This window comes from Hibiscus syriacus, unplaced genomic scaffold, assembly GCF_006381635.1.
Source record: "Hibiscus syriacus cultivar Baekdansim isolate YM2019G1 unplaced genomic scaffold, ASM638163v2 tig00109916_pilon, whole genome shotgun sequence".
In the NCBI taxonomy this organism is placed as follows: Eukaryota; Viridiplantae; Streptophyta; class Magnoliopsida; order Malvales; family Malvaceae; genus Hibiscus; species Hibiscus syriacus.
Window position 1 is genome coordinate 521,253 of NW_024062526.1, and position 72,089 is coordinate 593,341.

General features: G+C 33.8%; 3 protein-coding genes, 1 long non-coding RNA gene and 2 pseudogenes across 7 annotated transcripts; all 6 read right to left on the reverse strand.

Annotated features, from left to right (window-relative positions):
• Positions 1–5,479: 5,479 nt before the first annotated feature.
• On the reverse strand, positions 5,480–23,613 carry LOC120210122 (mitochondrial inner membrane protease ATP23-like). 2 transcript variants are annotated; one of them, XM_039208928.1, is made up of 4 exons: positions 23,472–23,613; positions 6,125–6,250; positions 5,795–5,928; positions 5,480–5,677 (listed from the first exon to the last, which is right to left on the reverse strand). In XM_039208928.1, the coding sequence occupies exons 1-4, from the start codon at positions 23,548–23,550 to the stop codon at positions 5,522–5,524; spliced, it is 495 nt and encodes a 164-aa protein (XP_039064859.1). In that variant the 5' UTR covers positions 23,551–23,613; the 3' UTR covers positions 5,480–5,521. The 2 variants fall into 2 exon arrangements, 1 of the variants encoding a protein (XP_039064859.1); XR_005524476.1 differs by having other exon boundaries at positions 5,492–5,677; positions 5,795–5,932.
• An 11,356-nt stretch (positions 23,614–34,969) lies between these two features.
• LOC120210149 (BAG family molecular chaperone regulator 2-like) lies at positions 34,970–35,784 on the reverse strand. Its single transcript, XM_039208943.1, has 2 exons — positions 35,443–35,784; positions 34,970–35,371 (listed from the first exon to the last, which is right to left on the reverse strand). The coding sequence occupies exons 1-2, from the start codon at positions 35,705–35,707 to the stop codon at positions 35,142–35,144; spliced, it is 495 nt and encodes a 164-aa protein (XP_039064874.1). The 5' UTR covers positions 35,708–35,784; the 3' UTR covers positions 34,970–35,141.
• A 9,345-nt stretch (positions 35,785–45,129) lies between these two features.
• Positions 45,130–47,959, reverse strand: LOC120210170 (protein WVD2-like 7). Of its 3 annotated transcripts, none has more exons than XM_039208961.1 (9): positions 47,746–47,959; positions 47,100–47,669; positions 46,869–47,024; positions 46,398–46,736; positions 46,257–46,315; positions 46,098–46,172; positions 45,906–46,002; positions 45,742–45,804; positions 45,130–45,661 (listed from the first exon to the last, which is right to left on the reverse strand). In XM_039208961.1, the coding sequence occupies exons 1-9, from the start codon at positions 47,812–47,814 to the stop codon at positions 45,368–45,370; spliced, it is 1,722 nt and encodes a 573-aa protein (XP_039064892.1). In that variant the 5' UTR covers positions 47,815–47,959; the 3' UTR covers positions 45,130–45,367. The 3 variants fall into 3 exon arrangements, with proteins under 3 accessions (XP_039064892.1, XP_039064893.1, XP_039064891.1); XM_039208962.1 differs by having other exon boundaries at positions 45,906–46,005; positions 46,869–47,009; positions 47,746–47,958; XM_039208960.1 differs by having other exon boundaries at positions 45,906–46,005; positions 47,746–47,958.
• A 1,240-nt stretch (positions 47,960–49,199) lies between these two features.
• LOC120210137 lies at positions 49,200–55,399 on the reverse strand (annotated as a pseudogene).
• Positions 52,051–53,345, reverse strand: LOC120210185 (annotated as a pseudogene).
• Positions 55,400–55,812: 413 nt separating the features above from the next.
• On the reverse strand, positions 55,813–58,178 carry LOC120210171. The gene is made up of 3 exons (XR_005524479.1): positions 57,300–58,178; positions 56,318–57,091; positions 55,813–56,235 (listed from the first exon to the last, which is right to left on the reverse strand). It is a non-coding gene; the product is annotated as an uncharacterized LOC120210171 (long non-coding RNA).
• Between the last annotated feature and the right edge of the window lie 13,911 nt (positions 58,179–72,089).

Genomic DNA, 72,089 nt, shown 5'->3' on the forward strand with positions numbered 1-72,089 from the left:
TCCACCAGCAACTTTGAACATATATCCTGTAGTAGATTTGTTTTTATTCAAATCCCCTGCATAGTCAGAATCTACATACCCATTGATTAGTAAGTTTAATCCTCCGTAACATAATGCAACATTTGAGGTCCCTTTGATGTATCTCAGGATCCTCTTTACTATATTTCAATGATCTTTTCCTGGATTCACCATGTACCGACTAACCACTCACACTGCTTGTGCAATGTCTGATCTTGTGCATATCATAACGAACATTAAACTTCCCACTACCGATGAATACGGTACTCGAGACATCTCAATCCTCTCTTCTTTACTGCTAGGACTCATATTGGAGGATAATTTGAAGTTAATAGGAAGAGGGGTAGAAATTGGCTTACAATCTTGCATGTTAAATCGTGACAAGATCTTCTTCAAGTAATTCTTTTTGTGAAAGTCAAATCTTCCTATTACTTCTGTCTCGGTGAATTTGCATCCCTAGAATCTTGTTTGCTGATCCCAATTCTTTCATTTCAAATTCCCTAGCCAATTGTGCCTTCAATTCTTCAACATGATCTTTGTTGGTCCTACAACCAACATGTCATCCACATACAACAGCAATATAACAACATCGTTATCACAAAACCTCTTGAAATAAGCACAAGTGTTTGCGTTAAGTCTGTTGTATCCAATGCACATAATGAATGAATCAAATCTCTTATACCAACACCTCGGCGCCTGCTTTAGACCATACAGAGATTTGTTCAACCTGCAAACCAAGTTCTTCTTTTCGTCTTCTTCAAAACCTTCAGACTGGAGCATGTAAATCTCTTCTTCAAGATTTCCATGAAGAAAAGTTGTTTTAACATCTAGCTGCTCTAGATGTAAGTTCAATGTAGCACACATTGCTAAGACTACTTGAACAGTTGTTAGTCGAACCACATGTGAAAATATTTCATTAAAATCAATACCTTCTTTTTTAGCATATCCTTTGACTACCATTCTTGCACGATACCTCTCAACTTAATCGTCACCATTTCGCTTGATTTTTAGGACCCATTTGTTACCAATTGACTTCCTTCTTTGTGGTAGTGGCATAAGATCCCATGTATTATTTTTATGAAGAGATTCGATTTCTTCTTGCATCGCCATCATCCACAGTGAAGCATATGAGTTATTTATTGCCTCCTGGTATGTTGATGGCTCCTAGTCCTCTGTTAAAAGGCAGTATGCAACATTTCCTTGTATAACATAATCTGAGTGCCAATTGGGACGTCTTCTCACACAATCTGATTAACGAGTTGTTGGAGCTTCAAAACTTTTGGGTTTTTGTTCATCATGTTTTGGTTCTGCTTCAGAAGAATCTCCTTGTTCAACCTCTTTTTCCACATATATCTACGTAGTCTCTAACTTTTCAGCGCTATCATCGTTTTCTTTTCTTTGTAGTTTATCTTCTACAAAGATAACATCCCTGCTGATAATCACTTTGCGGGCAGTGGGATCCCACAAGCGATACCCCTTTACACCATCAGCATACCCTAAGAATTTACATTTCTTGAATTTTAGATCCAACTTTGAAATTTCTTGGAAGTTGTGCATCACGTACACAATACTTCCAAATACATAGAGGTTTGAATAATTAGCTAGTTTACCAATCCACATCTCCATTGGTGTCTTCAGCTTTATTGCAGTTGATGGAGCTCGATTCACCAAATAACAGATAGTATTGACTGCTTCTGCCCAAAATGATTTTTCTAGGCCTGCAGTCCTCAACATTGCTCTAGTTCTTTCTAAAAAGGTTATGTTCATCCGCTCTTCCACTCCATTTTATTGAGGAGTGTTCGCCATTGTGAACTGTATTTTTATACATTCTTTCCTGCAAAAGTCATCAAATTCTTCACTTGTGTACTCTCCTCCATTATCTGTTATAAAACACTTGATCTTATTTCCAGAATCAAGTTCCACTCGCGCTTTGAAGTTTTTGAAAGTTGAAAACACATAACACTTCTTCTTAATTGGTACACCCAACATCTTTTGGAGTAGTCATCAATAAATGAGACAAATTATTTTGCTTCGCCTAGGGATATAACTGGTGCTTGTCATACGTCAAAATGAACCAATTCTAGAACACTTTTGCGTCTAGAATTTGACGTGTTGAATTTCAACCGGTGTTGTTTACTTGTTATGCAATGCTCACACAAAGTAAGTGATACATTTGTTAAGCCTAGAAGTAGCTTTTTCTCCACAAGGACTTTCATTCCTTGTTCTGACATGTGTCCAAGTTTCTGATGCCATAACATTGCAGAATCTGAACTAAATGAGGCAACAAAGGCTTTTGCTTCTAGTAAAGTCTCTCCCTTCAGCATGTACAAGTTTGCTTGCATTATTATCCAACAATCCGTATGATGATAAATTTTCTTCAGGCCTTTCACATGCCGCACATCTCGAACAACTTTAATTGTTACATCATACATCTTCAATTTGATGGTTCTCACACCAATGATCTCTAAGGCATGATCATTACAACTATACACAAATCCTCGTGAGACAGGTTCATAATGATAGAACCATTCTCTTCTTGAGGTCATGTGATATGTTGCTCCTAAATCAATGAGCCATATATCTGCAAATCGTTTTCTACCTTCCATGGTGGTTGACGCTTCACAACATAGAGCATCTCCATCATCTGAAGTGTTTGCGGTATTGCCTTGTGGATTGGAGTTTTTATTTAGACTCCAACAATCATTCTTCAAGTGACCCTTCTTTCCACAGTTGTAACACTTTAAATTCTTCTTGCTTCTAGACTTTGATCTACAATGTTTGTGACTGCTGCTTTAGCCACGTTCTGTTGATCTCCCTCTCATCGTTGTCAACACTTCTGCTTGTTGCAGATTTATTTGTCTGTCTTTCTTGTTCTTGCGCCGATTTTCTTCTTGTAGAATAACAATTGCAATGTCATCGAAGACTAGACTGGTGACATTACTGTTTGTCAAGTTGATGATGAGTTGATCATACGAATCAGGCAGACTTTGAAGTAGAAGTTCAACACGTTCTTGTTCTCCTATTATACATTTAGGAATGTAAGCTGAGAAAATAAAGTGTTCAGCGTGTTTAAGCGCTCCGTCACTGAAGTAGATTATGGCATCCGGAGAGTGTACAATTTCCTCTTAAGGAAAATTTTATTGTGCAACGATGTGGTCTCATACAATTTGGTGAGATGATCTCATATCTCCTTAGTTGTATTATTCTCCTCGATGCTTGACAATACTTCATCTGCTAATGCTAGATAAAAGTTTATCATAGCATTCCCGTCCATTTCGATTCATTTATTGTCATCTGTGAATCTACCGGCCTTTCACTCATAGCTGCTAGACAACCGTCTTTCCTCATGATGGCCTTCATCTTCAATTTCCACAATGAGAAATTTATCCAATTGATTTTTTCAATATAAAATTTTATTGTCATAGCTTTTTTTGCGGATAGCGCCCACTATTTCACTATCGTGAATAGTTCTCTGGAACCTTCAAAAAATGGTTAATAAATTCTTACTTTCTTATGTTGGATGATCAACCTTTTGGTGGCAACTACAAAGACAATAAGTAGATATTGCACACTCAAATATGACTTTGATACCAATTGTTACGGAATATGGCTATGAGATAGAGAAAAATCGCAACTGATAATTTGAGAAAATAAAAATGAAGATAAAGAAGACACAAATTTTACGTGAAAACCCCCTAAATAATATAGGGTAAAAACCACAGACAACGGTAGAAGAATTTCATTATAAGAAAATAGGAATTACAACTTCTCTCGATCTAACAAGTAGAAAAAAATGACAATTTTCTCTTGATAAAAAAGAAAAAACAACTCTCAAGAAACTCTCTAAATTCTCTAGTATTGGGAGAAAGCTATAATGATTTGAGATGGTTTTAAAGCTAAATGGATTAGGGTATTTATAGTTGAAGCTTAAGGACTAATTTTATAAATACCCTAAAGTACAGAGACTAAATTGCAATTATCTCTTGTCATAAAATTCAACATTTTCCAGCTACTTTCGGTGCATTTATGCACCACATATCTTCGACTTTTCAACACCAACTTGCAAGATGAATGGCCATCTTGAGACAACTGGTCTGCCACCGGTTATGGAATCCACAGCTCATTTGCAACCCCAGTTAGATGCACTCACCAACTTAATCGCAACAATGATAGATACGACTCGACGTCTCATCGAGTTTAAGGAGCTTTTGCCGACGTACATCTCAGAGAATGTTCCGGCGCTGGTAGTTGACTGCTAGGGCTGATATCCCCATTAATGTTTATTGGAGCATCGTGGCTTGTGCGACCAAATCTCGAGCCTCACTATAACAACATCAAATGGGTTCGAAGACTCACAGCCATTGCACGCAGCATCGCAAATACATCTGACATTGCTCTCAAGATGTTATAAACTCGGAGAAGCTGAGCATTGGAGTGGTACTTGTAGGAAAAAGTGTGAATTTAATTAATGTATTTAATATTTATATTAAATTCATAGTACTTTTGACTACGGCAAATTAAAAGATAATTTTTAATTTGAATATTAATAGGATAATTACTCTTTTAATAAGTCAATTTAAAAATATATTTGTTATCTTTTTAACTTTGAATATTAAAAGATAATTATATACTTTTGTATATTTCAAACTAAAATAATGTATGTTTAAGTTTGAATGGTAAAAGTAATTTACCTTTTGACCATTGTGAATTAAATATACCATGAAAAAATATTAGGTACGATACAGGGTTATTTTTGTAAATATGTATCAGGGTTTATTTATTATAAAAGAAGATGTAACCAAAACCTATGAGACATTGAATAAAATTCTAGCGCCGCTTAGGATACCGAGGACGTAAGCACATTGCTGAACCTCGTTAAAATTCTTGTGTTTTTTCTGTTTTCTTTATCCGATTATTCAACATTGAAGCAATGAGCTTAGCAGCATCACTGTCCCAGTTGCCACTTCCAACAACAGCGACCCTTGATTTGTATTCTACTTGAGCATCATTGTTGATCGTGTTGTGGGGCGGTTCGGGGACCGGGACTTGTTCCGAGTGTTGAAGAAAGGTACTGGAAATAAAGATTTTATAAGGTTTTCCATATATTGTAGGGTCCTTAGATATCATATTCCTATATCAGTTTCCGAAAATGTATTAGGCACAAATACATTAATAAAAAATCAAGAGTTGGAGCAGTGCAGACTAGGAAGAAGTAGATGTGAAGGGCCGGTCCAAGATATATTTCGCAAGATGAATCGATTATGCATAGAGGAGCCAATTCATCTTCCTCTTGAAAATTCAACCCCTTAATTTTTATTCGGATTCGTGTTCCAACTTGGGAGTTCATTTTATAGGATCCTAATCCTATTGCTGAAGAAACAAACCTTTGCAATAAAACCAGCTAATACAAAACCTAGAGATTAACCTAACCGTAATTTCGAGGAAATGCACGAGTAAAATAAGATGAATGATATCTTGCTGACATTCGTACACTTATTTAAACTCAAAGTACCAATTTAGACATATTCAAACATAAAATTTTATGATTAAACAAAATAAGAGGAAAAGAACTCACTTGTTCATGGCCCCTTATCTTCATAAAACCCCGCAGCAATTCTCGTTTGTAGTGGCAATCACCACTTAGATGTCCGGCACGAATCTGCAATAATAGAAGAAAATTTTAAGACATCTACTTACCAAATGTACCGAGGGAGCCCAATTACAAGTAGAAAACAAATGCAGGCATTAAACTACGACAGTTTTTGGTTTGACAAACCTCACTACAGGCATGATGGGCACAATTTGACCAGTCCAAATTTGCAGCACGGCATTCATCATATGCATGAATAAGCTCATGTATAACTACTTGATTGACTTCGTCTTGAATTTTCATATGGCTGCTACACACCACTGTCTAGAAACACACGAAAATTAATAAAAAAAATTATAGGATAATCAATTGCATTAAATAAACCATCAATCATTCTGTATTAACGGATTAAGTAATCACACTCTTTTACAGCCAAATTACCGTGGTCGATAAGCTCTTGAATTGGACTAACTCAAAGCATCATTTCTAGCATAAAGAAAAATAGGTAAAAAAAACTTACTCCATTGCCACGAAGATAGCCTCCAGCCATTTGTTGTTCGCAATGAACTGCTTTGATAAAATTATCACCTAACCTACACCCAGCTTTATCCATGTACTCCATCAAAAATTTCACCATGGGAGCTATTCCAAATACATACACAGGAAATGTTGTTTTCCTAGACAACCAGTTCGAGCTGCTGCGTCTTTTCAATAGACTAAGAACTCTATTCGAGTAAGAAAACCCCTGATCCTTAATCTAAACCCCAAAAAAAACCCTAAAATAATAAACACAGAGAACTCCATTCGAGTAAATAAAACATCAAAATTGAACATTTCCCATTGTTTTCACCTGAATACTCATCAATAACCGGAAAATGAGTATTAGCCTAAAACCCCAGATTAAAGAAACCCAAAATCATAAACCCTGAGAACTCCATTCCAGCAAGTAAAGCAACAAAATTGAGCATTCCCCAAAGTTTTTCCTATGAATAAACAACCGAGGATTCTGAAAGAGTATTAACGTAAAACCCAAGTAAAAGAAAAGCTCGAAAACACTAAACAATATGAAACCCATGTGTCGTAACCGGTTTTCGTCCGGGCACGAATTTTTTACTTAGCGAGAAAAGTGATGTGAATAAATAGTTTTTAAAATAATTTGGGAGTCGCCATCGGCCTTTTGGGTCAGGTAGGTCGAATACCTAAAAATCATCATTTAAAAGAGTTTTTAAGAAAACATCAATTAAAAAATAAACTGATCTGCGTTTTAACCAAAAATTCATTCTTTTTAATAATAAAAAGGGATTCGTGGTCGGTTACGTTTAGGGAAGGATTAGCACCCCTACAACGCCCAAAATTGATACTTTTTAATTATAAATTGTCTCTATCATTAGAAATTTAAAAATTCAAATATATAATTAACTTATAATATTTTTTTATTTCAAATTTATGATTTTATGAAAATATATTAATATAAATAAGATATTTATTTATTTAGAAATATCAGAAAAGGGCTTCTAGGTGCTTTAAGACAACTCTTTTCTTTGATATAAAAATAAATAAAACATTTATTAAAAGTTAATATAGGATTTATAAAAATATGATATTTAGTAAAAATATCAGAAAACAGACTTCTAGGTGTTTTAAGACAGTCATTTTCTTAATATTGAAAAATAAATATATATTAAAATATGATTATTAAAAGTAATTTATGAAATATAGGATTTTAATAGAAAACAAATAGAATAAATAAACAAATATTATTATATATATATATATTTATTTATATAAATAATAAAAATAATAACAATGAAATAATAATTAAAGCAATAATAATAATAAAATAATATTGCAAATAATGATTAAAATAAAAGGAATTAAAAATATAGTATTAAAATGTAAAATATTAAAAATAAATAGTCAAAAATGAAAATTTAATGATTAAAATGTAAAATTATAAAACTAGAGTCCTAATTCGAAATATATAAAAGATGGGCATTAAAAGTGTAATTTAACCATAATTCATAATACGGGATTAAAATAATAATTACTAAACTATGAGGGACTAAATTTGATATTTACCCTAAATATATATATATATGCTGATAAGGACTAAATTAAAATAAAATAAAATTAGAAGACTAAACTAAAATAATCAGAAATCAATTTCAGTGACTAAATTGTATTGATTACAAACTTGGTGTATTGCGGACAAGGTTTACCCTCTTCCCAAAATGCACCGTTTCATCATGAAACGGCGTCGTTTTATATCGGGTATAAATACCCTAAACGGCTGGCCCGAAGGGCCAGCATCCTCATTTCTTCTCTTCTTCTTCTCTCTCTAGCTGAGAGAAAAAATATTTTCTCTACCTTTTCTCTAAAACCCTCCATCGGAGGGAGTCCAATTCCGGCCGGCAGACGTACTCCGACGCCGACACCACCGCCGACCACCGTACATGGTGGATGGAATTCTGGAAAAATGGCCTAAATCAAAGCTCTATTTCCTCAAAGCCCAAATCTAACATTTTTTTCGTCTAAAACTCTTCCACTAAACGTAAATCTAAAAAAAACCGAAGGGTTCTACCTTCGATTAAACGACAATTCAACGACGTTTGGCTTCCGTTTGCAGAATAGGCTTCAAAGGTAAGTCTCTTTCTTCTCTTTTCTTCCGTTATTTCCGAATGATCGCTTGTTGGTGTTGTTGTCCCCTTTGCTCTTGGGTTCTTCGTTTCTGTTTTTCTCCCCCTCCTCTGTGTTTGTCTCTCCCTTTCGTTTTGCAGGATCCAGTGACTTTTATAACCACCACAGAGCCATGCTCGAACCGGTCCAGAGGGGGAAGTTCGATGAGTCACCGAGCTATGTGGTGACTCATCCCATAGCCGCGACGTGTGGGGGGCAGGTGGATCTTCTGGACCGTTCTGTTGAAGCGGTGGCAGCAACTTCCTGAGGCGGCGGGGTGGCAGCAGTAAGGGAAGCAACGACGTGGCCCTAGGGTGATGATACCCTAGGGTTTCCTCTGGCACATCTGGGGACCGTTGGATCAAGGCCAGATCCAACGGTTGAGAAGAAAGGCGGCCGAGAGATGATGCTGAAACCCTAAGAGGGTTTAGGGTTTGTTATTAGGTTTGGGCCAGTCTGTTTGGGCGAGTCTGGTTTGTAATCGGGCTTATGGTTTTGGGCCTGCAATGTATTAATTAATTATTTAATAAATATAATATAACATAATAATAATAATAATAATAAATAATATAAGCAAATGAGAGAGAAAAAAAACTAGTGTCTTCAGCTGCCCCTCTTTTCTCATTCTTGTGTTAACGAGAATAGAGAAAAGATGAAAAGACAATAAGTTTTTTTTATTTGACTTCACTCGGAAATGTTGAACAAGTTTTTCTTTGGGATTAGTTCTTCTTATTATGAACTTTTCCTCTGGGGATGATAATTTATCTTCTTCTGTGATGTAATCTAGCAAAAAGTTGAACAAATTCTTCTCCTTCTTCAGATGAGTTCTTTTCATTATGAACTTCTTCTGGAAATGCTGATGATGATATATCTCCTTCTATGATAGAGTCATGCAAAAGGTCGAACAAGCTTTTCTCATTATGAACTTCTTCTTCATTCTTCAGATAAGTTCTTCTCATTATGAACTTTCTCTGGAAAAGTTGATCCATCAAGTGATGAATTTAAACAAAAGGTTGAACAAATTCTTCTCATTATGAACTTCTTCTTCCTTCTTCAGATGAGTTCTTCTCATTATGAACTCGACCTGGAAATGCTGATGAATTCAAGCAAAAAGTTGAACAAGTTCTTCTCATTATGAACTTCTTCTGGAAATGCTGATGAATTCAAGCAAAAAGTTGAACAAGTTCTTCTCATTATAAACTTCTTCTTCTTTCTTCAGATGAGTTCTTCTCATTATGAACTTTCTCTGGAAAAGTTGATCCATCAAGTGATGAATTTAAACAAAATGTTGAACAAGTTCTTCTCATTATGAACTTCTTTTTCCTTCTTCAGATGAGTTCTTCTCATTATAAACTCTAACTGGCACTGCTGATTCACCGAATGATGAATTCAAACGAAAGGTTAAACAAGTTCTTCTTCTATGAACTTCTTCTTCCTTCTTCAGATGAGTTCTTCTCATTATGAACTCTTCTGGAAAAGTTGATCCATCGAGTAATGGATTTGAGCAAAAGGTTGAACAAGCTCTTCTCATTATGAACTTCTTCTTCCTTCTTCATATAAGTTCTTCTCATTATGAGCTTTCTGGTAATGTTGATCCATCGAGTGATGAATTCGAGCAAAAGGTTGAACAAGTTCATCTCATTATGAACTTCTTCTTTCTTATTCAGATGAGTTCTTCTCATTATGAATTCTTCTGGAAATGCTGATGACCCGAAGGTTTTGAAAACATCAAAAAGCTCCCAAAGGCTTTTTGGAAACATCATGTACTGTAGGACTTACAGATGACCCTAAGGCTTTGAAAACATCAAAAAGCTCCCGAAGGCTTTTTTGGAAACATCATGCACTGTAGGACTTACAGATGACCCTAAGGCTTTGAAAACATCAAAAAGCTCCCGAAGGCTTTTTGGAAACATCATACACTGTAGGACTTACAGATGTGGGAAATAGTTTACTAAGTAAAAAACTAAGGAAATTGTTTTCTTACTTTTCAATAATTTCATTTCTAGAAAAGATTGAATGAGAAACTATGGAAATCGTTTTCTCATTATTTTTCAAAATAACATGTTGATTGGGTAACATGCCCCAATCTTAAGATAAGGCTGTTTTTGTGGATTACGTCCATCTATTCTTCAGATGTTGGAGTGATTCCTGTATTCGAGGTTTTGTATTCTACTTTCTTCTTGTAAGGTATTGTTCATCATGAATCTTCTTTTTTCATATGAAGATCTGCAAAACCTTATGTTTGAATGCAATCATATGTATCAATGTAATGCATTGTCTATTGTGTAAATGATATTCTTATGAATGCATAAATATTGATGCAATATTCATTTGACTTCAAAGTGGTGAACTAGGTCTTCCTTCACTTCATCATTTATTTCCAGGGTCACCTCTGGATATCAGTGTAACAACTCATGTTATCAAGCTTGCATTTTTGCAGAATCATCTGATCAACTTGTATATTTGTGTCTTCTTTGCTTCATTTAAGTCTCAGAAGAAATGTTTTATTTGTGGAACTCTTGCCGTAGTCAGAACTATGACTTTGATGCCCCATTTTGTCTTTGGTAACAACAACTTTCTTTGTCTGGACTTGTGTAGAAATCCAATAAAGCTTTCATCTTTAAAAAGAGAATCTATCATCTTTAAAAAGAGAATCTATCATCTTTGAAAAGAGAATCTATCATCTTTGAAAAGAGAATCTATCATCTTTGAAAAGAGAATCTATCATCTTTGAAGAGTGTAGATGTAGATATGCCTGACTCAGCAGGGATTAATTAGGAGAGTAGAGTCTGTTCTAATTTAACTCTTGAAACACATCACAAGGAATATTTATTCCAATTCCTTCCATGTCTCCACATATAATCAGATATTGAATAAGGAAACTTGGACCATATCATGTCAAGATACTTAACAACAACCTGTCGTTCAACCTTAGTTGGCGCCACTAGTTTCTTGTTTAAAATTTCAGTTCTCCTTCTGTGGAAAGAAATCTTCATCATATCTCATTTCTAATCTTGGGGTTGAAGAAGACAAAATTTATCTTGGATCAATAAAGGAAAACCATATGATAACAACATTGGTTTAGCATCGGAATAACTGGTTCGTAAAACATTTGACAACACATTCATCATTTCCTGTGGTTTCTACTCAGATGTAAAACATTTGACAACACATTCATCCTTTCCTGTGGTTTCTACTCAGATGTAAAACATTTGGCAACACATTCATCCTTTCCTGTGGTTTCTGCTCGAATTACTGGTCAATGAAGCTCTTTGCATGGTGTTCAAAGTTTTTGTATGATGTCACAAAACCACTTGAGAACAAAACTCAATGGGAATACAAGTGAAATACTGGTATGACCAAAAAGTTGGTCAAATTCACAAAATGTGCTGGTGTCGAATTGAATAGGAGACACTAATTGATCTTGATATCATCTCGGGCAAGGGCAAGTGTAATACTGATCACGTTTTCTTCTGTAATGAGCATTGTAGAAAGTAGAAATACTTCAGCTATAGGATCCATATACAGAAAGATATCCGTGGAATTATTGCTGCTGGGAATGAAACGCACATGATAAAACCCAAAATAGATAAAAATTCAGTTCAGTCTGGCTGGCAATGATAACCCCAGTAACATCGGGAAAGAGCAATATACATGAGCTTCTCTCTTCAATGTCATCAAGTTAAACAAAACTGATGTGAAAAACATCTTCGTAATCTCAACAGTATGGTTGAAACTAACTGACAGGAATCTCAAAGAAATATTTTCAATTATCACCGATACACAAAAGGCCAAATTCAGAGTTCGAGATCTCGAGGAACTGATCCTTGGATCGAATGGTCTACAAGGGGACCATCTTTATTCATACAACCGTGATGTAGCTTAACAAAGAACACACTATCATGTGACACATGGTTTAAGAAGATTGGGTATTTGAAACCATACTTGCTGAATAAATATTTGTTCAACAACAGGACCCTAATGCAACTGCCTGATGAACGAAGCAATTATGTGTAGTCAGATTGACTGTTATTGTTTCACCATTTTCATTCTTCATATCTTTCTGTCTCATTGGAAATATCTGCTCAAGTCAATGATTTTTAACACATGATGATGTGGGCCTTCAGCATGCCCCAGCATTTGCTAATACAAATATTCAAAAATGCATCAACAATCCTAATTCTGATTGAAATGGGCTTTCAGCCTGCCCTATCATTTGCTTCTTGCTGATCTGAGCCTTCAAAATGCCCCAACATTTGCTGATACAGATGTTAAAAGTGTGTTCACATTATTTCTTGTTGAGATGAGCCTCCAAGAATGCCCCATTTTCATATTGCTGTGAGCCTTCAAAATGCCCCAATATTCTATTTCTGGTTGAAAATGGGCCCTCAAGATGTCCCTCTAGATCTGTCTGAATTGGGCTTTCAAGATGCCTCAATATTCTGCTTCTGATTCACTCTCAATGTATGTTTGACTGGAATATCATGATCCTCATGAGGTCCAATTTTGACCATGCACTGTTATGGGTACTTGTGGCTTTATTCATGCCCCAAATCTGTTTATCTTGAATACTCTCATTCTGGTGTCACTTAACAGTAGCGTTGTCAAGTAACTGGAGGAATTCTCTTCATGTTGTCACAAACTTAAGAAGTACTTAATCATTCTGATAGAAACGTCTGAGATTTGTGTCTTCTGAATGAGGTGACCATTTTCTGTATATGGAGGGATTTAGTCAGACAGAGCAATATAAACAGCTTGGTAATCCGTTCCAGGCTGACATAGTGGCTTATCATCTTTCAGTGAAGGCCATTTCTGAAATATACCTTACTGTGGGAGAGAAACCAATTTATGCGAACAGTAATCTGATGAAATAGCAAGACTACATATACAGTGGTACAGGCTCATCAAAAATCCACACCCATGCAACATGTTGATTCTGATAGCAACTCATCTGATTATGAAGCGATCTTTCAGGATGATTTTATAGATATTGATAGTTCTTTCTGATACCGAGGAAATCATGAATTCTTATTCTGATGAGGAGAATAAACTGTTATACTTGACAAAAATAGGATATTCAGAGGTTGAGGCTTCAATAGCCATGGAGAGATATGGTCCGAATTCATTAATTACAGAGTTGACAAATTTTATATATGCTGCTCAAATGGTTAAGGCTGTTGATGCACTTCTTTAAGTAGAAGATAGGAAGCATTATGCAATGATCCTAATTACAAAAAAAGGCTAAAATCGAGCTATGATTTTTGGGAAAGGAATAAGCAGAAGAAGATTGAAAAGAAGCTTCTTAATGAAGACGATCATGCAGTTCATCTTTCAATTCCAATAATTGGTTATGGGGTTCCTACCGAACCAGATCAGATAACTCAAAGAACACTTCCAGAAGATGCTATTGGGTCTCCTTATTTCTACTATGAGCAAATTTATCTTTCAAATCCAATGATTGGTTTTTGGGTTCATACCAAATCAGATCAGATAACTCAAAGAACACTTCCAGAAGATGCTATTGGGTCTCCTTATTTCTACTACGAGAACGTGGCACTTGCTCCAGTTAATGTTTGGACTGGAATATCACAGTACTTATTCGATGTAGAGCCAGAATTTGTAGATTCGAAGCATTTTCATGCTGCTACACTGAAAAGGGCTATATTCATAATCTGCCAATTGAGAACAGATTTCCTCTTATCTTGTTTTCTCCACGCACTATACATGATATTTTTCCATTGACAAAATGGTGGCCTTCCTGGGATCCACGAACAAGGTTGAACTATTTACAAACATGTACAGGAAGTGCCAAATTGACAGAAAGGATCCGTAAGGCTCTTGAAGCTTATGACAACGAGTCACCTTCAAGTGTCCAGAAGTATGTTCTTGATGAGTGCTGAAAATGGAATCTGGTATGGGTTTGAAGGAATAAAATTGTTCCACTTGAACCTGATGAGGTGGAAATGCTTCTAGGTTTCCCTAAAAACATACATGAGGAGCTGTTAGAGACATGTTCTCCGGTGATATCAATGTCCTGTCTTTTTTTTTTCTGGGATCAGTGATGCAGAGGTCGTCTTCTACTGTCTTTGTATATCTTTGAAAATAGATGTGCAAGAACTGAATGATGATCGGTTGGAGCAATTGATGAGTAGATTTGTCTAATTCGACCTTGTTGTCGGTGGCATCCAGCGTAACAACCTTACTGGAAGAAATAAACATCATCAGGATGAACTAGAAGATTTTTGTTGGTGCATTTTCTTGCAATGACTGCTACAAAAACTGTCTCTTCTGCTGCTCCAATATATCATGGAATGGTTTAGTTGACAGTAAAACTGGTCATCTTCAACTTTTGGAATCCTGTAACCAATGTTACCCTATATAAAAGGCCTATAAGGGTAGATTCTGTTCCAATGTCTTATTCTGTGCCATAAGTCCTCAAATTCAAATTCAGAAATCTTCTGAAGGACATAATGGATATCATCTTGACAAAGAAAATGATCGGCATAGAAGAAGTAGCAATGATGTATCAAGACTTGAGCCAGCATCACGGTATAACCAGAGTGCAGGTAGTGACTTGTTCATGGCTCTATGATGTAATCTTCTAGAGAACATGAATTGATGGTTGGGGAAAATAATCTGTCTGGTGATGCTTATCGCCCTCATCATGAGATAAACGATAATCTTTCTTGATGAGCTGCTAATAATGTCATAGGAGAGTGTCACAAGTTCAATTCTCCAGACTTTCTGGCTTCTTAGACCACTTGTCTTCAAAAATGTGAAGTGCTTCATCATTCTGGCCTCATTCATTCTTTTTCTACAACAGAGGTAGAATAAGCAATAATTGCTTCAAGGACCTTCCTCATTTGAGACTGTCCTGTTTGAAAATGTTTTTTCTCCTTTCTTTATTGAAGAATGAAAGAATTTTACAAAGTAATGCCCTTCTCAGGTTCACAATAGAATCAAATCATAAACAATGAGTTTAATGAATATCAAATAAATCAACTACTTTTAAATCATTCAAAAATCATAGTCCTATGGCAAGTGTCAAAATTATTGACTGATTTAAGGTGTAGGTGGATTCTAGTAAAGTAGGTCTCTCAGGTTCTTTTAAGTTGGTTCAGTATGTCGCTTCGGGCTTCCACTAACTTGAAGAAATGGTTGTTATGCTCATCTTATAAAGATGCTTCTCGTTTCCATACTCTCATGAACGTCTTTGGGATGTGCGGTGCTTCATTAAGATCGTCTCTTATGTCATTGTTGCACCATTCATTATTTGAGCCGCCTTTTCAGGTTTTCAACTCGAATCCCCCTTTGGTTCTAAGATGTTATTTAAAAATTTACATCTTGAACTCCCCTTTTATCATTTTTCATATCATGCATTAAAGATTTTAAAAACCAATTTTTGTAAATAAAAATCAATCTTGAGAGGCGGAATGAATTCTAAAGATATTATCTTTTACTTAGAAATCCATGTATGATTAAAATGGACTTTTCAGGTACGTAACGTAGGCCATGGCTTATGGTTACGAAAGAAAGGGATAAAAAGGCCAAAATAAGTGTTTAAGGGTAATCAAACCAAGGATTAATTTATTACGATGCCTTCACCTTGCCTTGCTTAACTTGGATCTGCTTTGTTGGGGATTTTTCCATCATTTGGATCCCTCTAGACTGCCAAATTTTGGATTCATTTCCATTTTCTCATATCTCCAGCATTTCTTTCTTTTCTTGTTCGAACTTGATTAACCTTGTAACTTGAGGGTCAATAAGTCACCCATCTTGATTCAATTTTCCTTTTTCTTCTTTTTTTTTTTTTTTTTTTTTGCTTTTCCATTTTTCTTTTTCCTTCTTCTTTCTTTGCTGGATGAGTATAATACTTCAATTGCTTTGAGCACCTTCTTTTCCTTTTGCATTTTGGAGGTTTTCCATTATTCTTGATTGGATTGATCTTCAAGCACTTTGTATTTGACATACCTTGTAGTTCAAAACTTTCATGACTTCATGGAAACTTGTCTTCGTAATAAAAATATATTGACAATCTTTATTCTTGTGAGCAAATATCCTTCACCTTGCCCCCTAATGTGGAGGGTGATCCTTGGTTAGGGTTGAATCAGAAGAAAAATCATTCAGGCTCAAGTGGGGACAACAAAGGATATATATATATATATATATATATATATATATATATATATATATATATATATTAAAGGATAAATGAAACAATGCCGTTCGTCATCTCATACACAGAAACCTTTGTAAAAAGAGGTATCTCCAGGGGGATGAATATTCAAGATTAATTTTACTTACATGAAAAATATAATTAATGCATGATATATTTATTTCAATCAATCACTTTCCCCTTCTTCTTTGAGTATGCCCTAATCACTCGAAATTATCATCAATGAGTTGGTCCATGATGCCTCATCTCGTCTCTTCTTGCAGTAAAATTCATGGATAATTGAAAGTTTGGTTCTTTTGAGGTATTTTGGTTTATGATGGTTTTGTGTTTGGAAGGATAAATGTGTGACTCTTAAAGTCATGTATATGGTGGAAAGTAATATCATCAATCAACTCTATCCGATAAGGTAAACATCTAGAGTTGGTGTTTCAAAAACAGGTAGAGACATTTCTTCAGAGTCTCAGATAAATGTAGTGTCAAGATTTGGTTTTGGTAAGGGTCGAGTAATTGGCATTGGATGGGATATTGAAGATATAATTTTACCACTTGCCAATAGATCTATAACTCTTGAAAAATTAAAAGAATATTTAATCTACTTGATACTCAATAATCTTAAGATTAAAATTTGACTCCTTGCTCATAACCATAAAAGAAACACATATTTATTTATTGTACAAAAGGCGGAGAAAGGAACAAAAAACATATTCAAACAAGATGTTGAAAATAGAAAGTACTACAGTGATAGATAACACTTCCACTTGTTTATGCATCATTACTCCTCTATTGTTGGGTGTGTACTTGGCCCAGGATTTTTATCCTTATTTGCCCCCCATTTCTTGTGTCAAGACTCCCTTGTCGACGAGCATCTCTATTTTCTTTAACAGTGACCAACAATTCCCTGTTGAATGTCCAGATACTCCCAAGTGAAAATTACAGAAGCTATTTTGATCATAGCAATGGGCATAAGGCTTTAGTGACACCTTCACCAATCTTGGTGTAATGTATTGACCTTTAACCAAATGAGGGTACAGGTCTGAGATAGATTCTTGAAACACCTTCAGAGTTTTTCTCGCTCGTGAGGCTATCACTTTCTTTGATCGTTCTGAACAAATGAATGCTCTCATGTTATCGAGGGGGTTCTGAATGCTCATTTCAGCTATAATTGGGGTAATATTAACCAGATTTCTTAAGTTTTCCTTTTCCTTACTGGTTTTCAGAAAATCTGATACATGTATCTGAGGTGTCTTCTGGGTTATATCTGCCTCATTCTTTCTTAGACCTATAGGCCAATCTCGAATTACATCCATGGGAGCCTTTTGATTTCTTTTCCCATTTTCTTGTGCCCGATATTATTCGTAGGATTTGGTTACATTAGTTTCTGTTGCAACAACGGTTTCTGAACATTGAACCTTAACCCCTTCTTTTATCTTGCATTTTTGAATTGCTTGCTCTAAAGGGTCTTGGAAATTTCCCTTAAGGTTACCAGGAACCTTAGCTAAACAATTTTGGAATTACAGTCTGATTTATCCAAGGAACTTCCTTATAGGTCCAATTCTCATTTGGAGGCCACTGTGATTGATCAAGTTGTGGAGTAATTGATCTGGCTGTGAGCATTTTTTGATGTAATTTTTCACTCGAACAATGGAAGGGAGGAAATTGAAATCCCTGCACATTCTTTTTCTTCTTGATCACTCTATAAGGTTTGGCACCATGTTTAACTGAATAAGACCTCACTGTATTAACCCCAACTTCTTTTTTTGACTCAGAGCCTCTTATCTTGCCATTCTTGATAGCCATTTTGATGATTTCTCCACTTATGATGATGTCAGAGAAATTATTAGGGACAACCCCTATCATGTGATTAACATAAGGAAATTTTAATGTGCTGATGAACAAAGTAGTGAACTCTTTTTCAGTCAATGGTGGATGTACTTGAGAAGCAACGTCTTTCCATCGTTGTGAATATTGTCGAAAGCTTTCATTGCACTTCATATTCATGCTTTGTAACATTGTTCGATCAGGGGCCATATCAGTCATGTGCTTGTATTGACCCAAAAAAGCTTGAGCTAAATCCCTCCAAGAACGTATTTGAGTACGTTTTAGCTGATTATACCATCTGGATGCAGACCCAGATAAACTGTCTTGGAAACAGTGGATCAACAACTTTTCATTCTCTACATAGCCAGTCATACGACGACAATAAATAGTGATATGATATGAAGGGCATGTGGTCCCATTATACTTCTCAAAATCTGTAACCTTGAACTTTGGTGGAATAACCAGGCCAGGGACCAAACTTAGTTCTTTGGCATCAAACCCATAAAATGACTCAACTGTCTCTATAGATTTTATCACCTCTTCTATATTTTCCAGTCGTTGAGTGAATTTTTCCTTCTCAACTGATTTGTTTAGGTCAAGGACTTCATTACTAATATAAAATTCATCAGGCTTCAACTCAGAAGTAGTAGGACAATCAGTGGGGAACGATGCTCCAGCTTGATATGGTGAGTTCTTAACAGCGAAGTAAATCGGTGATTGAATTTCCTGGGGTACAGAGGTGAACTCAGGAATATGAACAGGTGTAACATCCAAAGAATTTATGGGGTTTTCAACAAGACTCTTTCCAGCGGTCTGGTGCTTCTCAATCATTTTTTTCATATTGTTCAGTAGATCGATATGAGAATTTGTGATATTAGCTTCAATTTGTGCCAACTTGCTCCTCAATTCCTCTTGTATTTCTTTATGCTCTATCTCAAATTTGGCTTGCCTATCCTCAGTTTCTTTAGACATTTTTCTTGTGTCGTGCTGAGCGTTCTTGCTTCAAGGAAAAACCAAGATCACTTCGTTTGAAATCCTTATTTTAATGAATGAATGTTTTAATGTATTATGACATAAAAAATACAAAGATGCCAAATGCAAATGTAAATATGTGAATGTAATAATAAGAATACAAATTGTGCAATACAAAAGCAAACATAAAAATACAAATGCAAAGATGCCAAATGTAAATATGCAAATGTAAAAATGTAAATGTAAATTATTTAAAATACCAGAATAAGACATCTAGTTATATTAAGACTGCCCTTTTCTTTGATATTGAAAATAAATAAACATTATTATTTAATTAAATATGTTTTAATGCATGATGTAAGTTTAAAAATGTAAATGTAAATACAAACGTAAAAATGTACAAATGCAAAATACAAATGCATGTATGAAAAGGTGTTACTCAAGAGTGATCATCTTAGAACAGATTTCATTGAACGCAAAAGTTTCGGTACATCAAACAAAACTTTACATATAGGGATATATTTCATTCCTAACTTCTCCAAAGCTAAATTAGTCTATCAGCTTAAGGGATATATTGCTTGTCTGGACTGCAACTTCTTCCATGACATTCTCCTTCATCTTCTGTGTCACTTCTCGGAGTTGTTCATTTTCCCTTGTAAGAGAACCTTTCTGTCCAAGAAGTTCTTGAACAAGATCTTCATATATGTTGCAGTTCTTTTTCAGCTTGGTGACCCCTGTGATCCACTCTTCTGGGGTGTTTCCTATGCCAGCATTTTGAAAGGCTTGACTAATCTTCTGGAAATCTTCATGCATGGCTTCCATTTCTGTGCTCAATTTCTTGTTTTGGTCCTTCAAATAACACGCTTGAGCTTCATAAAAACCTCCTCTATTCTGTGTGTCCCGACTGATACTCTTACCATAGACTGCTTTTGGTATCAATCTGGCAGGATCTTTGTGGAGTACTTTTGGTATTAATATAACAGGATCTCTGTGTGCATTACTTGCTTCTATCCTCAGGGTTTCCTCAGGATGTCTTTCCTTGGCCGTATCATATTTTGTTTGATCATAAAACTTTTTGTCCATTTACAATTTCTTTCCAATATGATGAACAGTCTTTCAAGTAAACACCTTTTGGTTATGCCATGATCATGCAATGCAAGCAAAAGAAATAAGAAAAAATAGAATAGTTAGTACCAATTAATGGAAAAAAAATCTATTTATCAAGGTATAAATCCTAACCTCATGCTTTCTAGTTCCATGCTTTGTTTGAAAAAATTAGCTTAACCGCATGATTTCTAGTTTGCATACATTTATTCAGGAAAAAGAAAAAGAAATAAAAGCTAGAACTTATTTCTCCTTTGTGTATACCTACTGACAAAATGGTTTCAGATCGGGAGAGTTTCTAGGTTTAATATATGCAAGGCTTCAGTTCTAGGAGTAAAGGTACTCGAACTGTCCTTGTTGATGCCCCCTTGGGCTGTCAAACCCTCAATCCTAGTCCATCACAGACTTAAGCGAATCGAGTTCAATTCGAGGGGACACATTTCTTTATGCCTGACACGGAGAATAAATTCTCACGAAGACATAGAGCATATAAACCCCGAAAGCTACTTGCTAGGTCTGACACGGAGAATAAATTCTCACGAAGACGTCGCTTTCACTCCCACTTAAAAAGGGACAAATCTTAGTTATAGAGATTATGTTTATGCAATGCATGTGTTGTGTGTGAGGATAAATGTTCAAACATCTGACAGATAAATAATGAAATAAAATACTTGAAAAATAAAATGAAACATTAATAAAATAATATACATATAAATATTATGAAAATAATAAGTATATATAAAAATTTTGAAAAGAAAGAATTAAAAATTAAATATATGAATTTTTAATTTTTAATTAATAGAGACAATTTATAATTGATTTTAAAGTTTGACCAATCCCTAGTGGAGTCGCCAAGCTGTCGTAACCGGTTTTCGTCCGGGCACGAATTTTTTACTTGGCGGGAAAAGTGATGTGAATAAATGGTTTTTAAAATAATTTGGGAGTCGACATCGGCCTTTTGGGTCAGGTAGGTCGAATACCTAAAAATCATCCTTTAAAAGAGTTTTTAAGAAAACATCAATTAAAAGATAAACTGATCTGCGTTTTAACCAAAAATTCGTTCTTTTTAATAATAAAAAGGGATTCATGGTCGGTTACGTTTAGGGAAGGATTAACACCCCTACAACGCCCAAAATTGGTACTTTTTAATTATAAATTGTCTCTATCATTAGAAATTTAAAAATTCAAATATATATTTAACTTATAATATTTTTTTATTTCAAATTTATGATTTTATGAAAATATATTAATATAAATAAGATATTTATTTATTTAGAAATATCAGAAAAGGGCTTCTAGGTGCTTTAAGACAACTCTTTTCTTTGATATAAAAATAAATAAAACATTTATTAAAAGTTAATATAGGATTTATACAAATAGGATATTTAGCAAAAATATTAGAAAACGGACTTCTAGGTTTTTTAAGACAGTCCTTTTCTTAATATTGAAAAATAAATATATATTAAAATATGATTATTAAAAGTAATTTATGAAATATAGGATTTTAATAGAAAACAAATAGAATAAATAAACAAATATTATTATATATATATATATTTATATAAATAATATAAATAATAATAATGAAATAATAATTAAAGCAATAATAATAATAAAATAATATTGCAAATAATGATTAAAATAAAAGGAATTAAAAATATAGCATTAAAATGTAAAATATTAAAAATAAATAGTCAAAAATGAAAATTTAATGATTAAAATGTAAAATTATAAAACTAGAGTCCTAATTCGAAATATATAAAAGATGGGCATTAAAAGTGTAATTTAACCATAATTCATAATACGGGATTAAAATAATAATTACTAAACTATGAGGGACTAAATTTGATATTTACCCTAAATATATATATATGTTGATAAGGACTAAATTAAAATAAAATAAAATTAGAAGACTAAACTAAAATAATCAGAAATCAATTTCAGTGACTAAATTATAATGATTATAAACTTGGAGCATTGCAGACAAGGTTTACCCTCTTCCCAAAACGCACCGTTTCATCATGAAACGGCTTCGTTTTATATCGGGTATAAATACCCTAAACGGCTGGCCCGAAGGGCCAGCATCCTCATTTCTTCTCTTCTTCTTCTCTCTCTAGCTGAGAGAAAAAATATTTTCTCTACCTTCTCTCTAAAACCCTCCATCGGAGGGAGTCCAATTCCGGCCGGTAGCCGTACTCCGACGCCGACACCACCGCCGACCACCGTACATGGTGGTCGGAATTCTGGAAAAATGGCCTAAATCGAAGCTCTATTTCCCCAAAGCCCAAATCTAACATTTTTTTCGTCTAAAACTCTTCCACTAAACGTAAATCTAAAAAAAACCCGAAGGGTTCTACCTTCGATTAAACGACGGTTCAACGACGTTTGGCTTCCGTTTGCAGAATAGGCTTCAAAGGTAAGTCTCTTTCTTCTCTTTTCTTCCGTTATTTTCGAATGATCGCTTGTTGGTGTTGTTGTCCCCTTTGCTCTTGGGTTCTTCGTTTCTGTTTTTCTCCCCCTCCTCTGTGTTTGTCTCTCCCTTTCGTTTTGCAGGATCCGGTGGCTTTTATAGCCACCACGGAGCCATGCTCGAACCGGTCCAGAGGGGGAAGTTCGGTGAGTCACCGAGCTATGTGGTGACTCATCCCATAGCCGCGACGTGTGGGGGCAGCTGGATCTTCTGGAGCGTTCTGTTGAAGCAGTGGCAGCAACTTCCTGAGGCGGCGGGGTGGCAGTAGTAAGCGAAGCAACGACGTGGCCCTAGGGTGATGATACCCTAGGGTTTCCTTTGGCACATCTGGGGACCGTTGGATCAAGGCCATATCCAACGGTTGAGAAGAAAGGCGGCCGAGAGATTATATTAAAACCCTAAGAGGGTTTAGGGTTTATTATTAGGTTTGGGCCAGTCTGTTTGGGACAGTCTGGTTTGTAATCGGGCTTATGGTTTTGGGCCTGCAATGTATTAATTAATGATTTAATAAATATAATATAACATAATAATAATAATAATAATAAATAATATAAGCAAATGAGAGAGAGAGAAAAAAACTAGTGTCTTCACCATGAAAATCATACATTTAAGAAACAAAAAATATTAGAAAGGAATTGAAACTTTACTCCGTAAACTTCTTTGAATCATGTCTTCGCATTCTTTAACGGTGCATCCTTCGTATTTCTTGTAGGATTCTTCTTCCATTTTTCAGTGTTGGAATTTTGGGCAAATAATCAACACCCCTATAGCTGCCTGGTGCTTGTGCCTTTCTTTACCAAGAATTGGTCGTCGGTATTTCCGATTGGTTTTAGTAAAAAAAACAAGAGTTAATTGCATCAAATGCACTCAACATATGATTCTTATTTTAAATTGATCTATAAACTTTTAAATATTTCAAATTCATTCCTAAACTACGACTATCATTCTAAATTAATCCTTAAACTTTTAAATATTTCAATTTCATCTTTAAAACATGACCTTAATTCTAAATTGGTCCCCAAGCTATATGTATATACTAATTGCATCCCTTGTTGATAAATCATTAAGCCAAGTTGTATTATTATATGTTTGAGAAAAACAAATGTTAGGTTACATTATCGTTGAAACTTATTACATATTTGGATAAATTTAATGATGAAATTGTAATATTCAAAAGTTCGGAAACATATAATTTTATAGACTAATTTAAAATGAGAATCATATTCTATAGATGAAATTAAAAAATTCAAAAGTTTAAAGATCAATTTAAAATAAAAGTTATAATTTAAAAACATATAATGTAGTTAACTCAAAAAAATTGGGTGAGTATATAAGATGGTCGGTGTAAATGAGTAGATTTATATTTTCATCAGTAAAATTTTAAAAGCAATGAAACAAGCATTAATATTATCATATAAATATTAGGTTGAAAGTATTACTCCCAATAATAAAAAAGTGATGTGACACGTTACTTGATATTATTGCATTGCACCCTATAGGTCTCTTGATGATCAAGTCGAACCATGACTAATGGTTAGTAGGCCTCAGATTTAGGTTAAGCATCATTTGCTGCCCAAACCAAAATCCAAATCCCATCACCCATACCTCCTTCCAACGTCCCACCTTAGCTTCGTCTACACACCTCTGCCCATTTCACCAATCAACATCTATCATGAATATTTTTTTATTTTAGAATAATTGTATTTTATAACTCGAATTTAACTTTAATTTTTTTTAATTCAAACCGAGTTTTTAAATTTTTATATTAATTTCATGATAACCTATTTTTACTTTATCATTATTTTTGAATTTTTATCAATCGGGTCACCTAACTATTTAAATGCATTCAATTAAACAACTAGTCATTAACCGTTAATAGAAGTATTAATGTGACAATTAATAAAATTAGTATAATTTATATTTGTTCATTGTTAATTATATATTCTATCAATTTGATCTTAATTTTAATAAAATTAAAATAAATTTAATCTATGAATTAGATCGTGCCACGTGACTTTAGTGTCAAATATCATGACATGTGTCGTCAACTGATTAGAGAATTTAATTTATTTTAATTTAATAGATTTATATTTTATCAATCAAATGATGACATAAGTTACTCTTTGATTGAAAATTGAAATTATTGAAATGGGGGAATGAATGAATCAAACCTGGGCCTTGGGGTTATATAGTAGCTTTCCAACCATTGAACCAAGCAGATTAACTAGTTCAAGATAGATTACGTATGATATATATTTGAGAAAATAACCTCAGTGACCAAAAATGCCTTATAATATACGATTTTAACCAACATTTTTTGGATTTGCCAAAATGACCAACTAAATTGCAATGCGATCGATAATTCGCAACGCGATCTCCGGTATCGCAAATCAGTTTCCATATTCGCAACGCGATTCTGACTATCGCATTGAGATTTCCCAAATTCGCAATGCGATTACGTAAATCGCAATGCGATTACGTAAATCGCAATGCTAATACGTAAATCGCAATGCGAATATGTGTTTTGCCTCAGTGTGCTCAAACACTAGAAGATGTCGGGTTTGAAAGATGGTCAAGAGTACATCAACTTGGAGCAAGATATAGTTTCATGACGTCTAATAGTGCAGAATCAATCAACGCTCTAAGTCGTCATTCCCGGAAATTACCCATTACTATGTTAATGGAGTTTTTTCGAGCCTGTATTCAACAGTGGTACTACAAGAAAAGAAACCATGCAGGTATTATTTCTTTAAATTCATAACTTATCATATATTTTACTAAGTATTATTTATTTAAATTTACAGGAACATTGGAACATCGTGTTACACCATGGACTGAAAAAAAGATAACGAAACGTGTTGTGAAGTCAACTTCATGGAGAGTTGAACCATGTTCAAACACTTTGTTTGAAGTACTGGATAATAACTTAAATGGACTTGTCGATCTAAATGTAAAGACGTGTAGTTGTATGAAATGGCAAACATCTAGTTATCCGTGTGGCCATGTTATAAAAATTTCTCTTCATCTAAACCAAGATGATTCAAGTGCATACGCTATGGATTGCTACACTACAAAAGTATATCGACAGACTTATGGCGAGATTGTCTACCCTATTCCACATCCTTCTGAGTGGGACATACCAGATGACTTACAAACAGTTTTGCCACCAGCCATGGACAGAAGGCTACCTGGCCGACCAAAAAGTCACGATCGTATACCGTCTAAGGGTGAAGAGAAGAAGAGATCGACATGTAGTCGGTGCAAGGAAAATGGTCATACAAGGTTGACATGTGGATCACCAGTGCCATCATAATCATCTTTTCCTCTACCAAAATATGGATCTTCATCAAAATCTCAATCACAACCGGCTTCACCTTTTGGGACTGTTAACTTAGGTGATTTTTAAATGCAAACGTTGTATTATGTGTATATTATGTGTGAACTTTTAACATTTTCAGTTAGGCATGTATTAGTAACTTGAGTTTGAACATTGCTATGATATGTTCAGTTGTTATCACTTATTAGACATTCATTTGACTATCGCAACGCGAATATGACTATTGCAACACGGAAATGACTATCGCAACGAGAGAATCGCAATGCGAAATAAAAATCGCAACGAGTGAATCGCAATGCGAAAATGAAAATCGCAACGCGAAATTTGCGATAGTCATTTCCGCGCTGCGATAGTCTGTTTTGCATTCAACATAATGCAGATTGAAATCAACAAATCAACTATTACATTTCAATCAATTAAACAAGCACAAATAATAATTATGTACACATCAATTAAACAAATTAACATTTACAAATCATCTTTTACAAATCAATTAAACAATCAAAAAATAATAATGAATTATTTCCTCATCAATTATTGAATCAACTTTTGCACCCATACATCCATTTCACGCAGCTCACTTCAGGATTAACCTGCAAAAACCAAACATTGAATCAACAACACTTTCTACACATCTAAAACCTACAAACAACAAATTATTGAATTCTAGCTACTTAACCAAACATTTTCAAACCAAAAAGAGTATATATGTTTAACAACACTTGAATTTGACTTACAAATTGTTTATGGACACTTTCATAACGCGGATGCAGGTAGGCAGTGTATCGCATATATCGCTCTAGCCATAAAATATCGAAACCACAAGCCTACTGCACCTCTATCTCTATCGGTGGGAGGTAGAAAATGTGTACTTCATGTCGTCAAACGCTCCAAGCACATGCATACGAGAGGACCACAATCCCCTCTGGCTTCCTTCATTTGTTTTGGCGCGGTCTCGTCTCTGATAACTGTAACATTGAACTTCTTTGGCTTCTTATTTCCAGACTTAGTCCAATAATTAATTGCATCCAAGAATTTAGCCAAATGAGAGCTCCATCCCTTAATAATATCTCTCAAATCAGAAAATGATATGTAATTTATCATGCTGTCATATACTATTGTCTTTAGGGATGGGAGCTGAAGGTCGACGAGAAGCCAATGAGTACGGTCCAAAACAGAGATAAACACCTGCATCGAAATGTAATAATTCAAATTGCGCACTTATTTATGAACACCTTTAAAATATTTAAACAAATATACTAACCTTATCGACCTCCCACCATGCAGGATAACGTTTAGCTTGTCCATTAGCCAACACATATGATTCCTGTCGTTGATTCTTCAAGTGAACTACGTGAAAAGACGTCGGCATAATTGTATATCGCGTTTTTATTATATTTTTCTTCAATTTCCTTACAATTAGAAGACGTGTCACCCATGCATCAATATGCTGTTTTACAAAAAAAGGCATATATTAGTGAATTACATAAATTTTAAAAAAAATTAATTAAACTGAAATATAAGAAGAAATATAAGATTTACCCCCCATCGAAATAGCAGTTGTCTTCAACCCCTAATAATACACTCCACCAAGACCGTTCAATCAACAAATGCATATCATCGTTGAGTTTGTATATATCAGCGTAACACCCTTGGCTCCGCTCATGTAGATAAAAATCAACTGCGGTCTTAGCCCAAAGGGTATTATCCAGAATTGTTTCCGGTAGTTGTTTCCTCTCCACTTCATCTGCCGGAATGGTACTGGCCGGTAACTTATACGAAAGCCAACAGTCATCCATCATGTCCGGCACGTGAGGGGGCTTCTCAATAATTCGATATATTACGCCGTATGAATCGGGCTCTAGAATGTTGGGAGGGACCTCTTCAACGATGACAGTGGCCTCTTGAACGGTGGGAGGGGACTCTTGAGGGATGATAGGGCCTCTTGAACGATAGGGGAGTCCTCTTGAACGATGACATGTGAGTCGGGCTTTTTCTTACGGATTCTTCGCATTATTGGGGTGAACGGAGACGTAATGGCACGTACACGCCGTCTGATACGTGAACTCCGTCTTTCAAGAAAAACCCGACGTAGAGCATCCACCTTAGCGGGCCGCTAAAAATAAATTAATACATAAATTAGTAAATAAACAGACATGATATTAAACAGTGAAAACAAAGACAAATATATTTCAAACTTGCTTGGTATTCACCCAAGTCATTATTATATCATTGTTCACAAAATGCATCAGATAACATTCCAGAAGTAAGCACTTATATAAACATTTAAAAGGACAACATATAGGTTTAGTGCAGGTTCAATGACAACATAAAGAGTAGTAGTTTATTCTTGAAACTTATATTTTCAACACTGTGAAGTTAGTATTTGTCTTTTAGTTGAAGTAATGCAATTCATTCAAGTTTCAATTTGCAGAAAAAAATAGAATCTGAAACTTAAAATCGCAACGAATGACTATCGCAACGTGAAAATGACTATCGCAATGCGAAATGAAAATCGCAACAACAAAATCGCAACGTGAAAATGACTATTGCAATGCGAAAATGACTATTGCAATGCGAATTTGACTATCGCAACGAGAGAATTCTTTCGTTTCGATAGTCAAATTCGCATTGCGATAATCATTTTCGCGTTGCGATAGTCATTTTCGCGTTGCGATAGTCATTTTCGCGTTGCGATAGTCATTTTCGCATTGCGATAGTAAACTATTCTTCTTCTGCAAATTGAAACTTGAATGGATTGCATTAATTCAACCAAAAGACAACCAAAAACAAATACTAACTTCACAGGGTTAAAGAATAAATAGTTAAACAGTATTGGCAGCAACCGAATGAATTTTCTAAGCAATCTAAGTGAAATTACGAATAAATTTATCATCAAGTTAAATATGAAAAATATTAAACTTACCTCGTTGCGTAGAGTATGAACCTCGTTCTGCAACGATGCTACAATCTCACGTAGAGCTGCTACCTCACCACGTAAAGTAGACACCTCAACACGCCATGCACCATTGTCATCGCGTAAAGTACCGACCTCCTCACGTAAGGCATTTACCTCATTACGTAACTCCCCTAACTCATCCCGTGGAGGTGGAGGTAGAGAACAGGGAGATAAACGTCGTGGCATCTTTTCCGGTCGCCTATCATGAGGTGATGGTGGAGAAGAGGCTCGATGATGTGACAGAATAGGTGATGACTCTCGTTGTGGAGGTGTATATTCGGGTCGATCAGGTGATAGCTCTGGGTGAGGTGATGACTCTCGAAGTGGTGGCTGCTCATCATCCGTGCCATCAAAAAAAAAGCTTACTAGCTTGCCACCAATCAGTGGCAAGCTCAGCTTCCGTGGGTGTCAGCCTCTGTAATGGAGTATTGGCCTCCTAACAATATAAAAGCTCAAACAAAGTTAAACGTATATTAGTAATAACTTGTTTATAAACATATGGTAGTATTTGTGTTAACTTACATTATTTATTGTAGTATACGGTAGTAAATCTTCCCATTGCTGCAAAGACCGTTTCCTCTTCCAGGAAATATCCCTAGGAATATCATTAGAAGTTTTTAATGCATATGTCTGCATGGCGGGAAAGGCCTCAAATATCCAAATCTACAAACAATATAATAACAAACATTAGTAATTGTTAAAGAATTAATTATAATTTTGGAAACATTATATAAAAATTATTACCTTAAAGGCCCAAATAAAGCCTGACAAAGTGTATTTGGAACCATCGCCACGCAAACGTTTCCAATCATTAAAGGCAGACGACAACTTATTCCATGTAGCTCTCCATAGATACGAACCCCACGGAAACAGGTGACATGCATTTAGGTCCTCTACCAATTTAATTAGATCATTAGGAATAGGTTGTCGGACCTCTCTGCCTAAAAAGCCGGCTTGCAAAAGTATTAGAAGGCATACTCGGACAACATCGACGTCATCCATCCGAGTAAAACCATCTTTCTTATTCAATAATCTCGTCAAGTCTTCCACGTGTAAATTCGACTTCTCCGTTGATAGCTCAGGAAAAACCCGGGAAAACCATGATAGGCGGGTAATATGTCTAGTGTACCGATCTGCATCATCGTGTCCGAAGCGTAGACCGGTGATTAAGCAAAACTCCTCCCGCCCAAAACACGTATACGCCGGTGGAAAATCAAACCATATCTCTTCATCACGACGTTGTATAGTCTCTAGCAGATCGCTAGTCATGGTTTGAAGAAACAGATGGGTCAACATAGCATCTCCACCCGGATGTTGTACTTTCAGCCATAGCTCGAAGCAAGTATCATTAAATATTTTTCTTTGTACAGGTGAAAGCTTCGACACAATTGTTTTGGCCATGCTTACTTTATTTCTTAAGGTCAATTGAGCCGAATAAAAGTTCTGCAAAAAAATAAACATACCAATTTAGATATACCAAAAACTACACTGTGAAGATATGAACAATAAACATAAAGAGTAATAGTTTATTCTTCAAACTTAAATTTGTAACACTGTGAATTTAGTATTTGTTTTTTGGTTGAAGTAATGCAATTCATTCAAGTTTCAATTTGCAGAAGAAGAATAGTTTCTGAAACTTTAAATCGCAACACGACAATGAAAATCGCAACACGAAAATGACTATCGCAACGCGAATTTGACTATCGCAATGCAAGAATCGCAACGCGAAATGAAAATAGCAACGACAGAATCGCATTGCGATAGTCATTCTCGGTTTTAAATACTAAAATTGAAAGAAACTTGAATGGATTGCATTACTTCAACCAAAAGACAAAACAAAGACAAATACTAACTTCACAGGGTTAAAGACTAAACAGTTTAGCAGTATTGGCAGCAATCGAATGAATATAATAAGCAATCTAAGTGAAATGGTTAATCTATTATTAAAAACACCAGTAAACTTATCATCAATTTCAATATGAAAAACCTAATAATAATGCAAAAATTTCAAAATAAAAATAATTAAAAAAAACTAATCCTCGGTGGTTGATTTGGTTGATTTTCCATTTCTGACCGTGAATGATTTCGCCGGAGATGGAGACTGATATCGTCGGCGATGGGGACTGATTTCGTCGGAGATGGGGACGGATGTCGCCTTAGAGAGTGAGAGATGGAGATGAGACTAAGTTGTGATTTAGGGTTTTAGGTTATGAGTTGCGATTACGGGATATACTGTGGACGGTTCAGTGTTTCGATATATTAATATATTCGTGTTTGGAATTTGAAAAAAAAATACGCGTTGGATACGAATGGCGCTATGTAAATCACATTGCGATAGTCAGATTCGCATTGCGATTTACATATTCGCATTGCGATTTACGTATTCGCATTGCGATTTTCCAAATTCGCGTTGCGATTTACGTATTTGCATTGCGAATTAGGAAAATCGCAACGCGAATTTGGGAAATCGCAATGCGATAGTCAGAATCGCGTTGCGAATCTGGAAACTGATTTGCGATACCAGAGATTGCGTTGCGAATTATCGATCGCATTGCGATTTAGTTGGTCATTTTGGCAAATCCAAAAAAAGTTGGTTAAAATCGTATATTATAAGGCTTTTTTGATCACTGAGGTTATTTTCTCTATATATTTTATATATACGTCTAAACTTAAATTTTATTCTAAATTATTAAATCTATTTCATTCTTGTCTTAATCTAAAATATATTTTAATCTTATCACAACTTAAAATTATATTTTATTTTTTATCTTAACTTTTAAAAATATATTTTATTTTATTTTAACTTATTACATATATTATATTATTAAATTAAATTATTAAATATATTATAGTCTTTCCTTAAATTAGTAAATATAATTTATCCTTATTTTAACAAAAATATATATTAAAAATAAGAATAAAATATATCTTTTAACTTAAAAATATATTTTAACATAAAATATATTTAAAAATAAGAATACAATATATACTTTAACTTAAAAATATATGTTAAAATATAATTTAAAAATAAAAATTGAACATAATTTTAAGTTAAGACAAGAATAAAATAGATTTAATAATTTAGAATAAAATATAAGTTTAGACGGATATACAAAATATATACCATATGTAATCTATCTTGAACTAATTAATCTATTTGGTTCAATGGTTAGAAGGCTACTTTATATACCCTGTGTCATGATATTTGGCACTAGTCACATGTGGCATGATCTGATTAGAAGATTAAATTTATTTTAATTTATTAAAATTAGGACCAAATTGATAGAATATATAAGTAACAATGACTAAATATGTAATTATACCAATTCTACTAAATGCCACATCATCACTTTCGTTAACTGTTAATGACTAGTGACTTGATTGAATGCATTTAAATAGTTGGGTGACCCGATTGACAAAAATTCAAAAATGGTGGTCAAAATGGAAAGGGGTTATAGTTAAGTGGTCTCAGATGTAGTTTACCCTTCATTTTATTATAATTATTTATAGTATCATGACAATGATTTGTTCCAATTTTTTTTTACTTTCTCTAACCATATAAGATTTGGGTATTTTATATTTTTTCACTTTAAAATGTTATTTATATATCAAATACAATCTAAAATTATGATATATATTCATAATATTATATTTTAAAGGAAGTATTTTGATGGTAAAATATTGATGATAGTTAAAAAGAGTCAAATAATCTATGAGAAGAAAGAATTTGCAAACAATTATAGTCAAAAAATCAAATTGAGTAAAATGCAAAGGTAAGGGAAAAAATAAAAAGAGATTAATGTTTTAGTAAAAAAATAAGAATTGAAGTTACATAGGTATTCTAATGTGATATATGAGTATGTGGTTCAAATTTGGTAAAAAACAGACCTAAAATAAAAGATGAAGTGAAGAAATAAGAAAATTATGAAAAATTGAGGGACTAAATTGAAAAATAGAAAAAAAATTTATCAAAAAGCGAAATTGAAAGTACATATATATTCTATGGTGGTTTAATAGTATGTGGTTCAAATTTGATAAAAACAGACTTAAAATAAAGGATGAATTAAAGGGGAAAAAAGGAAATTATGAAAAATTGAGGGATTAAACTTAAAAAAATAGGAACAATGTTATCAAAAAGAGAAATTGAAAGTAAATAGGTATTCTAATGTGGAATATGAGTATGGTTCAAATTTGGTAAAAAAAAAGACCTAAAATAAAGGATGAAGCGAAGAAATAAGGAAATTATGAAAAACTGAGGGACTAAATTGAAAAATAGAAAATTTATTATCAAAAAGAGAAATTGAAAGTACATATGTATTATACGGTGGTTTAGGAGTATGTGGTTCAAATTTGATAAAAACGAACTTAAAATAAATGATGAATTGAAAAAAAAAGAAATTATGAAAAATTGAGGGATTAAACTGAAAAAATAGAAAAAAGTATCAAAAAGAGAAACTGAAAGTACATATGTATTCAACTATAGTTTAGGAACATGTGGTTCAAATTTGATAAAAATAGACTTAAAATAAAGGATGAATTGAAGAAAAAAAAAGGAAATTATGAAAAATTGAGGGAATAAATTGAAAAATAAAAAATTTGTTATTGGAAAGATACTTTGAAAGTACATAGTATTCTACGATAATTTAGGAGCATATGGTTCAAATTTGGTAAAAACATACTTAAAATAAAGGAAGAAGAGAAGAAAAAAAGAAAATTATGAAAAAATTGAGAGACTAAATTGAAAAATAGAAAATTTGTTATCAAAAAATAGAAATTAAAAGAACATATATATTCTACGATGGTTTAGGAGCATGTCGTTTAAATTTGGTAAAAAAAAGATTTAAAATAAATAATGAAATCAATGACTAAATTGTAAAACTGTCAAAATATTTAGTCAACATTTTGATTTTTCGAATAACTCGAAATTTCAAAATTTCAATTCGACTAGAACTCAAAAATCGAATTGATAATTCGAGTTGACTCGAATAATTCTACTAGAATAATTTAAGATTAAAAAATAATCAATTTTTCGAGTCGAATCAAATCAAGTTTTTCTCACCCTACCTGAATCAATCACTTAAGAGAGGTGATAAAAACAAATATTACCTAATTTAAGACATAAAAAATGTAATACCTTTCAATGGGACCATATATATGTGTTTGGGCCTAGGAATCAAATATTTTTTCCGTTTTGCTGTTATTAATGGTATTGGCAATGATTTTGACTCTACGACGGACCTAACTTTCTGCTTAAGCATTTGATTCAACTGCATATAAGCCATCAATTGCCGCTCTTATTTATTCCTTTTAAAGTTTTACATTTTAATATTTTCTCTTGTATAAATTATGTTCGTTTGTTATTAATTATGTATACATATTGTAATTCCATGATGATTATTATTAATTTTTTAATTATTGAATACGCACATAAATCCTGCAAAGACACAAATGCTCAAATTCAAGACTTTAAAGAAGAATAACACTTATTTTAACCATTGAGACCGCTTGATGTATTCTATTTTATTGAGTTTTTAAAATGTTTGATTTTGGTATATATATGTGTGTTATAATCAGGGACGAATGCATGATTTTACGTTAGGAGACAAACTTATAAAAATTTAAGGGGAGACAAACTTATAAAATTTTAGGGGACTATAACATATTTTTAATAAAAAAAATATAAAGAAAACGTCTAAAACATATAAAAAAAATTTAAAAAATTTAGGAAGCAACCTCTACCAACCCTATTATAATACTAAATTCACTTTAAAATAAAAAGAAAAACTGTTACAATACTTAAAACTTGTGACTTAAAAACTGTTACACTTTATAAACACATTAAATAACCTGAAAATGAGGTGGACATGCATGGGCATTGAAATTAAACTATGTAGTTTGGATACAACCAAGTCCCTAACCTAATCAAACTGAAATATATAATAACACTTCACCATATTTTAACACTTTTGGTGTGTGGTGAGTGCATACAAGTCAGCATTAATAATGTAGTTTATAATAATATCATACACTAATGGTGCGATAAGCAGTAGGGATTGTTGATGTCAATCTACGAAGCTTCTTCATCTCTTGAATGGCTGGATCTTGTAGTAAAAGTAAAACCACTTTGTCTTTGTCTCCCACACCAACCATGTGCAAGTATTCACCGTCTTCCCTTTCTTTCCCTTTGAATAACACCCTCTGCTCTCTTGGCTCCATACTTGTCACCAATGACAATATCATCTTCAACTCCCCTGATAATTATACCAAATCAATACCATCTACAATCACTAATTCGATTTAAACTGTGTATTAAAAAGCTTACCGAAAGTGGAAGTTGGTTCGATGGAGGTATTCTGCCATTGAGAGACGGTCGAGACTCTAACGACGATGGTCCCTTCTCCGCCGGCACTCGAACCGGTGTCTCTCCTTTGAACGAGCATCCCACCGGGCCTAAGTTCCCATTTGATTTCACTGTTGTTGTTGCTGCAGTTCGCAACACCCTTTTGATCACCACCTTTGACGTTATTTCCTCGAATGCCAAACTTGAAGCTGCCTCTGCACAACTTTTTAGACTTAAACTTCATCATATTTCTTGTCGTTGGTTTTAACGGCTGAGATGGATTTGTGTTTAAGAAAGAGTTTAAGAAGGTATAGAGATGGTAGGAGTAGGGGGTTATATGATACTCCAGAGAAGAGAAATGGGATGAATGAAGGTAGCACATGGGGTGGTGGGTGCCTATGGAACACGCTTGCTTGATTGGCGGGCCAAACGCCTAAAACATAGGTCGGCTGCCAAATATATTTTGCTCATTCATTTTATGCATTTTAGGATCATTATTTTTATGGGTGTCTATTTGGATATGTAACTGTATAAGTTAATATCGATAAAAATATAGATGGAGACGTATTAAATTTTAATCTGAATGATATTTGATAAAAATAAATTATCTTATAAGTTTCGAGTAATTTTTTTTTTAGTTTAGATGAGAGAAAATGACTGTTGGTCGGTAAAAAAAATGAAGAAGAGATAAAAGGTTGCGAGAATGGACAGGGTTCCAACCCCTTTTTGGAATGTGTTACAGGGTATTTACAATGAGTTTTAGTGTGTTGTCAATTGTATGATTATTCGTATATCAACAATCGTTGCAAATCTGGTAAGAGTTTGAATTTCTCTTTGATAAATTATGTGAATTTATCATAGATTTTATCTATGAAGCTAGTCTACGATCTTGTTTATGTTGAAAATTAAAACAAACTTTCGGTGGAAAGTTGAGATTAAATTAATTCCACCGAAAGTTGCACAATGGTGAAGTCAAAAGTTGGCTTGGTTTTGTTGAGTTTTTTGCAATAGTAAAATCTCAATTTTAGTCATTGTACTTTAGGGTATTTACAAGATTAGTCCTTAAGCTTCAACTATAAATACCCTAACCCATTTAGCTTCAAAATCATCCCAAATCATTCTAGCTTTATCCCAATATTAGAGAATTTAGAGAGTTTTCTTGAGAGTTGTTTTCTCATTTTTATCAAGAGAGAATTGTTATTGTTTTCTCCTTGTTAGATCGAGAGAAGTTGTAATTCATATTTTCTCATAGTGAAATTCTTCTATCGTTGCCCGTGGTTTTTACCCTATATTATTTAGGGATTTTCCACGTAAAATTTGTGTATTCTTTATCTTATTTTTTATTTTCTTAAATTATCAGTTGCGATTTTGCTCTATCCGATAGCCGTATTCCGCAACAATTGGTATCAAAGCCAGATTTGAGTGTGTAATATCTACTTATTATTTTTGTGGTTGCCACCAAAAGGTGGATCCTCCAACATAAGAAAGTAAGAAGGTATTACCCATTCTTTGAAGGTTCTAGATAACTATTCACGATAGTGAAATAGTGGGAGCTATCAGTAAAAGAAACTATGACAACGAAATTTGATATTGAAAAATTCAATGGGAGAAATTTCTCATTGTGAAAATTGAAGATGAAGGCCATCATGAGGAAAAACGGTTATCTAGCAACTATCAGTGAAAGACCGGTAGATTTAACAGATGACAACAAATAGATCGAAATGGACGGGAATGCTATGACAAACTTTCATCTAGCATTAGCAGATAAAGTATTGTCAAGCATCGAGGAGAAGAAGACAACTAAGGAGATATGAGATCATCTCACCAAACTGTACGAGGCCACATCGCTACACAATAAAATTTTCTTTAAGAGAAAATTGTATACTCTTTGTATGCCATAATCTACTTCAGCGACGGAGCACTTAAACACACTGAACACTTTATTTTCTCAGCTTACATCCTTAAGATGTACAATAGGAGAACAAGAACGGGTTGAACTTCTACTTCAAAGTCTACATGATTCGTATGATCAACTTATCATCAACTTGACAAACAGTAATGTCACCAGTCTAGTATTCGATAACGTTACAGCTGTTGTTCTACAAGAAGAAAATTGGCGCAAGAACAAGTAAATATGCAACAAGCAGAAGTATTGACAACGATGAGAGAGAGATCAACAGAACGTGACCAAAGCAGCAGTCACAAACATGGTATATCAAAGTCGAGGAGCAAGAAGAATTTAAAGTGCTATAACTGTGGAAAGAAGGGTCACTTGAAGAAGGATTGTTGGAGTTTAAATAAAAACTCCAATCCACAAGGCAATACCGCAAACACTTCAGATGATGAAGATGCTCTATGTTGTGAAGCGTCAACCACCGTGGAAGGTAGAAAGAGATTTACAGATATATGGCTCATTGATTCATGAGCAACACATCACATGACTTCAAGAAGAGAATGGTTCCATCATTATGAACCTGTCTCAGGAGGATCTGTGTATAGTTCCAATGATTATACCTTAGAGATCGTTGGCGTGAAAACCATCAAGTTGAAGATGAATGGTAGAACAATTAAAGTTGTTCGAGATGTGCGACACGTGAAAGGCCTGAAGAAAATTTATTATCCTATGGATTGTTGGATAATAATGCAAAAAAGATTGAAACATGGAAAGGAATCATAAAGGTGTTCCGTGGAGCGCTTGTAGTGATGAAAGGCGAAAAGATAGTTACAAACTTGTACATGCTGAAGGGAGAGACTTTGCAAGAAGCAAAAGCCTATGTTGCCTCATGTAGTTCCTATTCTGTAATGCTATGGCATCAGAAACTTGAACACATATCAGAACAAGGAATGAAAGTCCTTGTGGAGCAAAAGCTACTTCCAGGCTTAACAAAGGTATTACTTACTTTGTGTGAGCATTGCATAACAAGTAAGCAGCACCGGTTGAAATTAAACACATCAAATTCTAGAGGAAAAAGTGTTCTAGAATTGGTTCACTCTGACATATGGCAAGCACCAGTTACATCCCTAGGCGGAGTAAAATATTTTGTCTCATTTATTGATGACTACTCCAAAAAATGTTGGGTGTACCCTATTAAGAAGAAGTCAGATGTGTTTTTCACTTTTAAAAACTTCAAAGTGCGGGTGGAACTTGATTCTGGAAGTAAGATCAAGTGTTTCAGAACTGATAATGGAGAAGAATACACAAGTGAAGAATTTGATGACTTTTGCAAGAAATAAGGCATCAAAAGACAATTCACAGTGACAAACACTCCTCAACAAAATGGAGTGGCAGAGCAGATGAACATAACCTTGTTAGAAAGAACAAGAGCAATGTTGATAGTTGCAAGCCTAGAAAAATCATTTTGGGCAGAAGCAGTCAATACTGCATGTTATTTGGTGAATCGAGCTCCATTAACTACAATAGAGCTGAGGACACCAATGGAGATGTGGACTGGTAAACCAGTTGATTATTCAAACCTCCATGTATTTGGAAGTATAGTGTACATGATGTAAAACTCCCAAGAAATTTCAAAGTTGGATAAAAAATCCAGGAAATGCAAATTCTTGGGGTATGTTAATGGAGTAAAGGGGTATCGCTTGTGGGATCCCACTGCCCGCAAAGTGATCATTAGCATGGATGTTTTCTTTGTAGAAGATAAACTACAAAGAAAAGAAGAAGATGATAGCGCTTAAAAGTAAGAAACTACACAGATATATGTGGAAAAAGAGTTTGAACAAGAAGATTCTTCTGAAGTAGAACCAGCACATGATGAACAAGAACCAGAGAGTTCTGAAACTCCAACAACTCGTCAATCAGATCGTATGAGAATACGTCCCAATTGACACTCAGATTATGTTATAGAAGGAAATATTGCATACTGCCTTTTAGCAGGGGACGGTGAGCCATCAACATTTCAAGAGGCAATAAACAGCTCAGATGCTTTACTGTGGATGATGGCAATGCAAGAAGAAATTGAAGCCCTTCATAAAAATAATAATGCCGCTACCATAAGGAAGGAAGCCAATTGGTAACAAATGGGTCTTCAAAATCAAGCAAAATGGTGACAATCAAGTAGAGAGGTATCGTGCAAGACTAGTGGTAAAAGGATATGCTCAAAAAGAATGTATTGATTTTAATGAAATATTTTCTCATGTGGTTCGACTAACAACAGTTCGAGTAGTTTTGGCAATGTGTTCTACATTGAACTTACATTTAGAGCAGCTAGATGTTAAAACAGCTTTTCTTCATAGAAATATTAAAGAAGGGATTTACATGCTCCAGCCTGAAGGTTTTTAAGAAAAAGAAAAGAACTTGGTTTGCAGGTTGAACAAATATCTGTACGGTCTAAAGCAGGCTCCAAGGTATTGGTATAAGAGATTTGATTCATTCATTATGTGCCTTGGATACAACAGACTTAATGCAGACCCTTGTGCTTATTTCAAGAGGTCTGGTGATAACAATTTTGTTATATTGTTGTTTTTTATGGATGACATGTTGGTTGCAGGACTCAACAAAGATCATATTGAATAATTGAAGGCACAACTGGCTAGAGAATTTGAAATGAAGGACTTGGGATCAACAAACAAGATTCTAGGAATGCAAATTCACCGAGACAGAAGTAATAGGAAGATTTGGCTTTCACAAAAGAATTACTTGAAGAAGATCTTGTCACGATTCAACATGCAAAATTGTAAGCCAATTTCTACCCCTCTTCCTATTAACTTCAAATTATCCTCCAGTATGAGTCCTAGCAGTGAACAAGAGATGATGGAGATATCTCAAGTGCCGCATGTATCAGCAGTGAGAAGTTTAATGTTCACTATGATATGCAAAAGACCAGACATTGCACAAGCAGTGAGAGTGGTTAGTCGATACCTGACGAATCTAGGCAAAGAGCATTGGAATACAATAAATATGATCCTGAGATACATCAAAGGGACCTCAAATATTGCATTATGTTACGGAGGATCAATCTTACTAATCAATGGACATGTAGATTCTGACTATGGAGGGGATTTGGATAAAAGCAAATCTACTACAGGATATGTGTTCAAAGTTGCTGGTGGAGCTGTAAGATGGGTTTCAAAATTACAGTCAGTTGTGGCTACATCCACAATATATGCAGAATATGTAGCAGCTATACAAGCCAGTAAAGAAGCAATTTGGTTGAAGATGCTATTGGAGGAGCTTGGGCACAATCAAGAGTATGTCTCTTTGTTTTGTGACAGTCAAAGCGCCTTGCATCTAGCAAGGAATCCAACATTTCATTCAAGGACAAAGCACATGCGAGTTCAATACCATTTCATTAGTGAAAAGGTGGACGAAGGGACGATAGATATGCAGAAGATCCATACCAAAGACAACATAGCAGATTTCATGACGAAGTCGATCAATGTTGATAAATTTACTTGGTTTCGATCCTCTTGTGGACTGACAGAAACATAAGCAACATGAAGGTACAAGGTAGAAAGAATGGTGTGAAGATATGATTGTTTCACTCAAATCTTCAAGCGAGAGATTGTTGAAAATTAAAACAAACTTTCGGTGGAAAGTTGGGATTAAATTAATTCCACCGAAAGTTGCACAATGGTGAAGTCAAAAGTTGGCTTGATTTTGTTGATTTTTTGGCAATGATAAAATTTCAATTTTAGTCATTGTACTTTAGGGTATTTACAAGATTAGTCATTAAGCTTCAACTACCCATTTAGCTTCAAAATCATCCCAAATCATTCTAGCTTTCTCCCAATACTAGATAATTTAGGGAGTTTTCTTGAGAGTTGTTTTCTCCTTTTTATCAAGAGAGAATTGTTATTGTTTTCTCCTTGTTAGATCGAGAGAAGTTGTAATTCCTATTTTCTTATAGTGAAATTCTTCTACCGTTGCCCGTGGTTTTTACCCTATATTATTTAAGGGTTTTCCACGTAAAATTTGTATATTATTTATCTTCATTTTTATTTTCTCAAATTATCAGTTGCGATTTTGCTCTATCCGATAGACATATTCCACAAACAGTTTATGTGTTGTAATTGACTAGGAGTTTATGTTCAGTGGACGTGAGCTAGTTTGAGACTTAAGTAAAATGACATGTTTGGAAGCTTTGGTTAGTACAACAATACTGAAATTATTCAATATCGACTTAAAACTAATATAAATAGAAGTTTGATATTAGCTTTAAATAAATATTTAATACCATACTTTAAAAGTGATTGTATAAATCAAATAATTAAAACTTAAACAACTTATGATGAGATATTCTTTTAATCCAAACTGCACTTAAAAGAAAAGAAAAAGTATTAGCATTGAATCATTTTTTTTCATCCTATCATATTCCCAAAAGATGATGAGAAAAAATTAAAAGGAGAGGAAGGTTAATCCGATCCAAAATTGTCAACCATAATATAAAAGATGATGGAACATATGCAAAGAAAAAGAAGAAATTGAGCTGTTTTTAGGCTTAGTTTATTTACGGTTAAGTTTCGTTAGGTGGGTCGTGTCTTTTCGGATGTTTTAAGAGTGTGTTTGGTTCACAGAATGTAAGATTATCAGCGGGAATGAAAGATTATTAGGGAATAGGGTTACTGAGAATATTGTATTTTGTGTTTGGTTGGTTTAGCAGAAATGTAAGATTACCGTGTTTGGTTAAATGAATAAAAGATTATTGGAATGTATAGACCAAATTGTCCTTTTTATAAATTTGTTTTTTAACAAGTTGGAAAATATTTATATATTTTCTTTAAAAGATTTAAATTTATATAATTTATATAATTTTTTTACAAGATTGAAAATATAAAAAGGTTTAATGAAAGGGTAAAATTTTATTTTAAAACCTGAACTTCATATAAAATTTTAATTATAGATTTTTTTGTAAATTTAAAAGAGTTTAAGGATAAATTTGTAATTTAACCTTCGTAGAATTTTTACTATTCAATGACAGGATAATGATAAATTTGAAAGAACATTTTTTAAGGACATTTTAGTCCAAAACACCGGTAATCCAACAATACCTAAGGCAAGGGAGGTAATGACATTCCCGGTAATATACCCAAAAAAATTCACTATTGGTAATGTAAGATTACCAGGAATGACATTCCCGACCAACCAAACGGGGGAATGCGGATTCCATTCCCATGTGAATCTCACATTTCCCAACGGGTGTGTTTAGTTCATGGAATGTAAGATTACCAGTGAGAATAAAAGATTATCAGAGAATAAGATTAATGGGAATGTTGTATTTTGTGTTTGGTTGGTTTAGTAGGAATGTAAGATTACCGTGTTTGGTTAAAGGAATAAAAGATTATTGGAATGTATATTTGACCAAATTGTCTTTATTATATATTTGTTTTTTTAACAAGTTGGAAAATATTTATATATATTTTCTTTTAAAATTTAAATTCGTACAATTTATATACTTTTTTTTTACAAAATTGAAAATATAAAAAGGTTTAATAGAAGGATAAAATTTTATTTTAACCCCTTAACTTCATATAAAATTTTAATTATAGATTTTTTTTGTAAATCTAAAATAGTTTAAGAATAAATTTGTAATTTAACATTCGTAGAAGTTTTATTATTCAATGACAGAATAAAGATATTTTTGAAAAGGAAAAAAATTTTAAGGGCATTTTAGTCCAAAACGTCGGTAATCCAATAATACCTAAGGAAAGGGAGGTAATGACATTCCCGATAATATGCCCAAACAAATCCACTATTGGTAATGTAAGATTACCGGGAATGACATTCCCGGCAAACCAAACGGAAGAATGTGAATTCCATTCCCATGGGAATCTCATATTCCCCAACCAAACACACCCTAAAGGTTTACTCTTTATGTATGGGTGGTTAATTATTTTATATGGGTTTCAAACTCTCAACCCATGTGGGAAGAGAAGAGATAGGGGTTCCTTTTTTGTGTCTCAGATATTAATTTAATTGTTTTGTGGTGCTAAATTAAAGGGATAATTAGAGTTAATTGAATTCAACTTGATTTGATTCGATTTGACTTGAGAAGTATATCTCTTCCATCTGAACTCAACCTTATTCAAGAAGCATGTTTCCTCTATTTGAACTTGATTTGATTTGAATTTTGGGGTAAACACTAGCATCCGACTCAACCTAACTAACTTATCTAACATATTTTTATTTGGTAAAATAGACCTAATTGGGAAAAAAAAAATTACAGAGAGATTAATATTATAAAAATTATTCCTAAATTTATTGGAGAAAATTATACCATTATCTATAATCAGGTCGAGTCGAAGATTTTTAACCTAAATTTGAACTCAATCCAATATGAACTTAAACCCAAAATAAAAAGAAATTTCTCTTATCGAATTAAATTGTGATCCCTAAATAGAAGCATCGAGCAAATAATATAAAAGTGCATAGGTATTGGTCCTGCATAGGAGAGACATATATTCATCATTTTAAGCCAAAGATTTTATGCTCATGGAAGAGTGATTTCAAAGCTCAATCATGCACTTTCATCAGTGGTGTTATATGTCTCTTTATCCATCCATATTTGATTCCTTTTTATATATTTTTAATCATAGTAACATATACAAATGGTGTTTTATTTGTTATTTTATTGATAATAAAAATGATTGAAATTCTCAGTATCCAACATATGAATCTTCCTTTCAAAGACTAGGGCTAGGAATAATACACAATTAATACTCAATCAAACTTCTCAATAAAAGCTAAACAAAACACATTATACTTGGAAGAAAATCTAGGAATTACTCATATTCATATTATTCATAACCATATATATTACTAGGAACAAACGAATGATTTTATGTTAGAAGACGAATTATAAAATTTTAAAGGGGAGAAACTTATAAAAACTTAGGAGGAGAAACACATTTTCAATAAAAAAATACAAAAAAAATATAAAAATTTAAAATTTTTCAGAAGTGACGACAACCCTGCTAGCCGCTCTCAGTTCGTCCATATATATTACAAATACAATCATTGAGTTTGAGTATATGTATGAACTTAATTTAAATTAGTAATACTTTTAAAAGTACGATGAAAAGTGATTTTAAAATGATCCAATACATCAAGGCTGACTGCTGGTGCTTAAAGTTCCATACTTCGTTATAAATTGTGGTTTATTTAAAGCAGTTGATCCGGAGGACTCCTTGTGCAATTGGTTCAAAGTTAACGATGCCAACAATTGTATTCTGTATTTAGAACACTTTCTCTTTTCATTTATAGCTAGTTTCTGTATGCTATTCTTTATATGAGATCTAACAGATGAACGAATTCCCTTTCACTTGAATCAGTCCCCAGATTTAGGGCTGAATAAGGAGATCGAGAAACCAATCCGAACAGCACTACGCCGTTCAATTCGATTCAGGTTTTTTATTTTGCGGTTCGATTTCAATCCGATTTAAATGTTGAGTTTGAAAAATAGTGAATAGTTAAAAACCGTAGAACCAAACTGAAAATTACGATTTTTATGTCATTATGTTTCGGTTCATGTAGTGTGATCTAGTTAATCTTTTATCAAAAAACTGAACCGAACCGAACCGACTATACCCCAGATTCCATAGCCTGTTTCAGGTTTCTGAATGCCCTTAAATTTCTGAAAATCCTTTATTAATATTTAATATTCACGCAGTCTTGGATATACTCCATGTTACTTGAACCCGAAGTTATCAAATCGAAAGTGCTCCAAAACATATTTCAGGGAACAAGAAGTTTTTGACAAAATGTTGTTAAATAGTACTCTACTAATTACAGAAAGAAATGCTGCACACAGATATGAATTGGCTACGATATGGAAGGGATTATTTTGTTTTACAGCCTCTCCATTTCATCCAATTCTAGGCATCCTGCATTAGAATTGAGTAATATTTTGGGATTCATACAACTAACATGCGGAATTTTACAATGTTGTGTAAAGCCTTATGCATGCTGGATGTTTGATGATGCATTCTCATCAGCAGTCGTCGCAATCTGTGAAGCAAGAGAACGAGCTGACATTCGGTCTTTCTTATGAATGAAGCAAGTGTTCTTAATCGAAGACTTCCAATGAGGAAGAGAGTGTTTGCTGGGAGTGGATTTTCTTCCTATGGAAGGTGATTCCAGTTTCTTTTGAATCTGATCTTTGGGTTTTATATCTTTATAAAAATCTGGCAATGGTCTTGCCTTGAAGCAGAAGCTTTGTCGTAGTTTCTTGAGTTCGGTCACTGCTTTTTCCTGCAACAGTATCTACTTACCTCAGATATGTTCTACTTGATGATTTCATCATTTGATCCTATAAAGAAAAAAAAAGTAACCTCGAGTGTTGTTTGCTGCTGTACTTTTTGTTCCTGAATAACATTGAATTTTTCTTCGAGCCTCTGGAAAGGGTTGGAGAAAATGGTAAAACTTAATGAATCCATCGACGAACTTCATATACAACACAGTAAATGTAAAGCAGATGGTTTATATTGAGACTTGCCTGTTTTCTTCTAGCAGCTCTTTCTTCAGTTCTCAAACTGAAAGATGCAAATATACCAGGTGACTGTGATTTGTTTCTGGAACCACTCAAAATCCTTCTTCTAGAAAACAAAAACAAAAAGAAATTATAACTTCAAAGTCCCTTGCACTATGAACAATTTGCAGTAATCAAAGAGGGAAAAAAGTATATTACTCTGTAGGAAGAAAGCTCCATTTTCCGCGTGCTGTTTTGCTGACACTGGCTGAGGAATCAACTGGTGTTCTAGCACTGTAATGCATGCATATGAGATAGTGGTTTAAACATTAATGTTTCAAACATTTCCTAGTTTCAATAACAAGAATCGGATTATACCTTCGGTTTTCGGACCAAGGGGTGGCTGAGGATTGTTTCAGTTTTCCACTTACAGAAGCCTGCAATACATAAATGAAACCGAGTTCATCAACCGGATACTGGAAGTAGAACATGATAGTAAATTGTGGACAAAAACGGAACCTTGTTTGGAGTCCTTAAAGGTGTTGGGAATTCTTTAGATGCTTTACAGTTTGAGTCAGTTCTTGGACCAGTTAATTTACTGAGTTCTTTTGCAGGGGTGAAGTTAATAGACTTGTGGCTCGGTTTTGGTGTTGATCTCTTTCTTTCAGATATACCAATTGCAGGCTTCTTGGCCCTTGGAGTGAGATTGTTTCCATTGTTGGGACGAAGCGGAGCTTTGAATTTCGAAGGTGAAGATGGAACCTTGGATGTCCTCGCATTACCTGACACCTTTGAGGAACAATGTGAAGGTTTCCTCTTGCTTGTTACCTCAAATTCATCTTGATTTGTTTTGCCATGCTGCAACAATGTTAAAACTATGTTATTTAGATTCGGGTTTGAGTACTCGGTAGGTACACATAAATGTCAGAAACAAGTATGTTAGAAAACATTGAAATCAAAACAATGGAGATTTGGATAATCTTGTTTGACCTTGATTAGAGGTTTCTCCATTTGAGTTCCTTCACTGAGCTCCAATTCTGTATTATATTCACCAGCTGACACCTTTGAGGAAGAATATGAAGGTTTCTTCTTGCTTGTTACCTCAGGTTCATCTTCATTTGTTTTGCCACTCTGCATAACAGTATTCTATGTTTTTCGTATATTTAGAGGATCCCATGTTCGAAAACAGATCGAAACAAAGAGTGACACAGAATTGTTTACCTCAAGTAGAGGCTTCTTCATTTGAGTCCCTTCACTGAGCTCCAGTTCTTTATCATATTCAGGCAGTTTTGTCTGGTTAACTTGAACACAATTGTTCTTCACTTGGGTTGTTTCTTTAACCTCCAAATCTCTAATTTCACCCTTAAAAACAACCCCATTCTTTTCAAAAGTTTCATTTTTCATATTATTCTCCAAAAGAACCTGGGGTTCATCAACTGAATCAGCTCCTACACCCATATTTCTGCTCCCACTCTTCACAAATTCTGAATTATTCTCTTTACATTCATAAACGAAGCCACTTTCTGCACTTGAGGGCTTGTTTTCTTGGCGAACGGCCTCAGTTTCAGCAGCATTTTTGGCTTGTTCGAGCATGGCGGCTGCTTTCCTAGCAGCAAGGGTCTTGTAATGAGCTTCAAAAAATGCTTTCTTTTGAGCCACTGAACCAGGCCTCGCATATCTCTCGGCTTCTTCAACATATTTGTTATGAGAAAACGCCGACCACTTCTCCCAAGACAGAGATTCCGACATGAATCTCCCGAATGATATCGACTGTCCAAGACCATGGTTTCCCTGAAAAAAAAAACCATTTTTTAAAATTTGGAATCTTTTAACAAAATGTAAAGAAAGAATCTTTAATGATTATGACCTCCTTGGAATCATGGGGAAGGCCTGCAGTGTAAGAAAATGGTTGCATGAGACAAGCTGAGTCTCCCATGTCTGTTCCCAAACCACTAATCTTTAACAATTATGCAGTGTATGTCTTCCACTGAACTATTGAGAGAAAACAAAGACATTTAAATTTGAAATTCAAATGATAAGAGTAACAGTGGAGGAGGCCATTGGAGATGAGAAAAGTGAAGTTCAAATTTTCAGACCAATCTTTATTTTATTATCTAAAGTGGGGTCATAAAACGAGTTTCCATATTTTAAACAGAAAAAATCATCTTCATCTTGGGGCCCACTTGTCGAACATGAAAAGTCTTTTTAACGTCCATATTGTTGGATACATTTTTTTCCAGATGTTTTAAAACTATGCGTGTGTTTGGTTCGGAGAATGTGAGATTTTTATTGGAATAGAATCCACATTTTTTTCGTTTGGTTGGCCGAAAACATCATTTTCGGTAATCTTACATTACTAATAGTGGGTTTTTTTTGGTATATTATCGAGAATGTCATTATTTCTCTTTCTTTAGGCATTGTTGGATTACCAACATTTTGGACTAAAATGTACTTAAATTTTTTTTCTTAAAAAATATCCTTATTTTATCATTGAATAATAAAAATTTTACAAAGGTTAAATTATAAATTTATCTTTAAATTATTTTAGATTTACAAAAAAAAATCTATAATTAAAATTTTATATGAAATTCAAGGTTTAAAATAAAATTTTACCCTTTCATTAAACCTTTTTATATTTTCAATTTTGTAAAAGAAATTATATAAATTTTATGAATTTAAATTTTTTAAAGAAAATATATAAATATTTTCCAACTTAAAAAATATATATATATAATAAGGATAATTTGGTCAAATATACATTTCAATAATCTTTTATTCCCCTAACCAAACACGGTAATCTTACATTCCTGCTAAACCAACCAAACACAAAATATAACATTCTCAGTAATCCTATTCCATGGTAATCTTTTATTCCCACTGATAATATTATATTTCGTGAACCAAACGCACCCTTGGTCGTCTATCTATTTTTAGGATTTTATTTTGACCATCTATATATTTTTTAAAATTATATTTAATATTATGTTTTGTTTTCGTTTTGATACTTGATACTCCACTGTTAAAAATATAATGACGATATTAATATATCACTATAAGATAATATTATGTGATTACTAAAAAATTAAAAAAATTACTACAACAACAATTTTGTTTATTTCTTAAGGACTCGTAACGAAAATTTAATGTTAATTATTATTTTGAAAAAAAATAAATGATCGAAACGAAACAACTAGAATAGATAAATAACTAAATACATAACTTATTTTTAATTTAAAGAGAAACCCAGATGGTTGGGGCAGTTGGAATTGGATACAGAACAAGAATCCAAACGCTAAACATGTTTTAAAGTTTGGTCTGGATTTGGAATTATTGTTTTTTCAAGCAAAAGGAACATATAATGCTTTCGAGCTTAAATTTGGACCATGATTTTTGGCATTTGCCTGAACACGAAGTGAAAGATGTTAGGTTTCCATGGATGTTCCAAGTTGAACAACCAGTGGTTGAAACATCAAAAACTATGTCCACTTCCGGAGATTTGGAGATTGCATTGTTGGGAATTCTTGTAAGTTTTGCTTACGATCCGCCATAGAAATCATAACCCGGAAAACACCACAGCAAAACATGTAAATAGCGACAGACTTTCAGATTTGCCGATCACGTAAATAGCGGCGACTTTCGGATTTGCCGATCACGGTCGTTTGCTTTTAAGAATCATGTACAAGATCTTCTCCAGTAACATGACTAACGTAAAACCTATCCCGGAAAACACCCATAAAAGAATGATCCTGAACCTTTAAGTACTTATGTCTTCATCCAGAACATTAGTTAGAGATGATTCTCAAGAATCATTTGTTCTTTGTTCTCTGATTTTCGATTGTATAAGGCAGTTTGTGATGCAGACGCAATGTTTCGTTTAATGTTTTCAAACATTTGACGCTAAGCAGGTCTAGTTGAAGTGAGTTCTCGTCGGTTTGATTAAGTGTTTCAGGGTCAGGAGGGTCTGGGAACATATCCCAGGCATTGGTTCACCATATCTCGACATCTCTCCAGTTCACCTTTATCAAAGCTCCAATTCCCGACTTTAAATTCCAAGCCATAGTGGGAAACTCGATACTTCACACCGGGTTGAGGAATATAACCCGGATATATTAATATCTCACTGCTTATGAGATGTGCTAACTGCATCCGACTTCAGGCATTCGTGTCTGGCACATTGTAAGGGAAGGGCCTCATTCATAGTCTTAATACACTCGATACTCAAATATAAGCCAGGCCCTTTAATTGATCCGACTCCATAGCTTTCACCTGCGTAAAGAAAGGATATAATTAATATCCATTATATCAGGAAAGTTGTAGATGCAATAAAATGTTTTTATATGTGCAATCATCGTTTATTATAGGCACGATGTTTAGTTCGCTAATAAAGCCCATGCCATGCCTCAATTTTAATCGTAAGAGAGGCTAACATACTTCTCCAGGATGAGGAGGTTTGAGAAAGAGTTGCTTACGCTCGTAAACAATATCATCTTCATGATGTTGTAATCTACTGAAAGACAAGTTCCCCACACTAAATGGCAAGCCATAATGCAGAAGAATAGGCTCAACACACGATCGCGGAGTATATCCTGGGTAGATCACCATGTGGTCATTGATCTTATGCCTAAGTCCTGCCTGTAAAACATAACCAAAAAACAAAGATGGATATAGAAATATCACGAACCGACGCAGGAGAAAAAAAAATTGTTCTCAATTTTTAGGGTAATAAAATAAACAAAATAACGTACTTCTGCTGCACCAAACGGGTGACCATGCATCTCACTAATCCAGCCTGTCCCGTAGATGTCACCAGTTATATTCATTGACCAGTGAGCTCGGTCTTCACGTACCTCTTCAGTCTTGGAAAGCCACAAAGGTGCCAGAACTCGAAGATCATTTATATGCATGGCTAAAAGCCCACCAACCTTGTCACAAAGTTACGGGTGCTTTGTGTGCAATTTGGCAAGACTATTACCACATCCTATCAAGTACCCGATATACCAAATGATTATGAATATATAAATTTAGAACATCGAAAAATGAATGTTGAAGCAGTGTCACAGTACAACTCTCTGTTTTGGCATACTTTGCATAAATAATGAAAAGTTTAATACCCATAATAAGAAGCAACAGGCCTGCCTCTTTCTGCACCAAGTTCCCTAGGTATAACCGAACCACAGAGGATCATGTCTGCATCCAAAATTACGACCCAATCAACATTCTGCGCATCTTTACTGTGTTCTAGCCAGTGGACAACTCCAGCAGGCTTGTTAATTGGAGGATATCTGCAGACTTGAAAGAAAAAAATGTCTGTTATTCCATGACTCGAGCCCGAAAAAGTCTAAAAGCATCTTCGAGCCAAATCATGTGAAAAAAAAAGAGACGGAATCCATAATCAACTCCCATTACCGCATTAAAAGACAATTCGATCAGAAAGAACAGCTTAGAAGCTATATTGCTAGATGGAATGTAAAGTAAACATGAAACATTGGAAGAAGTTCATCGTTCTTGAAGACTTAAACATATGAAAACAAGAATCACTACAACATTACTTCCTACACAAAACAAATCTTTTGTTTCAATTAATATAAAAAAATAAGAACAAAAACCAACTAATACAATAACAACTGAACTTTCAGTCTCGAATTTGATTCATCAAAATGTCTTAAAAATTCAAGACATTATATCAGAAAATAAATTCTACCTGTCATCAATTAAAAGAAAATGTGATTAAAACCCAAAATTAAACAGAGGAAAAAATGTTCAAAAGGCGGGGGTGGGGGCAAAAAAACACAGAAACTTCTACCAGTAAAACTTTATTGTGTATTTATATTTCATTCATAATCGAGTAAATACAAAAATCTTACACTTTGAGTCCAACAGAAATGGCAGAAATGGAGCTCGAGCCATGGGAGATTGGTGTATGTCTTAACAGCTACGATTCGTCAAGAATTACAACCATTTGCTACAATTTCCAGTGAACAAACTAAGTTGCATTGCACATTTACTTTGGAACTACAGGTTCTTGAATTGAATAAAATATTTAAACTATTCATAAGTTACGGAAAGTGCCTCCACAATGAAAGGACTGCTCGAATGCTGGTCGATCACCAGCCACTTTTAACTGCTATTGTTAGTTCCAATGTCTAAAACAGATCCCCTGCCAGTACACACGCATTAAATTTAAATCAGAGCTCATCGATACTTCTCGCTCTAGCCTGCATAGGCCAAACTTAACCATGGAAAATTAATTCACAAAGGAATATCTATTCTGTCATCAGAATCAGAATCTGAATCCTAATCCAAACCCTTCTCCAACTTTTAATGATTAATAAACCGATTATCAACCATTCTATTCTTCAAAATCCGGTCAGATTCCTTTACCAGCTGTATATATTTCTTCCTCACGACCAACAACGGATGTCTTTTTATGCTTGAGTTACCACAATATGTCTCCTTAAGAATTGCAGCACAAGTTCTGTTCTTAAAAGATAAATAAAACATATGAGGATGCCTTTCAAATGATTTATGGACTTTCTGAGGCAATCCAAAATATTTCTTAAGACACAAAAGCTTCTTCCTTTCAGCTGAGTGTTCAACAAATAAACTCAACAACTCATGAAGTATCCCCACAACTCTCTTCTCGGCGAAATTACTATCGGGATCCAAATGCGAAAAATCCTCATAAGGTGAAACATAAGGGAGATTTTGAAACTCATTCAGCCAACTTTCGATCTTCCTCCTTAGCCTTAATACCTTTGATGGAAAAAGTGGACACTCGATTCCTTCCAATGTACCACCAAAATAAACCCCATTATTTATTGCATTTCTTTGCATTGTAGACTATTTTTTCTCCATTGCTCTCAGTAGTCAATCCTCTTAGCCCATCTTCCATATCAACAAACCTAAAAGTTTCATCAAGATCCCATTTTGAATCCTCCAAAAAACTGTCAGGCAACCCCAAATACCATGCCATTCCTTTAATAATCTTCAAAGGCAAAACCTTATCTTTACTCATCAAAACAAACAGTTTCAACCTATCTTTCAAATCTTCCTTGCCTTCTTAAATAACCTTTTCTCCTCTCTATCAATCTCAGCAGCTTCTGGGGTCAACCTAAACCAAGGCAAATTGTGTTCACCCCTAACTGAAGGGTATTGCCGTAGGAACCTAGCAACCCTAATGGAAATATCAAACTCCAAGCCTCGATTTGATACAGCAGAAATTGGGATACAACCATTGGGATCATTTACAATGAAGTTCTTGAGTTGAATAATTGGTTTAAGCTCTGCGGATTTACAATGAAGTTCTTGAGTTGAATAATTCGTTATACTTTTAGGTCTCTGGACCGTAATTGTTATTAGAAAAAACTATTAATTGATACGTATTATATTTATAATTTTTAAAAATAAAAATATTGTTTAAAAAAATTAAAAAACCAATCCCTCCCCCACGTTGTTCCCTCCTCCCATCCCCACCTCTGCTGGTGAAACCAACTTTGTTTTGTTCAAAGTAGGGCGAGGAACTTAATGGTGGTAGACGTGTAATGCAAGAACAACATGAGTCATGGCAATCGCTGAAAAACAATAAAGGAATACCTAAAAAATCGACAACCCTTCGTGTCACCATCCACGAAGCTTGGCACGGTTTCACAGTGGGTAGGGACTTGTGACGGTGAGAAGGTTCTGATGGCATCAATGATGACAGATTGACAGTCACGGGTCAATGGTGACCGATCAACGATAGAAGAAATAAATTTGTGGGGTTTTATAAAATTATAATATTGTGTTTTTTCTAAATAAATTTTTTAAAATTTTATATGCATGACATGTCCAAATCAAAATAATATGTTTTTTCATCAATGGTTGTGTTTCACCATCCAAATCAAATGTTTACCAAAATTCGTAGATTGGAGATACGAGAATGTGGTTGAAAATATTAAAATTTGAACCCAAAATAAGAAGTTTGTCCATCATCTTAGTTCCCTAGAGGACGGTAACTGTGGTTAAAACTGAGACACCAATTCAAATGGATCAATTTAATCAGATTTGAACTTGGGGACTTGAATATTGGATTCCAACATTTGACCAAGATATTGTACACACAACATCGTGTTCAGACCTAGAATTCGATATTCAGACAATTAAATGGGAACATGTATCATAGCAGTTTTTCTTTTCATTAAACCTAGAAAAAGAAGAATTACTTCAAAAACTAGACTCTAAATATCACATTTTCTTGATTCACAAGAAAAGCTTAGTAAGAGTAATATTGATATCAAAGCAAATCACTTTTTTTTGAATGGCCAACCAACACACAATAATACCGAGCTCCCTTGTCTCGAAAACGAGTTAAGAGTCCAGAAAAATATAGAGCAACACAAAGAACTTGACAAGACCAAGATTAAGTTGGTGTTCAAGAGGGATGAACCTGGATCATTCAATGACTTCCTTTTAGATGGATCCCGGCTGAGTCCATGCTTCTTCAGTGATCTCATATAATTTCTGATGAGGGTAAACTCGTTGCTCCCAAGATTATAGAAGCAGTCCCAAGAATAAATCCCGGTTGGAAAACCATCCTAAATCATCCACCTGAAAATAACACCAGTATCAAATAAACAAAGTACAACACATTCGAGAATACAACCATTCGTGAACTTTACCGTGTAAGATGATTATACAAATGACTAAGAGACGCTACCTTGCCCCATAGTTTCCTACAGGTTCGGCAGACGTTATCCCGACATGGCGCCATCCGGATATAACCTGAGAAAGCAAACCTTATGCAATCACAAACGACACTCGTTGAACTAAAACAGGGATAACATCTCAAATTAGTTATTCTTTAATGTCTTGCCTTCAATGCCAGAAGATTGAGCAACATATATACCTTTTCACCGCCGATTGATCGATCTTGCCATCAGCGGCAGGGCTATAACCTCGCAAAAACTCCGCCGACAAGCTAAACTTGATGCCATTTGCATATTCTACATCTATCTGAACTCGTTTTTTCAACATGAGATATGGGAATTTCAGTATGATGACAGATATAATAGCCATAAAGCATGAATATGTCGAATTTGAAAAAAAAAACGAGTGTCTGAATATTTCAAGAAAAAAATGATCAAAGCAACAAAAATGGAGTTACAATAGCCAAATTCGAATCACTCCATTTCCAAGTTCCTTTATTATTTAATTTTAAACTGAAGGTTCTCAAAAAAGATAACACAAATTGGCGCAAAAGAAATTCAATAAGTCGACAAGTAAGTAATCTATAATATTCTTTGGAAATTTTCCTAATCACCCAAATGATTATTTTACAGTCCCAAAGAGAGAAAATAAAGCTAAAATCAAATGGGTGCTCAAAAATTTATCTGGGTCAGATTATATACCTAAATTAAGAATCAACAGAAAATAGAAAAAAGTAATACGAAAAACAAAAAGCTTACTCTTTTGGGTGCGTTAATATAGAAGCTTTTGAGGCGCGGGACATCCACGAGAGTGGATCCTTTGAACTGCTCTGTGTATAGTCATAACAGTGAGCTAACACTGTTTAGTTCAAAGCGACTCACTCTTTCTTGAGATGGGGAGGAGAAACAGTGTTGGATCTAAGTCTTGCTTCTGTTGGAGAATTTTGGCCCGGCCCACCATTTTCAATATTTTTCTTATTGGGCTTGATTTCTCATTTCTCTCTAATATTTAGGCTACATATATTATGGGTAAAGTATAGTAATGGTCATTGAACTTTTCTAAATATTTCATTAAGGTACTCCAATTTTTAAAACTTGCAATACAGTCCCCAACATTTAGTTTGTTTGCAATATGGTCCCCCAACAGTTATGTCGGGGACCATATTGCAAACGGACTAAATGTTGAGGGACCATATTGCAAATGGACTAAATGTTGGGGGATTATATTACAAGTTTTAAAAGTTGGGGGACCTAAATGAAAGCTTTAGAAAAGTTTAGTGACCATTAGTATACTTTACCCTATCAAAATTTCGGTAATATTGCCATATAGACAACTAAGTAGGATAAAATCCAGCACATAAGTACCAAAATAAAGTTTTTGTATAACATAGAAAACCTAAATGCAGATATCAGGAAATAGATATAAAGAAATATTAAGTATACAATGTCTGATCAATATAAATAATGTACAAGAAGGCAGAAGCAAGAGGGACGGGAACCAAAATTGTCTAATACGAGTAAAACCACAAATTAAACAGCACTAGAAAACTATATTTTTCTGAAAGTGAAGGCAAATAGCTTACCGAACCCTTAGGCATTGAAGGTGTCTCTGGTATTAGTTGCCTTGATTGCTTAATGGCCAGCTCCTCACGCCTTTGAGTATTGACAGATAACTGTATCGGATTCAATTGTCTAGTTAATCACATACATAGGTTATAATTTATACATGCAATAAGAACTGTCTGAGCCTGTTACCTGGGAAGCAGTACGTACTCGTGAATGAGCTTGAGCTAGTGCTACTGCCATATTAAGAGCAGATGTGGCACTTGGAACCACAGACACTGGGGTGGAAACAGTTAGGGGGCAGGAAAGCAACATGTGCTACTACTACCAACCACAGTAGGTGATTCTGCCAGAGCTGAGGTCCATCCTTCCCCATCAATCAAAGCTGAATTGCCAACAGATAAACACTGAGAAACTGAGCTCAAACCAGGAGATGTAACTAGCAATCTCAGGCACTGATTGCCTCTCTTCTATTCCAAGAGAGGGAAAATCTTTCCGAAATGCATCCTTCTGGATGCTACTCCCAATAGCACCCCCAGAAACCAGACCTTTGTCATTGTCATTGTTACTAATACTCCTGTCTCTTGAGTCCACTGCAGTCCTTTGAGCCAAAGGGTCAGCCTGTTTCCTAGAGACCATAGAATGAGACTGCCGAAATGTATCAATCTCCACCCTTGAGGTGGGTATACCTCCTAATTTCTCAACGCTACTCGCTAAAATACTTTCTAAAGGGTCGGAAGAATCACGGTCCCAACGAACACCAAAGTTTAACCTCTCCTTATGCCATTCTCGATCCTTATCACGATGACTCCTACTAAAACTACTATAAGCATGCCTTGAAATTACTAGAACTCCTCCGTAAATTCAAGGAAGATGCCCGATTCAAAAATGCAAAACTAGGGGAATCAAAATCACCAATATTCCTAGAGCTTCTACTTCTCCCATGATGTGGCGATGAAGAAACATCTAATATAACAACAAGAATGGAGTCATTATATATTCCCATAAAATATTATAGAAGTTCCTACTATGACAACTATTCGGTATTAATGCAATAAAAAAGACATGCCATAAAAATGGAAAGAAAGTGCATAATAGGAGATACATGTTCAACAGTAACATTGTAATCAAGTACAAATATAAGAAGAAACGTAATTGGTATTTACAAGCGTACCTGAGAGAGAAGAGGAGGAAGCAGATTGGTGGGCTGCATTGCCACTCCCGCTAATAGTGCCCGTATTTCTCAACCATTCTGGAACTAATTCTGGTTCACTTCTTTCCATAATGGAAACTGAACATGATAATCAGAGGGGAAAACCTTCTTCCACCTTCGTAAAACCCTAACCCACCAAATTATTTTTAATTCGTAGACAAATCACAAACTCTTAACCCAGTCGCTTGTCATTCAACTCAGGATTTAATACGCTGTTCAACAAATGGAAAGAAGAATTGTTTGATTAAAAGGAGCAGAAATTTAACATATGTAAAACCACTAAAATAAAGAGCTTATATTTTAGTTAACTCTCTCCCTTTATCACCATCGACTCTCATATTGCTGATTTTCTGGACTCAAATAACCCTCATAATTTCCAATAAATTAAAAAAATCAAGATAACAGCAAATTCTCATAAAGCAGTTCAATTAGTAAAATAATTCTAAAATAACAATAAATTTGGGGTAAGATTGAGAACCCTGGATTAAAATTTCAAAAATAAGTTCCCAAACGCCAGAGTTTGAACCGAAAGGGGCAAAGAAGAAACTTTTCTAGACAAAATGACGAGGGTAGAAGAAAGAAACGGGAAAGTCCTAACCCTAGCCTCCGCTACGATTTTGGCAATTGTCTAATTAACGTAACCGTTTTTCAAATAACCGTCATCCCAATCCAAATAACAAGTTTAATTTTCCGGGAAAAATGACAAAGAAAACGAGATAGAGTTCCAGTGGGAGTGAAAGTGAAGCAGAAAAGCAAAAAATTGCCAGTTTTTTTTCCTTTTTTGGAATCCCTCAAAATAAATTAGGGTTTTGTTTCTTTAGTTTGTTTCAAGACGGTGGCGCAAATTTCCCTCTGTGTGTTTCTTTTCTTGTTCTATCAAAATAATATATTATTTTAAATTATTTTTCCATATTATTAAGGAAAAAGTATAGTAATGGTCACTGAACTTTTATAAATATTTCATTTTGCTCCCCCAACTTTTAAAACTTGCAATATAATCCCCCAGTATTTAGTCTGTTTGCAATATGTTCCCTCAAGATTTAGTCCGTTTGCAATATGATCCCCGACATAACTGTTGGGGGATCATATTGCAAACGGACTAAATGTTAGAGGACTGTATTGCAAGTTTTAAAAGTTGGGAGACCTAAATGAAATCTTTAGAAAACTTTAGTGATCATTACTATACTTTACCCATATATTTTTCATTTTTTAACTGTTGTATTCAATTATTTTAGTAAACATGATGTTTTTATAAATTAAAGAAATATTAGTTAATTATAGGAATTCTTAAAAATGATTTGATGCTTATTTAAAATATATTAAGATTTTTAAGATGATTGATAAATATTTTTTTATTTTAAATAAAAATTTTGAATTTTGAATCTATCAAGTTAATATCGTATGTAAAGTGCGTTTATTGCCTTGAACAACATTGATTGTATTAACACTAATTTTATTAAGATTTAATTGATAATACCTGAAAAACTAAATAAAATTCAAGTTTTATGATTAAAAACTAAAGTAAAACATGTAAAAGAATATACTCTAAAAAAGTGAAACAACATTTGCTAAAAGTGATTATCAGTTAGTTTTATTTTTTTTATTAATTTGAAGTAATTATAAAGTAATATCTCTTTTTTCGATTAATTGATATATATTGCGGATATCATTGTTAGAACTCAAGATTCTTAGAGATGAAAATCATATATATAATTTTATGTTAAGTGGAGAATTTATAAAACTTTATAAGGAAGCAAACTTATAAAATTTATAAAATTTTATGTGACAAAAAATATCGATAGAAAATATCAAGAAAAATTGAAATATACAAGAATTTAAAAATTTCAAAAAGTGACTGTCCTAATCCGTTCTCTCAATCTATTCTTGAAGATAATACTCCCTTTAACAACAAAAATTATATATATTATTAGAAGTATAACAATCTGAGACGATAAAATAAAAAAATCTTATTTAAATAATTGAAAGAAATAGTATAGAAGTAAATACACGTTTTTGACAGAATAACCGATTGAAATGAGTTAAGGCCTGCAACTACATAGTTCCTTAGGACATATTTTCATACACTCCTATGGCGCTTGATCTCATTGGTCGTCTGTCTCCCAGGATACAACAACTAGATGATCAGCTACAGTTGCATTTCTATAGAGATCACGAACTATTCATTGCCTTTGTCTATCATCAAAAAACTAGAGAAGAAAAAAATTCTTTTGAATTGTTTTTGAGTTATGTTTAACCAAGTAGGTTTATACTGTATTTATAAGGATTTCACATTGTGAAATATTGGAAATTTTACCTAATGAAGTATTAATGAGAATAAAACAATTTCCAAAATTATTGTTTCAATTAAAGGAACCTTTTAATATGCTATATTTGAAAATATATGTTCTATTTGAGGAAACATATTTCATATTTGGATTAAAATATCTGCAAGCCCATAAAGAGTCCAACCGGTTTGGACATTCACGTTACCCATATCGTGCACATGTACGAACCAACAATTGGCTCAACATTTTTCTTAGCAACTTTTGGATCAATTTCTTATTCAAATCTTCAAAATTATCGAATTTTTTTCCAACAATCCCCCACATGAATGAAATTGATCATTTATCAAAACTATTTTGACTCGATGTGGTGATAGACTCTGTGATCGATAGTTGCATATGATAGGTATGTGTCCTCCTTTTGAACCTTCCCTTGTGACAATATATTTATTTTACTGGCTGACCAGTAGATGTGATGTCCTTGAACTGTTCTGTCGTTTATGTAAACAATGATATGTTTCACACAACTACCCCTTTGACAATAATATTAGTTCTCATGGGTATGTCCATATAGCCGTGAACATCACCTGGTTCTGCAAGAGTTTGACAGAACTATGCCCAATAATCTTCTTAAAGTGACCACACTTCACTCTCACATAAGTGATTTATGTTGCTCGACTCATTGAAGCACACAATGGTCATTAAAAACTTTGCTTAGTCTATACCAATTTGATCACTGTTAACATCATAGGAATAGACTTGGGATAAGAAACCCCTAAAGTGATCACACACGATTTATGAAATTAGGTTATCCCTTTGAAGCTAGATCTTGGGATCTTCAGTTAACTAGGTAAGGTTTTCCTTTACATAATACTTTTAAATTTCATAGGCTTTAGTCTCATTCATTTATATGTTTTCTCAACTTGATCTCAATTTAACCTTTTGGTTAGTGGATATGCGATATTATCATTTGATCTTAAAAAATCAGTAGAGATAATTCCTTTTGAGATCAATTCTCTAATGGTATCGTGATGATGATGGATATATCTCGACTTACCATTATACACAAAGTTATGTGCTTTATCAATTTTGTTTATTTTCAGTATATGAATATTATAACACCCAAATTTATAGGCTAGTAATTTTGGGTTTACCCGAGATACTTATGGACCCCATGAATTTCAAAATTTAAGTCGTTGGGCTTAATTGGGTTATAATTGAGCCTAATTAGCTATATAAAGAATATTTTTGAATAGCATGAAAATGAGGAATGATCACATGTGCAATTTTACAATTTTTAAAATATGAAGGCTTTTTTTATTTTTTTCATCTCCTAATTCTCTTCATTTCCTTCATTCATTCTCATTTCTTTTCGCCTTCTTCCTCTCCAAGTTTCATAGCTCAAAGGTATTTTAGGCATCTTTAATGCTTCAATTTCTTTCATAATTCCACCAGCAACATCGTTTTAATGAATCAAAGTCTTGGATTCTTTCTAGCTAAATAAAAAGTAGGGGTTTTTATCCAAATCATAAATGAAAAGAGTGTGGTTAAGAAAGGAGCTTCGTTTCGGGATTTAAACATTAAGGTAATGTATTTCTAATCCTTTGGAATGTTAAGACTTTCATAAATATGATGAATTGCTAAAATTTGTGTAGTGGAGCATTTTAGGGTTTAAACTTGATTTCATTACTAGATAATGTTTTAGATGTAATAAATGTTCTTTTATGACACTTTAAGACCTCTAGTAACTTCATTCATACATTATTAGAAACCACAATAAGACATTTATGATGATTTTTGGTTGTTTTTTTAGCTTAAATAAGATATTTCTGGGTTCAAGTATCGATACTAGATGAACAATATGGATACTGGATGAATTGGAGTAAAATATAGGGATTTCTTGCAAGGTGTATCAATACTACTGGGAAAGCATCAATACTACCCCTATTGTTTTGATACTCAAGGTGTATAATATCAATATTGAGCCTCATTTTCAGTAAAAGAAGTCACTTATGGTACCGATACTCATAGGGGTATCGATGCTTGACCCTAGGATATCGATATTGTAAGTAGAGTATTGATACTACTCATTTTGGATAGTTAAAATTGACCTATTTAAGGCCAGTAAAATTTAAGGATGGTCTGTAATGGTATATCTTAGTCCGTTGAGGATGTAAATGGCTAAAAGGGCTCGAAAACACTAATAATAGTGGGTTACAATCGAAGTAACCATAATAGGCATAATATGTTCAAACACATTCAGCCAAGCACGTAGCGAATATCTAAGAAAGAAGGGTCGTTAGAGGATGTATTGACAAATAGTATGACGAATTAATCAGATTATAAATTAGTGGAGTTACGTACTATTAAAATGTCAACGAATGGTGGAGTACATTGTTCCTCTAATTCGAGGGCGAATTGAGGGAATGACATGAGTTGGGTGAATAGGGTATCACTACCTAGTAACGAACCCGAATCAAGTATAGGGCTAGCTAGTATCACAGCCAATGAACAACAAACATAGTAGTCATAAAAAATCATGAAACATATAAAGATAGAAATGACTAAAATACCCTTACATAATGAATAACCATAATAAATCAACTTACTAAACTAACAACAATAACAAACTAATAAACCTGTAACACCCCAACCCGTATCCGACCCGGATACGAGTCCGAGATGTCACATTGACATTTCAAAACCTTTATTCTTGCAAAATAACATAACATTTGAACTTATATTAAGAAAATACGTTCATATATTGTTGAATTGTATTTGTTATAAAATTTTGAGGCAAAAACGTATTTATGAACAGTAAAATACGATATGAACAATATCGTGAACATTGATGAACAGTGCTACAGTGCATCGATGCACTAACATTTCGAAGTAAAATTGTGCATCGATGCACTTCTACAGTGCATCGATGCACTGCTACAGTGATTTTCGTAAAATGTACATAAAACTTGAAAAAAAATTAACCGTTTATTTCCATGCATTTACATTTACATTTATACGTTTAAAACATTCCAAAATTCAATCAGAGTGTATCCAATAAAAATCCTTTTTATTACATGCCAACTAAAATTCTATTTAACAAAATACATGTAATTTGATCTATATTTCTGATCTGATCTTTAGTAAGGAGAACTGACATGTCTTGTTCATCTTTACTTCTCTTTTCGCTTTCCAAACCTACGTGTAAAACAATCACACGCTAAGTCATAGACTTAGTGAGGCATATAAACATTTATTATGACCGTATTATATAAAAACATATATCATTTCTGTAACATATATCCACATACACCTATATCTTTATCAACATGTTTAACATTTCATATTCATTATAATTAATCCTTATAATTTAACAATCTTATACATAACATATCATGCATTAACCAAGCAATACACTATTACATAAATCCTGTGATCTATTCCATAAAACATGTCACATATACATATCATATTCAGTATACTTATTAAATCTCTTTATTAGCCTATGTACACTGTTGAGAACTGAATGTATTTGAGTACATTGAGGTTGTGCACAAATGCTGTCACCACAGCTCGTATAAATTCCCACTAGGGGCACTGAATATTTGTCCCGAAGGACCACGTAGAAATGTCCCGAAGAACCACTATGTCCCGAAGGACCACAATCACATATGTCCCAAATGACCACTCCTTAAGAACCATATATACATAATACAATGAACCAAATAAGTGTACCAAAGTACCACATACATGTTCCATGGAATTACATATATGTCCCGAAGGACCACGTAGAATTGTCCCGAATGACCGCGTAGACCCTCGATTCTTGGCATGCCAACTATACCTCTAGATTTCATGACACATAACATGGGCATTATCTTTTATAATTATCACATATTCATATCAGCACATAGTTCACTTACACGTAGAACATTTTCATATGATTCATATTCATATGTCACATAGCTTATACCTTGTTCTTATGTCTTCTCATAGACATATATTCTTTCTCACGTAGTCACATAGATCTGTATCATATAACATATATCACATGTGTTCATGTAAACATGCATATCATATCTTGTTCACATATGTTCATATATACATCATATATCACATATTGCATATTCATGTAAGCATGTAGATCATGTAACCTATAGTAACATACACCCATTTCCATATATTAATGCACACATAAGAATCACATAACATTTTAAAGGTTACTTCTTACCATAGTAACTTCGTCACTGGCTCATCGTAAGCCAATGTTTGTTCAATAACATAAGTACAATTTAAATTGCACTCACCTTAGCCTTACTTTGATTCGATCCTAATTCTTTGATTGTTCCGAAACTTGTTTAGGCTCAATATCTACATAAACATAATTTCCAAGATAATTATCAAAAGCCTAAACCTTATAACTTGATGTTAATAACTTAAGCTAGTTTAATGAACCAAAATTTTATTTTTCCTTTAGGGGTGTATCAATGCACTATGGGTGCGTCGGTACACAAAATAGCTTCAAAATTCTCATGCATCGATGCATCCCTTAATGCATCGATGCACCTTCAAATTTTGTCTTAGTGCATCGATGCACCTGCCTAGAATAGGCTATTTCATCCGAAAATCATCAACACTTCACCCAAATTTTTATATATAAAATCCTTATCATACTACTAAATTCATCTATAACAACTTTAACTAATTTCTATCATTCCAACACTTTATAATTTCCCATATTTCATCCAAATTCTAAAGGTTAATGTTAGGATTTTCGGAAGCTCGAAACGATAATCGGAACGATTTGCAAAGAGGGGTCAGAACGGTTTTGTGTTTAGGGAGTAAGGAGATTGAAAGATAGAGAATTGCACAGCGATTTATAGTGGTTCGACTTTCTCAATCAAAGTCTACGTCCACTACCTTAGCTCCTCACCAAGGATTTTCCAACAAATTCACTAATTTGTTCTTTCTTTTGAGGACAAAGAGATAACCTTACAACTCCCTAGTTTTTTCGGGCTAAACTAGAACCTTTCCCTAGCTTTTACACGGGCTAAGCTAGAACCTTTCCCCTTTACAAAATGATAAAAGATGTAAATAATAAAACCTCTCTAAGGTAGGTGTTTACAAGAATTAAGCTCACAAGAACAAAATATTTACAAGAGAAAGATGAAATAAGAATGAAAAACTCTTCTCTTGTGTTTGATTACTTAGATAGTTGTTCTCTTTCTTCTTCAAGTGTCCTTAGCTTGTATTTATAGCTTGGAATGTGTTTGAAGTCATATCTAGCCGTTGGGGATGTTTTGGAGCCGTTTGGGAATGATTTTTCTGCAAAAATAGGCTGCCCAGAATGGGGGGAATCGGTACCCCTTCATAGGGAATCGATACCCCTTCATAATATTCAAATATTATGACCGTTGGGCTGATGAACAGTGAGGGAATCGTTACCTCCTTGGGGGGAATCGGTTCCCCTTTTACATACTGGAATTTTTTAGCCTCAAATTACTATTCATAAAAACATTTTTGTGCTCAATTTTAAATTAAAAGAACTTTGAATTATTTTTGTAAATTTTGAATAAATTCAATTAAGTCCAAATACATTTTGTAAATTCAATTCAAGTCCAAAAACCATTTTGCCTTAAATTGTTATATCGAAACATAGTTCAACAATCTCCCCCTTTTTGATATAACAAAACATTTGAAAAATTGTTTTTGGCAAAAACTCCCCCTTAATAAAATATTTAATGAAAAAGATACTAGTTGTTGGAAAACATATGAAAATGTTAAGCTCCCCCTTTTTCATTAAGAAATTGAATTTTTCAAACTAAACTTCTCCCCCTTTTTGTTATATCAAAAATAATTCGATCTTTGAAGTTTAAAATAACTTTGGAGAGTAAGTAGTAAATTTTACATTTAAAAATAATTTGAAAAATCAAAGCTCCCCTCAATAAATGTATTCCAAACAAAATTAAGCTTTTAAGATCTTGACACTTAAACAAAATATTGAATTTCTAAAAAGAATAACAAACATGTTTGTAGCACATGAAATTCAATATATCCAAGTCTAAAATACTTTATGCAATACCAATTGTTGAAATTTGATATTAATATCAATTGCTAAAATTAAGTGCATTTGCATAAAGTTTTCCAAAAATGTTATGCAATTTTAAAAATTTGATATCAATTGCTAGAGAGATATCATTTTCATTTAGACCACATACATAAACATTCAAATTTAGGCCAAAAATTAAAATTTATAAAATCAAAGTATTTTGAAATTTGATATCAATCGTTAGAGAGATATCATTAGCATTTAAAACCAATTTTGACCAAAATTCATTATGATGAACTAAAAATTCTCAAAAAAAAATGTTCACCATAATCATCTTTTCAACATACATGAGATTAAAACAATGATGCATAATCATTTAAAACCAAAACTCATGCATGCTTAAAATCAAATGAGCAACCAAATAACCAAAATTAAAAGCATTGAGCTTAGAGGTTACCCATTCCTTTTTCATGTATGGCTAGAGCATCTTGAATATCATAATTTTCATCACAATTGCTTCCACACACCTACAAGAGACATTTAAGTAGTTTTTGGTATCCAAATTGCTTTGGATCCTTGAACGTTAGTTACAATGCCCCTTTTTTCTTATGGAACCCATACTTGCCTAATTTTAAAATGTTTTCCTTTCTTCAAAGGACAAGTATGTTCCATATGACCATGATAATGGTAATGTGAGCATTTTGCCATTTTTAAACATAATAGATTGTTTTTAGAAATTAATTCTTTTTCTTTTGTTAAGCTTTCAAGCTTAACTTCTAACTCAAAATATTTCTTTTCTAAATCATTTATTTTGATTTTTGAAAGTTCTAAATCATTTTTCAAAATTTCATTTTGATTTTCAAAATCAACTTTAGCTTTCAAAATCGATTTATTTTCAATTTTGAGTTTTGAAATTAATTTTGTATATTTGGAATTCATGGTCTTAAATCTCAAATACAACCTATTATAAGCATCTTGTAACTCATCAAAAGTAAATGAATTAAATTCATTCGAGTTAGAAGATACCTCGAATTCTTCTTGAGTGTCATGAGACATAGGTTGACTACTTCATCTTCATCATTGGAATCATCTTCATCACTCCAAGATGCAACAAATGCCTTCTTCCCCTTTTTCTTTAGAAAAGGACATTCATACATGACATGCCCCTTTTTTTGACAATCAAAACATACCGGGGGACTCTTCTTCTTGGTTGATTCATGTTTCACTTCCTTGGAAATCATGAATCTCTTGAGTTCCTTCAAGAGCTTGACCATCTTTTTTTTTGTTTATCACCGTCTTCACCCACCTCATCACTTGAATCTTGATAGCTTTCATTGATGCCTACGTCCTCATTCTTCTTCTTCTTCTTCTTGTTTTTCTTCTCTTCCCTTTCTTCATCTTTCTTCACCATCATCTCATGAGTGAGAAGGGAACCAATTAGCTCGTCGAGAGTGAGAGACTTTAGGTTTCTTGCTTCGATAATGGTCGTCTTCTTTGATTGCCACTCCTTTGGAAGAGAGTAAATCATCTTCCTCACAAGCTTCTCATTTGGGATTACTTCTCCATATCCATTGAGACCGTTGACAATCATAGTGAATCTATCCGTCATAGCTTTGATGTCTTCATCAGGTTTCATCTTGAAGTTCTCGTAGCTATGGTTGAGAAGACTTTTCTTTGATTCCCTCACTTCGTCGGTTCCCTCATGAGTGACTTGGAGCTTATCCCAAATCTCTTTGGCACTAGAACAAGATGAGACTCTTCCATATTCATTTGGGCCTAAAGCACAAAATAGAATATGTATAGCCTTAGTATTAAGCTGAAAATTTTTCTGCTCCTCTACTCCAATCGTTGTACTTGCCGGGTGGAAAGGAGTAACCGTCCATGATTGAGTACCAAGCTCCTAGATTGTATTATTGAATGAAGTACATCATCTTATTCTTCCAATGTGCATAATTTGCTCTATTGAAGAAGGGTGGCTTGTTGACCGGATGTGAATCCATAATAGGATATTCTTCAAGATAATAAGCACCGGAGGAAAAAGTTATTTCTTTGTCGGTTGCGTCGGGAATTGGTAGAGCTTCTTCTAGGATCATATCAAGGTGGTTAAACCTTCTTAACGAGTTAGGCTCTGATTCCACTTGTTAGGATTTTCGGAAGCTCGAAATGACAACCGGAACGATTTGCAAAGAGGGGTCGGAACGGTTTTGTGTTTAGGGAGTAAGGAGATTGAAAGATAGAGAATTGCACAGCGATTTATAGTGGTTCGACTTTCTCAATCAAAGTCTACGTCCACTACCTTAGCTCCTCACCAAGGATTTTCCAACAAATTCACTAATTTGTTCTTTCTTTTGAGAACAAAGAGATAACCTTACAACTCCCTAGTTTTTCCGGGCTAAACTAGAACCTTTCCCTAGCTTTTACACGGGCTAAGCCAGAACCTTTCCCCTTTACAAAATGATAAAAGATGTAAATAATAAAACCTCTCTAAGGTAGGTGTTTACAAGAATTAAGCTCACAAGAACAAAATATTTACAAGAGAAAGATGAAATAAGAATGAAAAACTCTTCTCTTGTGTTTGATTACTTAGATAGTTGTTCTCTTTCTTCTTCAAGTGTCCTTAGCTTGTATTTATAGCTTGGAATGTGTTTGAAGTCATATCTAGCCGTTGGGGATGTTTTGGAGCCGTTTGGGAATGATTTTTCTGCAAAAATAGGCTGCCCAGAATGGGGGGGAATCGGTACCCCTTCATAGGGAATCGATACCCCTTCATAATATTCAAATATTATGTCCGTTGGGCTGATGAACAGTGAGGGAATCGGTACCCCCTTGGGGGGAATCGGTTCCCCTTTTACATACTGGAATTTTTGAGCCTCGGATTACTATTCATAAAAACATTTTTGTGCTCAATTTTAAATTAAAAGAACTTTGAATTATTTTTGTAAATTTTGAATAAATTCAATTAAGTCCAAATACATTTTGTAAATTCAATTCAAGTCCAAAAACCATTTTTCCTTAAATTGTTATATCGAAACATAGTTCAACAGTTAAGAATCATACCAAATTTTCCATGTTATCCAAACTTAATTCTAACACTTCTAACTTCTTATTCTCATAGATGACAAGTCAAATTCATCCTCCAAATTCATTCTAACCTTCTTATTCAAAATTTCACTTGAAAACCCATTTTCTTTAATCTTTTATAACTTCTTCATCTGTTGAGTTTAAGACAAATTAAGCTTTCCTTAAGCTTAATTGTTATCTAAGGATCAAAACCCAACTTTTAAATAAACAAATAATCAACTAATTCGAAAACTTACCTTTGCAAGCTTGGCTCTCTCTTTCTCTCATACATGAAGAAGAAGAAGATGATGAAGTGGAGAAAATGTCTCCTCATCCTTATCCTCACATGCCTATATATCATTTTTAAGTTAAATGACCATTTTGCCCTTTAATTCTTTTAAAAATTACCAATAACCCTTCAGATATTATTTTCAAATAAATCATTGAAATTTTCAACTTTCCACTTTAATCACCATATTCTGAATTTTTTTACAATATAGTCACTAACTCATAGTTTGGGATGTCACAAAACCCTTGTATAACATTCTAAGTAAGAGAACAAGTAGGATATCAGCTAGTGAGGGGATGACCTCACTTTAATGTGTCTAGTTATGCTAAAGTGTAGTCATACTACCTTAGTTACCCTAGTGGGGTATTGTCAGTGAACGAGGCACTTCAAGGGCTAACTAGGGTGCAAGCCCCAACATTAATGAGGAGTGGGTTAGCGATGTCAGTGTTGTATGGCCTTTGGGCCCTTAGGTATGCATGTATAGTTGCATCAGTCCAGTACTATAGATGGTGAATGTCATATGGTATAAGGTATCCAAAAACACCTAAGCAAGTGCGTGAGTCACTTTTGTGGCTAATTTGTGCACGAGACCTAATACTCGCGAGTGGTGGGTCAGTCGGGTGTGACCTCAGTTGTCTAGTATATGATGGTTATGTGAGATCAAATACTAGCAGTGTCACATTTAGATAGTGCACATGAGTGATAGTGTCGTATTTAGATAGTGCATAATAGTTTCAAGCGCGAGTCTACTACTTCAGTAGGTAACACTTGATCGAGATCAGGCATGTACCTGCTGCTTTGTACCAAGTCTTTAGCATGGTTGGGTTTATCAACTCATAATCCTGCTTTAGATTAGCGATTATACTACTGGCTTTAAAAGCTCAACGTTTAGATTTTTTGTTTTCAGGTTATTAGATTGAGTAGTTCGTGAAACACCGTCGCAACAGGACTTTCAACATCTTCTTCAGTGTATTGTACTGTAGCTTTAGAGGCATATGTATCCATATAACCTTACTCATGTACTCATATTTATAACTCTTAGTTTGTACTATTTTAGTTTTAAACTATGTGTCACGGAGCTCTTGTTTTTATAGTGTTTTTATAACTATTATTTATGTCTATTATGATACCATTCAATATGTTTGAAAAAGAAAACGAACATGTTTTAAAAAGCAAGGGTTGCCATAGTAGCCAAATGTGACACTTTAGGTTAAAATCGGGTTTAGGATGTTACAGTGGGCACATACTTTGGTCATTCAAGAATATCCTCCAAGAAATTCTAAAGTTATTCAACTTATTCTCCAAACTTGTCTAGAGCTACAAACTTACATTTCATAGTGGATCTAGTTATAACCATTTTCTTGAGGATTTTCATGACACGACTTATGTTTCTAATGTGAAACATATTCACTTGTTCTTTTGATATCTTGAATATAAGATATTTAACTCGCATAGAAGTTTCCTTATTGAATAATGCAATTCATGATCTTAAGCATATTTGAAACATCTCAATTCTTTCACAATTGCTTTTAAAAATTTTAACCTTGAATAACATGTGAATTTGCTTAAACTACTTATAGTGAAAGCAATAACTAGTCTAATACAATTCATTTAGACATTTTATTGTCACTGCATATTTCATTTGGTTAATGTTTTTATCCTTTTTTCTGGACAAATGTTGACTCATTTTTATTGGAGTTCTAACTATGCCAAAAACATCCTTTTCAAAATTCTCTTATTCACATAGTGTTAATTCATCAATATGAGACCCTCAGAAAGATGTTACATTTTGAATATCCAAAGTCATATCAATCAGACTCATATATTTTTTTCCCATGTCAAATCTTGAATTTAATATATCTTTGACACATTTTACCATTTCATTGTTACTTATAACAATAAGTGTGTCAAATACACACATTTTTCACACTCATTTTCCATCATGACAATATCTCTGGTTCAACCTCTTATTGAACATCTAGACTTATCTTTATTCATAGCTTTTGATCAAATATCTTCAAAGAATGAAGCATTCTTGATTATAGTATTGTGTTCTTGTGAATCATAGGGTTCTTTGATTCATACACAAGATACGGATATGTATTGCTATAATCTATATAACCAATGAAAATACAATCCACCATTTTGTGTTTATTTTTGTTTCTTTCGATAATGAGATCATTATCTTTACGAGACACCCCTGCATTTTTTTAGTAATTGTAGAAAGATTGTCTATATTTCCATAAGGCATATGGTGCATTGTTTTTCTTTTCTTTTCTTTTCGGAGAACCTTATTTACAAGGTAATTCACTAAAAACAGCTCCCCCCACATGTTTAGTGATAAACCATAACTTCTTAGCATTGTGTTCATCATTTTCTTTTAAGATTTGATTCTTCCGCTTTGATTAGGGGTGTTCATTCGGTTATAACAGTGGCCGACCGAACCGAATTACCATTAACTGAATTAACCAAACTTTGTTTTGAAAATATTAACCGAACTGAATAAATTTCGATTAATTTTTGAATTAACCGAAATTTTTTAAAGTTTTCTAATTTATATAAAAATTGAATATTTTTAATTCAAAAAAACAATTTAAAATTAATTTAAATAATATATAATTATAAAATAAAAATTTTATATGGAATTTTTTAATTAATTAATATTGATTTAGGTTTAAAAGTTATTGGATCTTAAATTATTAATTGGGTTTTAAATAGTTTAGGCTGATCTCATATGTTATATATAATATATTTAAAATTTAAAATTTGATTTTGGTTAATTAACCGATTTCGAACCAAATTAACCGTTAACCGAATTCTAAAAAATTTCTTAACCGTTCCCCGACCGAATTAACTGAACTAATTCGGTTCGATCGGTTAATTCGGTTAAAACCGAAAAATGAACACCCCTAGCTTTGATACTCCATTTAATTCATGAGAATATGATGGTGTCACTTCATGAATAATTTATTCGCCACATAATCACTTCTTACCATCTTAATATTTTTATTAAGTTGGTTTTCAACTTTCAATTTATAGAGAATAATTTTCTCTATAAATTCATTTGTGCT

Excerpts from the sequence above, each read along its gene's own strand:
- LOC120210122 (XM_039208928.1), bottom strand. The coding sequence starts at position 23,550 with ATGGAAGAAGAATCCTACAAGAAATACGAAGGATGCACCGTTAAAGAA. Across the intron at positions 6,251-23,471 it reads GATTCAAAGAAGTTTACGGA|CTCCCATGGTGAAATTTTTG; the intron begins GTAAAGTTTCAA and ends TATTTGGAATAG. Across the intron at positions 5,929-6,124 it reads TCTTCGTGGCAATGGAGTAA|TGGTGTGTAGCAGCCATATG; the intron begins GTTTTTTTTACC and ends GTTTCTAGACAG.
- LOC120210170 (XM_039208960.1), bottom strand. The coding sequence starts at position 47,814 with ATGGGAGACTCAGCTTGTCTCATGCAACCATTTTCTTACACTGCAGGC. Across the intron at positions 47,670-47,745 it reads TTCCCCATGATTCCAAGGAG|GGAAACCATGGTCTTGGACA; the intron begins GTCATAATCATT and ends TTTTTTTTTCAG. Across the intron at positions 46,006-46,097 it reads TGGAGCTTTCTTCCTACAGA|AAGAAGGATTTTGAGTGGTT; the intron begins GTAATATACTTT and ends TTTGTTTTCTAG.
- LOC120210149 (XM_039208943.1), bottom strand. The coding sequence starts at position 35,707 with ATGATGAAGTTTAAGTCTAAAAAGTTGTGCAGAGGCAGCTTCAAGTTT. Across the intron at positions 35,372-35,442 it reads CGAACCAACTTCCACTTTCG|GGGAGTTGAAGATGATATTG; the intron begins GTAAGCTTTTTA and ends TATAATTATCAG.